The sequence below is a fragment of the Melozone crissalis genome, unplaced genomic scaffold (genome assembly GCF_028551555.1).
Source record: "Melozone crissalis strain CALT ecotype California unplaced genomic scaffold, PUWL_Pcris_2 ptg000009l_1, whole genome shotgun sequence".
Taxonomy (NCBI): domain Eukaryota; kingdom Metazoa; phylum Chordata; class Aves; order Passeriformes; family Passerellidae; genus Melozone; species Melozone crissalis.
In genome coordinates, this window is record NW_026535787.1 from 12492690 (window position 1) to 12564608 (window position 71919).

A 71919-nucleotide genomic window follows, 5' to 3' on the forward strand; every position below is an offset into this window, starting at 1 on the left:
GTCATGCACATGCACTGGATGAAACAGAGCCATGACTCATAACTGGAACCTTTTAGCACAAGCAGGCAATAGTATTCATAATTCTGACAGTCTTTTAATAACAGGTTTAGCTAAAATAATAGAATTGTTAAGGTTGTTAAAGACCTCTAAGATCAAGTCCAGCTGCTAGCCTAGTCCCACCACCACTAAACATTCAAGTGTCCTCAAGGGTCATACCCACATCTTTTGAATACTTGCAGGGGTGGTGGCTTCACCACTTCCCTGGGCAGCCTGTTCTGGTGCTCTGTGAAGAAATGTTTCCTAATGTCCAATCTAAACCTCCCTTGGTGCAACTTGAGGCCAGTTCCTCTTGTCCTGTCTCTTGTTTGACCTGGGACAAGAGGTGATCCCCACTGGTGCACCCTCCTGTGAGAGAGCTGTACAGATTTATAGGGTCTCTCCCGGCCTCCTTTCTCCAGGCTGAACCCTCAGCTCCCTCAGCTGCTGCTCATCACATTTGTGCTCCAGAGCCCTCCCCAGCTGCCTTCCCTGGACATGCTCCAGCACCTCCATGTCCTTCCTGTGATGAGAGACCCAAAACTGAACACAGGATGTGAGGTGTGACCTCACCAGCGCCCAGCACAGGGGGATGGGGATGTTCACTTTACCTGATATAACAATCACAGCCACACTGCCTGCCTGACCTTTTTTTGGGGTTGTGTCACACCTTTTTTTGGGGTTGTGCCACAGCTTCCTGAGCCACTACACATTGCTGCCTGGGGGATGACATGAAGCTAAATCTTGCAAGGGGACCCTCTGATCTATCTGAGCCCTGTGGGATCTCAGCCCTTCATTCCAGGGGTGCCAGGATTTCTCCTCCAGCCTGTGCTTAGGTGAAGTATTGCTGAGGTGAAATACCAAGAGCTATCATTGAAACTGATGATATAAAAGTTTGCTCACGTGCCTGAGAGGGGAAGATCCCAAACCTCATCTGTCCTGATAATTCTTTTTCTCTGGGCAAATCCCACAATTTAGCAAATCCCATCTCCCCAGTGGCTGCAAGGCACTGAACACTGCAGAAGAACAAAAGAGTAGCAGGGAGCAATGAAAGCACAGGGCCAGGACTGCAGCTTTTCATTCCCTGCAGACACAGCATCAGCCTGTGCTAGCCTGTACTGTAAACAGATTGCTGAACTTCCAGGGAGAGGTCATAAAATGCACTAAATTGTCCTACAAAATGGACCTTACAGGCTCCTATAACTTTTCTTGCACTTCAGTGTTTCCTCTATGATCAGTGTTAAATAAAGTGTTTAGACAATTATAAGCCATTGATTTTAGTTTTTCATACTGTCCCTTTCAGACAAGCAAATAATCATGAAATTATTAATCATGCAATTTAATATTTAATCATGCAATTATTCAGATGAAGCCAATTGAGGACAGAGAGATGAAGCAAATCGTCCAGAGATTTCAACAAGCAGCAAAACCAAGACTCTGGCTGTCCTGCCTCTCCACTCCCCTCTCCATGTCAGACCATTTAGCTTTGAACTCCTGAATACATTTTGCTCATCCTTCTGGAGCATTTCACTAATTGGTGAAACATTAAAGTATAATTCAGGGTGACATTCATCACTGAAATCTGACTTAACAAGAGGCAATAAGCTGAAAGCATGAAAAAAAGGGGAAAAACGCTTTCAGAAAAAAACACCCTAAAGTACATAATTTGAAAAGCAGTTTTTTTGGTAGAGGACTACTCACAGAATGTCCCCAGATACACCAGAATTCTGCAATACTTGCCACACACAATAAGCAGTGACATTGTTCTGGTTTGCCATGAGGTTAACAGTGCCAGACTCCCAGCTAGGTGCTGCTTCCCCTGGGCAAACCCTTTCCAGAGGCTCCCTGGAGAGCCATCCTGAACAGGTTTCACAGCAAACAGTTACGCAAGACTTCACAAAGGTCATGAGCTGTAAAAATATCTATTCCCTACACTGTCAGCATTTTTTTTTCCTGGGCTAATGTAATTACAAAGCACTATTGAAACCAACCCAACCTGTTTATACAGTGGGAAGGGAAATTACATAACCCCTACCCAAAAAAACCGAAACAAACCACAAAAACCAACCAGCCAACTAAAAAAAAAAACCCCAAAAACCAAGTGAGATTTTCAGAATGATGTGATGCTAAAAGATCCAGCAATTCAAATTGCACCCAAGTGGACCTGAAACACAAAGTAGGAGTCAGCCTTACAACAGGACACTGTTTAAATGCACTGGACAGGGAAGGAGAATCTCCACAGAGGATATGTATGAGAGGGGAAGGCTTCTCTTTGAGTCAGCAAGCAACACTCACTGCTGTCTCAAGCAGCCACATCATCCACTCCCTTCCAGAAACTGGTGAAGTTCTGCACTCAAAGTTGTTCCACCTCTACTTTTACCTCCATGAGGGAAGGCTCCTTCAGAACATCCAACACAGACAACCAGAAACATTACACTGAAAAAAATATGTTGGTTCCCTGTGCCAAGGTCTCTGCCGTGCCCAGAGGGGTGTGGCTGCTGTGCAGGAAGCAATGAAGGGCAAAGGGTGGTTTCTGTCACCCTTGTCAGCACAGCAGTAAAGGGGACCTGCTCCCAGGGTACACAACCAGCACCCAGGGTACAGGAAATGGGGAAGGAAATGGCATCCACCTCAGAACGAGCTAGGAAAATTATATAGTGCCCTGATTTTTTAAGATTTTCTAAGCCTTCTGATGTTTACATTCTTGTAGCGAACTTTATCACACATTTTATGTAAATAAGTCATTGTTTTATATTCTTTTATGGAAAAGGAGAAATTTGATAGGCTGTTGGTTTGCCCAGTGTCATTGGAGAGGTGGCACTGTCACCCTCCAATCCACTGTCACTTTTGGAAATCTATAAATGTTGGAGTCAGAAATTAAAAACTCTCTTTTTACCTTAAAAGAGCAGCGTGTCCACATCATGTTATTTCGTGCCCTATAGTGACAGACCCAACCAAAAACTTATGAGTAAAATCGTTCTCCACATACCCCCAAATACTTAGGCTGAATTAAAATCAACAAAAAAATCTTATTGAAACAAGTGAAGTTAAGAGTATTTTTATTTGGGTCATTTTTATGATTTCTGTAGGTCTTCTTCCCAGTCTATCAGCTGCAAATAGGTTCTAGTATTTTTTCATTTTTAATAAAAGATCTGGTTTTTGTGAAAGTAGAAGCTGATGATTTAGGAGACTGAGCAGCACAAAGCTTCAATCAAATTGGAGAAAATTATCACTCTGCAACAACTTCATGGGCAGTGATAACAGGAATTCAGTGGAAGTACTGTCAGAATGTCTGTAACTTGTGGGCCCCAACACACAGATCCTCTGTGTTATTTAACAATTTTGTTGGAAACAACAGCAGCTAACCCTGAGCTGCCTTTAAGGAGCCTGGCTGTAAGAACTGCTGTAGTTACCCTGACCACCTAAGCTGCTGGGAGGAGCAGATTTCACAGCCCTGAGCTATCCATCGAGGCTTTCCCAGGAGAGGGGAGTGCCAGACACCTACGCAAAGAAAATGTCAGAAACAGAGAGCAGCCAGCTGAGCACAGAGTGTCTCACACTGGCCAAGAGCGAGGGGTGAAGTGTGAGACAAGGGGTGAAGGCATCTCAGATACTGACTCCACAGGAGGGCTGACAGCCCTGGAATGGCACCCTGTGCCTGTTCTTGAGCTCTCTCACACACATGCTTCAGGCCTCATGCTTCCTAGGAAGGGGTGGTTTCCACAGATTACAGAGAACCTTGCTGCAGGGGTGCTGGGATTTCATCCCAGGAAAGGGCTTTGAGTAGCTTGCTGGTGACCAGGCAATGTCAGCAGTGCCAACCAGGAGAAACTTGGCTGCCTATCAGGACAGTGGCAGCTGAGCAGCAATTCAGGAAATGTCCCCAGTGGTAGGTACAGACACCAAGGAGACTGGTGAGTGCTAAAGTACCCTTTATGAATGCCTTGCACAGATAAAATAACCTGGCAGTTCATAATGCAGTCCAAGCCACCATCAGCTACTAGTTCTGCACTATTAAAACTGACCTGAGTAGGATTAGGTATGGAAGTCCATTGCCTCTGGCATACATGTGATTAACTTCCCGTTCAATTGTACTCTCCAAAGAGTTCCTTCCAGTATCTGAAAGGGACTACCAGGAAGAGGGAGAAGGACTTTTCATCAAGAAATATAATGATAAGACAAAGAGCAATGGGTTCAACCTGAAAATCTTCAGCTGACCTGCTAATGGTGCGTTTAAGATAAGACTTCTCTTTTAATAAGCTGAATTTCCTCATCACTTCTGCAAATCACATATTTTTGTCCTTTTAAAAAAAAATTGTTCTTCAATCATCACTGTGGTGAATATAAGCTCAGAAAAAACAGTTTGCAAAACTATGGGTCTGTATTGTCTATTGCATTAATGTTCCAGCCAACAGACATTACACTTTTACTGCCATCTGCATGGACAATGAAAATGTGAACACAAATAAATTTGAATACAAATATATAACTAAGGAAAGATAACACTCATATTTCTATAAAGATGAATCACATTATGCACTCCTCTTCTGGACTTCAAACAAAGCAAATCTATTTTATATTACCTGGATTTTGCTTCCTTTTCACAGCAAAAATATAAAGGTTTAAGCCTGGGTTAACTCTAACCACCACTGGTAGTGGACTGCTCTTCCTCCTTTCTCCTTTCTCCTTTCTCTGTTTCAAAATGATGCAAACGTCCAAGTAACTGCTGAGAGAAAATTATTCGAGGCAAATTATTTTTCTAAGCTTCAATATTACATAGAGACAAAGGTGTAAATTGCTACCTGCTTAAAACGTCTTTGCTAAAAATTGTCTCTCCAAAAAGAGGAGCACGGCAAGGTGTGAATTTCACCCTGAGTGCAACTGTCACTTAACTGAGGTGCTAAATGGGAAAGCTGTTATTTTAACTAGAAACTAGACTGGCTCTCAAAAACATTAAGTCGAATTAAAGACAATTAAACCTCAGCTACTGATGGATAATTTTTTTCCTTTACTCCTTATTTTCCCTAATAATGGACTGTGTTTAGTTATCATTATAAAAAGGCTGTAAGTGCATGAAAGCTTAGTTGGAAATAGCCCAAGGTTGTTACAGAAAAGGCAAACTCTGGTCACAGGGTGCAGCACTCCCTGGGGAAGCTGAGGAAGGGGGGTGATCCCTCACTGGACCTGTCCCAGTACGGAGGTTGGAAAACTGCTCTTGGGACACAGCTCCAGGCTCTGCTGTCTGGGACTGAGCCTGAGAGATGCACTCAAAGCTTTTTGATCAAATACTCAGCTCTCTGTAACTCTGCCTTCCCAAATCCTTTGCTGTAACCATCCCGAGCTGATGAGAACTTAATGTAGATCATCTCTTGACTCTGGCAGCTATTTTCAGCATATCAGCCTGACCTGGCCCCGGGCTGGTTTAACTAATGCTGATAAGGGCAGTTAGTGCCAAAAAGCTGAGCAGGACAAGTGCCCGTTCCTCACATCGGGCACAGACGCCAGCATAAGCAATGACAAAATTCATTTTGGAAAAAATGTCTGCACAAATTAGACCTTCCTGGTCACACAGCTCTAGATATGGTGCTGAATAAAACTGAGCCCAGCTGATTCTCAGTCTTTCCCTTTCCCCTCCTGCCACCCAGCCACTCCCTTTTTTTATGCTTGCTGCCAGGCAGGCAAATAACCAGGAAAACACTTCAGGGAGCTCAGCTGGATGAAAATAAAAGGTCTTCATCTTTGGGCAGCCTGCCTTCCCAAACTGTCTTATCCACTGGTGTCCTGAGCTCCAGTGCCATCACATGGGAGTTTGGGGCTTGGGGGACAGCAGCACCTCCAATTTAAATGGGCAGCCTCCAGGTGGGTTCACACTGAACACCAACAGCCTGCAATAGAAATGGTCCTGCCCTCCTACCTCAACTCCCCAAACACTCCCTCATGTCTACTCTGGCCTGGATTACAGAGTAAAGTGATGAAGTTTGCTGATCCATCCTTTTTCCAGAAGAATATGTGTCCCATATGTGACTTCTGCCTATAACTAGAAATGCAGACCCAAAGTCCCCAGGGTACTGTTTTCTCCACCTCTTCATTTTTCTTCCCTGTTTTTTTTCCTCTTGCCCTTCTTGAGAGATGCTGGTATCCACTTCAGGAACTATATGATCCCTTTGGGAATTTTGTCTCAGATATTGCAATGGCTGATGACAGCAGCTCCTCCTGTACAGGACAGAAACTGAAACTAAAAACAAGCCCTGTTTTCCTTGTATGGCACGGACATGTCCTGTGTGACCTGTGTAACACAAGCATGGATGATTTCCATTTCACTGCCTCTGTAAGTCAAACCAGTGAGTAACTTCATTTGGTGTTCTTTTACCCATCCCCTCAAGAAACTAAACCCAGAGTAACCTCACTTCATGGAAGGTGAGGCACGTAAGTAATTGTGTAAAATTTGGAGAAGATTATATTGATTTTACATTTTATTTCAAGTTACCTGTAAGTTCAGGCTGAGACTGATGTAGGGATAGTAGTGAAGGATTTTTTTACCATTAAACACATTAGATGGATTTTTTTATATTTAACATAAAACATAAGATTATTGAGCATGGGACAGCATTCTCCATAAGAGAGATGAGAAATAACTTTCCATTTGCAAACTGTGTGTGGGTCTGGACTGCAGACCTCTGCTCTGGCAACATTTTCCTTGTTGACTGGATTCTGCCCTCATCCTGAAGCCTGTTTTGGGCTTGATCCAAAATACTGGCATTAGTGGAAATATGTTTAAAAAGTTTTGAACCTGACCTTTTCTTTTATGAGTGGTCATTTTCACAGTTATCTCTTTCTCACATTGTGTTTGCTGTTCCAGGAAGTATAGGTCACTAAAAATCTACAGAATGTCACATCCCCTAATAAACCTGCTAGTTTTATGCCTTTTCAGCTGGACCAATGTTTGCAGTAGGGAAACAGATTGGGTTTTTTTTGTTTTGTTTTGGTTTTTTTGTTTTGTTTTGTTTTGTTTTGTTTTTTGGGTTTTTTTTTTTGTTTGGTTGGTTTTTTAAAATAATTATTAAACCCTGTTCATTTGCTGGAGTGTGAAAACTTTTCAGGAGCATGAACTTGACTGCATGAGTGTTGCTTTTGATTTAAAGAAGACCAGGAATAGATCTGTCTAGGCTAGCCAAAACGTGGAGCTCATGTTTTCTAGGTGCAGTACAATATTAATTTTAATTACTAGCTAGGATTTATTTCACAGGAGGGTGAGCATCTCCATTCTAATGACAAATCATTTTCTCTTTCTGTAATGACTGTGATTGCCTCATTATACTTTCCTTGGTATGTAATTTCTGTGTTGACACAAGTGGATGTACAGCAAAAAACCTCACTCATCCAGTCAGCCTGGGATGCTCGACTCAGATTACCCTTTAAAGTCTGCAGCACATATAAAAAACCAGAAGAGTGCAAAATCTTAATACCCCTGCTTTGAGGTTATGGTTCCTTTAGCTTCAGATTACATGAATATTTTATTTTCCTCACAGCAAGAAAAGACAGTTCTGTTCTATCATTAAATGAATTGCTTGAAACCTCCAAAATTGAAATTCTATGCTTTATGTATAGTATCCAGCATCTTATTGGGTAGATTTGTTTTTAAAAGGAGATCTAACAGACACTGTGAATTGTCATGTCCTTACAAGATGTAAGCACTACTTATCTGAACCTTCATAGAAAATGACAATGCATTTGCCCTACTTACCAAAAAACTAATTCTGAGCTGGCAGGTAAAAGCTGCTGCTTTACTCAGAGTAACCAACCATTTTGAAAGACTTAAGTGCATGTTCACATAATCTCCATTTCCAGCAGAAATGGAGACACTGCCAATTTCAGCACTAGGAACCCTTTATTGAATGAAAGGTGTAGCACCTCCTTTTTAGCTAAGTGCATCTGAAACAAACCCTATATGATGCCCACTTAATCCAATGCTTTTGACAAGGGCAGAAAAATTTGGTTTTTAAACTCTCACCTCATACATACAGAATGGAATCATATAAAATGTATTTCAAATGTATTTATAACAGAAAAATAACGAAATGGTAACACTTTCAAAATCCGTTTGGAATGAAAATCTGGATTGCACAACCTTTATGTAAATATTTGGTTATGGCAGCATTTTCCCAATAGAGACTGAGCTGTGGACGTAACAGAGGGTACCAAAACTATTTAACCCTTTACAAGCGTCAGAAGCACATTTACATCAAACAGCTTTGCTATTGCAGTATGCTGCGACACACACAGGGGAATAAATTAATGGAAAATAAACCTCATCAAGTACACTTTCTATTCTGATAAATGTATCTGATTTTGCTGTACGTGAAGCACGATCCGGTTCTTTCTGGAACCGGCGAGGGCTGCTATTGAACCAAACTCTGCTTTGTGCCCTTCCGCACACGCTCTCGTCTCCCTTTTGTCTCCTGAGCGAGCTTTCCACGATTCCAGATCCTTCACCGCCGAGACGTGTGCGCTGCACAAGGAGCGCACAAGGCGCTGCAGCCGCGTTGCCATGGGGACCGAGACACGTCTGCCCGGCGCTCGCAGGGACCGCAAGGGACCGGCGCTCCCGACGGCACCGGAGCTCTGCCCGCCGCACCGCGGGCACCCCTCCGGTTACCGCGGGCACCCCTCCGGTTACCGCGTGCAGCCTGCCGCCGCGCGCCCCGCGCGTTCCGCCCCGTCCGCGCTGCCGGCCGTGCGGGCGGTGGGGGCAGCCCCGGCGGGCCGGCGCTGCGGGCGGCCCCGGCGGGCGCAGGTGCCGCGGGCGGGGCGGGCGCTGCGGAGCCGCGGCGGGGCGGGGAGCGGCCGGAAGTGACGGGGCCGGGCCGGGCTGATTCACCTGCTGGGCGGTGCGCGGGGCGCAGCCCGGGCACGGAGCCGCCGCCGCCGCCGCCGGGTGCCCGCCGCGCCATGGAGCCGCCGCCGCTGCTGCCGCTGCTCGGCGTGGCCCTCGTGCTGCTCTGCTCCGCAGGTGGGCGCAGGTGGAAGGGACGGGACGGGACCGACGGGAGGGAAAGGGAAGGGAAAAGAAGGGAGAGAGAGGGGAGGGCGGGAGGCAGCGGCGGCTCTATGGGGCTGGGAGGAAGCGCGGCGGGGCTGAGGGGGTGCTGCCCGCACGGTGGCCGCCCCGGGGGCTGGGGTGCGCCGCACCTCCGCCCCTGCGTGTGTGGGGTCCCCGCCGTGTGTGTGGGCGTGAGGGGGTCTCCGCCCTGTGTCTGTGTGTGAGAGAGATTCTGTGTGCGGGTCTCGGTTGTGTGCGGATCCCGGCCGGGTGCGGGTCTCCATCGCTCGTGTATTCCCCGTCCCCCGCCGCCCTCAGCCCGGGGCGCGGTGCCCGGGCGGGCGCTGGCGGAGGGGCCGCGCCGCGGAGCCGACCTGGGCTTTGTTCGCCCTCAGCGCGGCTGCCGAGCTTTATGTGCCGCCTCCCCCTCCCCTTCCCCCGCCGCCCTCCCGGGCAGCCTCCCGTGCCCGCCTGGTGTCTCCCGGCCGGAGCGGCGGAGCCGGGGAAAACCGACGTGGAAAGAGCAAAAAGAAAAAAAAAAAAAAAAGAAATCCCCCCCTATATTGCATTCAAATTCCAACCCTGCGTGTGTAGCACCTCCAGCATCCAGGCTGGCGCTGCTGTTGAGGGGTGGAAGGGGCCGGGAGGCTCCCGGAGAGCCCTCGGAGCGCGGCTGTCCAAAGCCGATGGACACGATGGAGCCCTGCCGGGGAAACGCGAGAGGGTTTGAGGGTGGGAGGAAAGGAGTTGAATTGGATGGACCTCAACGCGTTTGTTTTTCGTGATGAAAGAAAACAAAGGAGTAGATAGTCTCGAACAAAAAAAGCAATCAACCATACCCAGAACCCACACATTCCAAATCAAACGTGCCTAGGCTGCTAAAAAGCAGGCAGATGTTTTTCATCTCAAATCCTGGATGTTATTGGGTTCCTGTAATCAACTTGGCTGCCATATCAGTGTTTCCTACACATACCTCTAAAATAAAAGCGAGTTTTCACTAAAGTTGACCCAAACTTATGTGAAATTATAAAAGGTGACAAAACGCCCATGGAGGCTCAGCTTCACAGTAAAATGTATATCAGTTGTGTCAGGGGTCAGGTTTTATTTCCTATTGAAATGTTAATGCCTGTGTTGATGTCACTGCTGTTTTGGGAAATTACTCATGGGATCAAAACTGTGTGTCTGTAATGGAATGGTGAACTCTGATCTCCTGAATGAAAGGGAATAGGTAGTTCTGCATTAAATGTGTTTCCTGAAGCAGAGTTAGAAACAAGGTAGATGCTGTGTAAGAGCTGTGAGTTACTAGTGTTTAGTTGGCAAGGTTTGTCATCAAGATTTATATCGAAAAGCTTCATGTAGTGAAAATTGTGAAAAAAACTTATTGTGAGTAGAATTATATGTGCTGCATTTGCACTGCTAGGTTATCAAAGGCTATGATTACAAAAATTAGGAATAATTAATGTATGAGGAAATGTCAATCCATAAAAGAATTTTACACTTTAGTTCTGCTGAAGGATACAGGTGTCTTCAGATCTCAGTGTGAAATTGACTTTGTAAATAAAGAAATATTCCTAATAAAAACACACATACCTCTTGCATGCAGCTATTTGGGTGACTGTACTCTAAACCACGTATATTTCACAGTCCTCTGAAGAAAATAATTGAATAATCTGTGTATGGTAGGAGTTAATGTGTCCTCTGAGCTAGCTTGTGTTCTTTCCCATCAGGCTGAGTTAGGGTTTCTGGGTGTGTGCTGCAGATAGACATTCACTGAAGGAGCAGATGTCAGTGAGTTGCTGTTCTCCATATGGACCAAACTTGGAGGAAGCTATTTTCTGTGCAGTTGAGTGAGAGCTGTTGTCAGTGAAGCATTGCCTAGGTGCTGAAGTTACTTGGATTTGTGGTGGGTGTGGTTTAACCCTAGGAAGAACCACTAAGGACCACCTACATGGTCACTTGTTCTCCTTGTGTGGGGATGAGGGAGAGAATTGGGAGGGTAAAAATGAGAAAACTCGCGGGTGGAGGTGAAGACAGTTTAATAGGGAAAGGAAAATCCATGCATGCAAGCCGAGAAGGAATGAATTCACCACCTCCCATGGGCAGGGAGATGCTCAGCTGTGCCCAGGAAAGCTGGGCTCTGTCACACCCAAGGGTGGCTTGGCAGGAGAAACATTGTCACTCTGAACATCCCCACTTCCTTCCTCACCCAGCTGCGTTGGGTGATCGTGACATCTCGTGGTGTGGCACTGTCTCCCTGGGTATACAGTGTTGGGAAAGTAATCTCATTCCATTTGGTGCAAATTCTAATTTGTGTAGGATTTTCAACAACTGAGAATAAATACAGGGGCTGAACTTGTGATCCAAATTTAACAAATATGGCTTTTACGGCTTTTAAGCCGCTGAAAATGCATAACTTCAGAACACAAATTTTCAATAATTGAAAATGTTAACATAGCCACATTATACCTACACAAAGACATGCTAAAAAAAGATACTGCATGCATACTGACCCATTTAACCTTTGGAGGAAGGTTTTACAAAACAGAAATGGCTGTGCATATGGATGCCCCAGCTGAGGATGAGTTTGAGTAAAGTGTTAAGGTAAATAATTGGGTAGCAGCTTATTTAGTCTGTAGTGATATCTTTTCTTGCTGCTCTTGTGGTAGGTTTTATGTGCATTTTGGTTTTTTGTTTGCAGTGTTAATAGTTGGTAATTTTGTACTGTGCTGAAATTCTGTAATGTGTGATGCTTTATTAACAGAATTGTAAGCTTTTAAATTTGGTAGAAGTTCTGGTAAACCTTGGGAAAATCTTTAGTTGTTGCCCTGTTGCTAAACTTGCAAAAGTAATTCCAGGATCGTGCATGCAGGAGTAGAACCTAATGCAGGCATGGTAAGTCAGCATTTGGAGGTTGATACACCAAATAAGTATAATAAGGAACTTAAGCCTATTCATGTTTTTATGCATGCAATAGGATCTTGCAGAACCTTAAATTAGAAGTGTGACTACCACAGGAGTTTAATGATGACTCCCAGTCTTTTAATTGCTAAACAAGGGACACTGCATCTGTTGGGCAGTAATTGAACAAGGTGCAGGGTTCAGGTTCTTCTAAAGCATCCATTGATGTGAGAAGTTACCCAAAATTTGGGACCTGTTTCCTGGATCTTAGAGTTTTAAGAAGTATGAAGTCTTTAACCAGAAATTACTTAATCCACTGTTAGTCAGCTGCTGTGACATCAACCATGACATCTGAATTAGTGATTTTTCCTTAGCTAATCTGTGTTTCCCAGAAGGTATTTGATGTGTTGAGAATGCTGCTGCAGAGGTTATTATAACTCATCCCTTTGGTCTCCTCAGACTGCCCCCTGTGTTGCATCAAACTTCAGCTCCTCTCTGTCTTCACTTCCAGTTCTTGCCTCTTGCACAGCCAAGCCCACTTACAGACAGATGAAACTACCCCTCCTGAGTGTCTGGTTTGGCTTCTGTTGCTGCTTTATGAAAAATATTTTTGCTCATATTTTTATATGAGCAAGTGTATGCTTTGCTATTATTCCATTTACACTTCAAGAAAAGTAATCTTGAATATCTTTAAATCTGCCTCAGTGTTGGAGCACATTAACACTCCTTTGCCACAGTGCCTGCAGAAATTTGTACGGACTAGGAAGCTGGTTTTGGGGCCAGTATTGTTTCAACATACTTCCACAGTAATTTAATCAATTGTTGTTTGCATGTTTTGTAAGCTTTTAATGACAGTGATCGTTTTTGGACTTGTTGCAGCTTCTGATTGATTTCTTGAAACTTTTAGATACTGTGTGAAACATAATAAATATGGAGAAGAATTTAACAACTGTGTGGCTCACCGGCATGGAAGAATATATGTGTCCCCACCCCCTCTACTACAGCAATTTAGTTACACTTTCTTTTTTTCTTTTAGTTTCTTTCTTTTTTTCCCCTCTTCCTTTTTAGAGAATTCCTCTTTTGCTCCTTTGCACCTTTCAGGAGATGGCTCAGAAAGGTCTCTTCAGCCAGTTGCCCTGGAGTAAGTGGCAGGAAGTCACAGTTCTGTGTAAACCTGTTTCAGTGGCAACTGCAATATAAGTAACCCTGCATCCTAGCTGGTGCTTTCCTTTACTGCAGTTGTAAACGGGTCTCAGTTGCTGAAAACTTTAATTTTTAACTGGTTAGATCACATGATTTAAAAGAAGAACATGTTTTACCGCCAATTTGCCCTGGTGCAGGTCAGGAATGAGTGACAGGAAGGATGGCAGAAGAGCATTAGGAGGAAAACTTGTTCTGTTTGATCAGTATTTTCCCAAAGTAGGGAAATATCTGTAAAACCTTGGCCTGGAAAGAGCTTAGTTGAGGAGTAAGACTACATGGCTAAATCAGTCAAATGTCCAGATGTAACCTCAAAGATTATTTCTGGACCCCATTTAAAGTTGTACCTGAAATTCATCTGGCTCCACAGTGAGCTAGTTTAGGGAGTTTAAAGTTATAAAAAGAATAAATTTTTGTGAGGTCAGTTTTCTGCCTGTTCCTTTTCCTGATCCAACTCAACAAGATCAAGTCTGAATTATAGCAAGGGGGTGTCAGCTGCAACCTCAAATGCACATGTATGGAATATATTATTGCTATTGTTTATTTATTAATTTCCTTAAATGTCACCTACTTGCTGGGTTATGTGTTCAAAATGTGATAAAGAGTCACATTTGGAGCTTTATTGGTTTTGCACTGGAGCCATTCATGGTGCTCTGATGTCCTTTAGCTGCTGTCAGGATGCATTTGAGGTACTTGATGCTTGAAGTTGTGCAGTTGCACTTGCTGCTACATTTTTTTAACAGCTTTGTTTTTCATGCCCTACAGCTAAAGCCTATATGCTTAGTATGCTGAAAAATGATTAGTCAACAAGAACTATTTGGTGTGTTGGAGGGAAATATGAGGATTTGATACATTCTCAGCTGTTTGAACTTGTACAGAATTAGTTTGCATAAGAAAGTATCCTGTATTCATTTATCCTGCATCTTCAGTTCTTCATTTTAGATGTATTAACGGTATAAACTACAAGGAATATTTAATCTCAGTTTTAAGGCATGTAAAAATTAACCTGTATATGTAAAAAAATATGTTTTAGTCTCCCTAAATTTTTAAGTGATTTGTTAACTTTGTGGGTAATTCTTTGAGCTTATTCCTTTTGGTGGGAGTGGGGCAGGGAGGGAAACAAGAGCAGACAGACAAGATATTTTTCTCTGACATAATACTTTGCCTTTATATTTAAAAAAGATGAAACAGTAACAAGAAAAGAGCCCAAAATCAACTCTGTGCTACTGAATCAAGTAGTTGTCAATCTTAAAGCAAAACTTGCATGTACTGGGGAAAAGCATTGTGTGTTCAGTAGCTCGGAAGAGCCAAAGCCTCTTTACTCAAGTGCAAATAACATGGCTGCTCAGTTAAGTGTTGGATTGTAGTGAACTCCCTGATGCATCGGCTGACAGATGTGCCCAGTGCATTCACACTGCCGCGAGCTGCTTCATTCAGCTCCCTTTGAAATGCCATCAAATTGGCAGGAAAAAGATCGAATCATGTGCCTTGATTGCTTAGTGACTGTGTAAGCCTCCAATATCCCTCCGTCATGGGAAAGTGACTTGCAGGGCTAAAGGCAAAACAACCTGTGCAGCCGGCCTAGACCTGGGAGAGAAGGGGCAGGATTTTGTGTGGGTAAGTCATGGCAGGATTTTGGCCCTGATCTTATTATTTTTTGTGTTCACTGAAAAAAGTCTTGGTAAGGTTGGCCTTCATTTCATTTTGCACTTCTCAGTACTGTTTCTTAAAGACTCTGAAGTGCAGTCTGAAGGCACAGTGTCGCATTACACCTGTCCCCATTACAGATGTGATGTGGTTACATCTTCGTGTCTGCTGTGCTTGTTGCCCCTTCCAGCCGTGCCATTGGATTCCTTCTCCCCTCCCTTGTGTCAGAGCAGCCTCGTGCTGCTGCTGCCAAATCCTATCCAGCTGATCCCACAGAAAACTTGGAACTCACTGTGGTCTTCTGGAGAGACTGGGCTAAACACCACTCCTCTGCTTGAAACGAATCTTAGTCCCGGTTTGTGTTACACTGTCCCCTCCCCCTTTCGGTTGCCTCCCGAAAGCTTATCCTCCCCTTCAGTAAGGAGATCTGAATGCCCCCTCTCTCCTCTTGATAAGCGCGTCCCTCTCAGGAAGGTCATCAGCCAGCAGTTGCTAGGAGACAGGCTGGTGGCTTTGGGTTTAGCAACCCAAAAGCTCCAAGAATGTGCTGAACAAGTAAGGAGCGCAAGGACAGTTGCAAAAGAAAGGGATGTTGGAGGGAATCTGAAGGCAAAGGGTGTGTTGAGGAAAAAACGAAGTTGTGAGGAAAAAAAAAAAAAGAAAGATAATTCAAGTCCTAGCCTGTGGTTTTTAAGTTTTAATTGTTGCATAGCTGTTTCAGCTGATCTCAGTGAACTGTGGAGGAAAGTGAAATCAAGATCATGCTGTGTATTTGCAGAGTTGGGGTTATTGGTAGTTTTGTTTATATGAGCCTTTAAGTTAAGAATTTTTTATTAGATTGTGAGCATGTGTATCCCAATTTGTGTCTTAATTGTGCAGTAATACCTTTTAAACTAGGGCAGGGGTATACTACACTACACAAATTGGAGCTATTTATTAATTTAATGCTGTCTGAAGGCATCCAGACTGATAGAGTTTGGTTTTTTTAATGTCTTTGAAGAAGTGTGCATAGTCAGTTTCCTATCTAGTTTTTTTTTCTTTTTTTAACTCGTGTGATTTGACAGAGGATTTGTGGATTCAAGTAAATGTGCTTCAGAAGAGTGGTGCTTCTCCCCCACCCTGCTCAGAGGAAGTAAAATTTGGAAATACAAGCCCACTGTTTTGAGACCCAGCAGCAGAGCTGACTATCCAGGACAGTAGATAGTTTCTCAGGCTTATTCTTATATGTAGGGGATTTTTTGGGGGTGTGTTTCATTTTGTGGTGTTGTTTCTTGTTTGAGTTTTTGTTATTGTTGTGTTTTATTTTTTGTTTGTTGTTGGGGGTTTTTTTTTGTTTGCTTGGGGTTAAGTGCCCTGCTGTTTCATCAGCCTTCTTGTTGTAGCTGATGGGAAAAAATTATTTCATGCAAATAAGTCTTTTATCTGCCATCTTTTATCTTTACCATCAGTGGAAAAAGTGTTCTGAAAACCGGGAATTTGGTCACTCAGCCTCTTTGAGCTATTGGTGAGGTAGCTGAGATGAAATGTGCAAGAGATGGTTTTAAAATCTTGTCCTTAATAACATTAAGTATGTAAAATTTTATCTCTTTTCTACAAAAATTGCTTCCTGAGCTGTTTTTATATTTAGTTTGGGACTGAAGTAGGAAAGAGGAAACTGTGTAGAGCCAAGTCTGTCCTAGGTGAGTGCTTTTATTCCTGGGCTGCCTTTACTTTCTCTGGCTCCATAAACTGTATCTTTTCTGCACAGTAGGAGTTTCACTGAGATCTGTGACTCCAGTTTAGAGAGCACTGACCTGGGAAGTCTGAAATGCAGGTGTGAGCATCTTTTGTCTTAATTTTACTGCCTTTGAGGATTAACCAGTGCTCTGCCTAGTGGACCTAGGCTAGTGTAGAGAGGTAAGTCTTTATCTTCTCTCTCACCATTTTGCATTGAGCCTTTTTGAGGTTTAAGTAGAAGAATACTTGGTACAGTAGTGTGACTAGCCTTGGAAATGTTAGGTTTAAGTTGTTCCTTTTGTTCCTTTTGCTAAAATGTGTTTTTGGGTGTTTTTACCACTCCAGTGAACTGTGCTTATCTCTGAAATTTGTATCACTGCATTGTATGATAACACTTAGGGTGTGAAGCATAGAAAAAATGTGGTCTCTGGAGCATGTTAAATAGTAACTGTTTAACACTTGATATTAGCAGGACAGTACTTTCTTTGTCAGGAAGGGCTTTGTGATTTGCCTTTATCAGCATGGGATTATCCTAAAAACTGAATTCTTTGTGGAGTTCTAAAATAGAATGTACTAGAACTAAACCTCTTTACACACATGGATTCAGATGCAGTAATGCCGTGGGACTTTTTCTTCTCTTGTTTTATTTATTGCTGCATCATTACCTAGCATTTATTAGTTCCTGACCAATTGCTTGCTTGTTCCTGTCCTTTGTTTCTTGCTTGTTTTACCTCCATTGAGGTTACTGTGAAGCCTGAATATTCTTTGATACCAGGATACCTGGCTAAATTAATGGGATGTAAATTCAACTAATTTGTGTGTTGGAATCTGTCACGTAACATTTTGAGTTTCATTCCCATCTCAAAAATCCCCAAGTCTATTGAATTTGCTTTCTAAAGAGAAGACTATTAATCGTGTTAATCCTTCTATTAAACTTCATTTTTATTGACATTGTTCCTCTAATGTTTACTAAGCTAAAGGATACTGTTTAGGGACTTTGTGTTGCAGAGTTTATGACATGTGAAGAGTTAGAGTCACCAAAGCTTCATAGTGTTTTGGGCCCAGGCTTCTGAAAGCTGTAACTGTGTTGGGTCTTTTTGCTCTTGGAGGTAAGATGTAGAAATTGAGAATCCAAATCTGAAGCTGGGCCTTTATTTTTAAACTTCTTTTACCTTTTGGGGAGGGGTTTCACTGATAAATTTAGGATATGGTTTTGTTTCTCACTTGTGGCAAAACAGCATAACTGCAGCTTTTTGGCCATCTCAGCTGTGCTGATGTGACTTAGCTCCTGGGTGCTGCAAAAACCACTAAAATAAGTAATGCCAAATATTTGTTTCCCTCTATTTCTTTGTGAAGGCAGCTTTTAATCCAGTTACTTGATCAGCAGGAACCTGCCTTGCAGGCATTCCCTTTGGCTGCTGAGGATGCTGATGTTTGGCACTGTGAGGAAGCAGGAGATGACTGTGGGGTGCTTGTGGGGATATCAGCCTTGGAGACTTTCTTTGTGTCAGATTGTGCCACTAAACACCAGGGAGTCTCCTCAGCCAGGCCCTCCTCCCTGTGTACCTTCCTCCCTGCACACTCCCTGCTTGCTAAGGGTGTCAACCTGACTCACTCACTCCTACAGGGCCTGGGTTCAGAAGTGCAGGTTTGAGATAAGCGGTTGTAGAACTGTCTCAGTGAAGGTGGGAAAGGTTGGGCAGCTTTGTTCTGTGAAGTCATTACAGCTAGCTGAGAAAAGTAGGAGATGAACTGTGGAGAAGAGGAATATTCAGAAGTAAAGTGGGGTTGTTGGGGAGGCAGTTTTTGAGACTGAAATCTGCCCAGTGAAAAGATTTGATCACAGGTACATCCCCAGTCTGCATTTGAAATAAAAGTCCAAGCTGAAGTCTCTTAAGTAAATTTTACAGCTTATGGCTCTCAAAGCACTAATGTGCCTTTCTGGTTGTGATCTTTGCTTGCTACTCAAGGCCTCATTCTGTGAGAAAAAGCATTTTTATATTTAGAGCCTCTGCTTGCTTGCAGTCAGGTATTGGCAAACAAGACTGGTTTTGGAAAGCCTGGTAGTGAAGTACTCTGAAGATGCAGTTGCAGGTGGATCACAGAGTAGAACAGCATCTCTGAGCTCAGCTCTTACTCTCTGTAGAAGCTGTCCTGTTCCCCATGTAGGGAGGGACTGTGTCTGCCAGGTTACGTAACCCTTCTGTGGCACTGCCCTATCTGCTGCCACAAACATTCATGCCAAATTTAGATGCACACTTACTTTTGTGTAAGCCAGCAATGCAGAATTTCAATGTGCCCTGATTAAATAAGAAAGCACTAAATGCATAAGTAGTTCATACAGTAATTTCCTTTCTGTTATTTATTAGTATATATCACAGCTCTGCTTGTGTCTGTGTTGGAATGAAGAAAGCTTTGCTCCATTTTAATTTTTTGTCTGCTTTCTGTTTTGAAGATTCTTTTATACTAGAAACCAACTTCTATCATATTCCATAAAATATTTAATTTTCCCTAGATTATTCCTTATAATAATGTAGGTTGCTAAACTGTATTCTACTTGAGTGATACTTATAAGTAAGTTCAGATATTCAGAAGGAGTTTTTCTAAAGACTTGCTATGGGTTTGCACCCCATTAGAAATCATATGAAAAACTTGTTCAGTCATACAGATATAGTTTGCAGTGCTCTTTAGGGTCAGTTCCCCAGAAAAAGAGTATTTTATTCCACCTTAAGAAATCTGAATGTTCAGAATCTAAATAGTGTATTGGCCTCTTACTTCTCCTAATGCAAAGTTTTGTGAGGGATAATACTTAGTATTCTTTATCAAGGGAAAGGTGCTATTCTCTTCTCAGCCAGTCACAAATATTCATTCATTTGCCACAGCTGAATATGGCACATGTTCTCCTTGCAAAATACTTTGAAAACAATATACAGTCATTTGGATCAGATGCACTTCATCAAAGTTGACTTTCGGGGGTTTTCTTGAGAGCTTGTTGTGTGCTTCTGAGTCTACACTTTGCAGAGATTTATTTGCTGCAGGTAGAAATTAGATATTTTAATGCTAAGCATATTTGAGTAAGTAGGATGAATGGCTTGAGTCACTTATCTGTGTCTAAACCAGAAAAGGGTCTGAAATTTTATCCATTAAACCATGCTAACCAAAACAAACACAGACCTTCCTTCAGCTCGTGATGAAATGTCTGCCTGTCATGTACTAGCAGTTGGATACCACAGTGGATCCTCCTATGTTTTGAGGAGCATATGTAAATAAATAGAATCTCCCTGATTTGAGTGGAAACTGAAGAGGTAAATCTTGGGGAAAATGGAGAAAATGTCATCCTGTCACAGTGCCTGCTTCATGTAGATCTGTAATGCAGTTGCAGAATTGTTTGTGTTGGTCATGACCTCAGTCACGTCCAACCTTCTGCTCCAAACAGCAACTCTGAGTACTTTGGTCTTCTCTGTGTCAGCTATCACCTGTCCAGTTTTCTCTCTGACTCTTTACTGCTCATGTAATAGTAGAAGGTTTTCATGTGGCACTGGAGTCCCACGCTGCTTTCAGCTTTAGTTGTGTTTTGACTTCCCTGCAGGCGTGCTGCATGCCTGGGCAATATTTGTGTATTCTTCCCTGATAGGCTCTTCTTGCTTCTTCCTCCTTAGGCCAAGCTGCTGATTAATCTGTTTATTTTGCTGGGTTTTGGGATATGCTTCTTGTGTGTGGTTAGTAATTGTCCTTAAATACGCCTCAGTTTTCTTGAGCTCTTTTGCTTTTTTGAACTGGATTCCACAGAATTCCAGCTACTGGGTAATGCAGTCTGCTCAAATGAAGTGCAGAGTCTGTGCTGGATTTCCCTTCCTCCTCTCAGGATTTTATTAGTCACTTTCATGGCCAAGTGGTCATGGTCAAGGGTGCTGTTGATCCCATCCCTGGCAGGTTCTTGGGTTTTTTCCTTGAAAGCAATCTCAAGAAAGTATCAAATGGGAATTGACTCATTTAGTGCTGTTTTCCTCTGAAATATTTCAGAAACCTCTTAGATTTTGTATCCTGCTGTGTTGCCCTTCTAGTAGATGTCACAGAGGTGAAGTAGTAACCAGTCTCTGTCATTTTTAGTAACTTGCTGGAACTGCTGAAATAGCTTTTTTCACGTTCTTATCCTGACCATGAGATCTGTAACAAACTTTGTGATGTTTCCTTTAACCCTGACCCACAAGCTCTTAGCCAGCCTGTTGTCTGTCCTGTAGAGCAGCTTTTTGTGCTCCAGCTACTCCTACAGGTAGAGGGCAGGTCACCTGCTGTGCTTCCCTTCCTGGCTTTGTTTAAAAGCTTGTGTCCACTGATGACACAGTGCCAGTCATGCAAGCTGTCCCCCACGCCTCACTGGTGTCAGCTCTGTGTACAGGTGCTGTGGGTGGCTTCCCTTTTAACATCATTTATCCTCACCAGGGTCTCTTCCTGGTATCTCTTCCTTCCACCAGCCTGACCCAGGTACTTCCCATGGCTCAGTCTCTATTCCCTCCCTATTGCCAAATTCAATTCCCATTCCCTGGCAGGTGTCTCATTTACAGGGCTCCTCACAAGCTCTGATGAGTTTGTTCATCTCCCACTTACTTCCTTGGCTGGATCCATTTCTAACTTAGCAGCCCTTGTTTCTCAGGGACACTTGTGGCCATAAAAGTTCAAGTGCTCCTTGCAGTGCCGTTCCTGTGGTGAGTTGTTCACTTGAAGGATGTGTCTCTACCAGCCTTTCCCCCACACAGGAAAAGAGCAAGGAGGACCTGAGATCTCATGTCCAGTTTTTTAGCCACACTTGATTTGCCCCATCCAGGTCTCTGTTAATAGCAGGTAATAATTAAGTGGGAAAGAAACAAAAAAGAAAAGAAAAAGGCACTATTGGTGATGATAATAAAGATCATAGGACCCTTGACGATTTCTGACATGTCAAATTGGCCAAGCCTCCTTTTCCAGCATATCTGGCAGCAGCTGTGTGTCTTCCCTGCAGAAGGGAATCTCCAACTAGTATTACCTGCCCCTCCCTTGTGTTGCTAATGCTCAGTCCAAGCCCAGCTAGCTCTGACATGTACCTTAATTGAGGTGCTTGCTGCTTCTGCATGCTGATGTTGACCCAAAAAAAAAAAAAAAAGTGGAAAAAAGGTTTGTGTTTGCAGCCTCACTGTAAGGAAAAGACCATGGAACACTGGTATAATGAAAAAGAGGTGTTGGGAGAGTGCAGTAAGAAAGGAATTGAGATTTATGGAAAAGCTCTGATAATTAGAAGGCTCAGACTGGTGTTTGAGTACCTCACACAGCAGCTACCGTGTGCTGGAAGCTTCATGTGCAGGAATGATTGTTGGGTGTAATGCTGAGGATTGTGTGCTTTAGCTTTCATTAGCATGTTTGCATGCAGTCAGTGTGCATGAAAATACTACTTGGTCTTCAAAAGTATCAAAAAATTAAACTTTAAAAATATTTTTCTGACAGTCTTCTATTTTGGGCAAGGCTCTTCAGGCTGTTGGGTTCTGCTTTTATTTCAAATGTGATTACTATGTTGATTTATATGTTTGGATCAGAGAAATGAGTGCTGTAGTAGAAACTGAAACATTTGCCATTTCTGGCTTTTAAAGCACTGGGACCAAGCTGCCAGGCAGTGATAGGTGGGACTGCTGGAGTCCAGTTTCCTAGGAGTGTGTCTCTGAAATGTATTACTTCCAGCTTTTAGCATAATTTTTCTTCCCAGTTGCCACTTTCTCAGTGTGTTGCCATGAAACTGTGTAATGTCCACTTTGAAATTACACTCACATAATGGCAATGGAGAGGCAAGAGATAGTTGAAGGATCTAATGCTTATTAGTTATGTTAGTACAAATCAGTACTTGGGGGACTTGTGGTTGTACTGGACTGTTATTTCTTCTTTTATATTTGTTTTGAAATTGTCAAAGAGATGAACAAGTAACAACCAAAGAGGGAGAGAAATAAAATATTGATCATAAAAGTCCCATTTGTTTAGAAAAGTAGTCAAAAAAAATCAGCACATGGATTGTTCACTTTTTTTTTGGGCCATGTTGTGTTTCAGCAGATATCAACTGAAAATCAGAGGGGTTGATACATTTTAGTAGTAGGGATGTGTCCTACTATCTTCAGAGTATGAATTCTGTTACCCACTGTCTGCTGTGAAAAGGCAGATACTCTTACATGATACTTGTAAGGCATGCTTTTACATGAATCATTGTCCCATTTGTGAAATTCTCAGCAGGCTCTCTTGTGGGGAGGGGAAAGCAAATGTGTGTGCTGTGATCCTTTGTTGTGGAGCTTCAGATGGCAAAGTGACTGTGACTGGAGATGCTGCCACAGAGCAGCAGCTCTGCTTCAGTGATTTACTTCAGAATGGAAGCTTTTAATTTCCCAGGTTACAGATTTGAGGCTTTTAAGGAAGCAAGTAACATCATAATGTATTTCATTATCAGTCACTTATACTGCACTTGAGTTCACATCCCTTTTCTTTAATATAGTCATGTTGAAGATGCAATTTGGAGATGGGCTTGAGAGTATTGTATTGCAGTTCCCTAATGAGGCCATGGGGGAAAGGGAAACAGAAGAGTGTGGAAAAATAGTTCAGGACTTTACATTAGTAATGTAAATGCTACTGGGTGTTATGGAAACATGAATGTACTTTAAATCTACCCATAAGCAGAGGTAGTACTAGTGTTGTCTTTGCTTATTCAGAGGTTTAGAATGGCTAGTTTGAAAACCTGAAAAGATCCTTTAGGAGGTGATAGGATTGTGACAAGTCAACTGGTATTCATGGAGATCACTGTTATTTAGGGAACAATATTAATTCAACCTAGTAGCAGAGAATTAATTGTTCAGATCTGTTTACTGTGGTCAAAAAAGAAGTAGTACAAATCTATTAGAGTTGTCTTTGGAAAGGTGTACATTGTTGGTAAGAGACATTGCATGTAAGTCTCTTTTCTACCTCAAGTTGTGGATTTTTTTGGTTGGTGTTTCTTTTTTTTTTTTTTCACCAGACAGAGGGTAATGTCATGAAAAGTAATACCATCAATAGTAGGAAACATAATAATCCTACCTAGTTTGTTAATAATCAAACAGTGAAAGGCTTTTCTTGCAGGCTGTAGTCTAGAATTTAGTATGTCAAGTTAATTCTCTTTCTGAAGGATTTTGAAAAATAGCTGTTAAAGATCCTGCTGTTTTATCATCAGGAAGAGACTGCAAACACTTGATAGAGAGCAAAATTTGAAAAAGCAGAAAGATATCTGTTGGGTCCCTTCCAACTCACCATATTCAATGATCTACTGAAGGAAGCTCCTCTACTTCATTGGGGCTCCTCTGCTATATGGAGAAGTGCAAGTTACAACATAAAGGCACTGTGTGAAATGATTTTAAAGACTTTTCATCTGAGGCTGTTATTTTACCTCTGTAAAGACACCAAAGCCATCGATCTTCCTCCTGCTGTCCACTCTCCTGATGGCATTGCATCTCTCCTGGCTGTGCTCACATCTGTGTGTGTCTAGCACCCATAAACTGACCAAAACTCTGAGCTTGGTTTCCAGCAAGGTGGACAAACCAGTGGATGTAAGAGTGCCAAACCTGTTTCCATCATGAGCAAAGGGTCTGCTTTCCACATCCTGGCTGTGGTGTGCAAGCCTGTACACTTGATATAAGGGAAGCCTGTGTTTGTGAAACAGGGAATCTTGCTGTAGGCCTTTTGAGTAGCTCTTTCTGTGTCACTATATGAGTTCTTTTTCAGGGTTGAATTGAGGAAAGTTTGTTGTTTGGAAGCATGTTTGCCTAGAGGCATGCAGATAAGGATTATGCAGCCTTTTTAGAGGAGAAAGACAAGCAGAACAGACAAACAAATGCAAAAAACTCATTGCGATTTTTGGAAAAGATTAATTTGCCTTCTATCTCCCTGTAGATGGAGGAGCCCTTGTAACTAAAGGTGAAGTAATTTACTTCCAACGCAGAACTTCCCAAAAATTCTGTCTATCCTGGCAGACTTCATTCCTGTTTCATACTTTCTTTTTACAGTGAGGGAGTAATAGTAAAGTGATTATATAATGACTTGAAAACCTGCTGCTGAAAATGTTTAGCTTAGGATTGTGTGGGACATGAATTGTGCAAAAAAACCCCTCCAAACAAGAAGTATGGCTTGAAAGATGTGGCTGCCTGTTGGGTGTAATTCCAAATGAGCAGCACAGGACTTTGCACTGTGTTGGGTGACAGGGTCTGCACAGGCTCTCTTCAGCAGTGACAACTCTGGCTGATGGCATGAATTCTATACTGGAGAAGTATGTCATAGAGCACCTACAGTGAGCAACTGTGACTTGTTTTCAAAACATAAAATTATATTTTTATAGGTCTGACAAGAAGCCTAACAATAACTTCAGTTGACCAGTCAATGTTTGAAAAGGCACAAGGAGAGAAAGTTACGTTGCCATGCACGTTTGAACTCTCGGCAGAAGACGAGGGACCACTAGATATTGAGTGGGTATTGATACCAGCAGATAATCAAAAGAAGGAACAAATAGTAAGTAGAGACTTCTCTTTCTACAGTGTTAATTCAGTTGTTTTAGTAGGTCAATGTGTGAGGTTTTTACTGACTCTTTAAAGTTCCACCTTTTCAGGCTGGGATGCTTGTGATCTTAAATTGCTTTGAAGCACCAGTCACATGAAATCGAGTGGAAGTTTTGAAATACTGGATTAAGGATGAAATGTTAAGACATTTTTCACTATAAACTTGCCTTCTAATGAAGAACTTCCAAATGAAATACACTTTAGTTCCAAAAAGAAAACTTTGCTTTTGTACCTGCTTTATCTTCCTTATTGAAAAAAGATTCATGAGGACTTAATTTTAAATATATTAACTCTTTCAGTTATTGATGCTTTCCTGTCTTTGAAAGCCTTATAAGTAAGATGATTCATATTAGTAGGCAGGTTTTGAAGAGTTAAATTGGAGCAATTCTAAACAGTTTTGTTTCAGTCAGAAGTCAATGCTGACATATTGGTACTTGGTCAGGTGTTTAGCTGGAGTATTCACTATAATGCTGTATGTGATGCTATTCTATAGAAAGAAGCTTGAAAATTCAAAGAGATGAAATTATTTTAAATGTTTGTGCACTAAGTAGATTTCTGAATCATATTTCTTTTTTTTTATAGATAATTATGTATGCTGTAGACAGGGTTTATAATCATTATTATGCTGGTTTGACTGGGCGAATGCAGTTTACTAACCTTGATCCCAAATCTGGTGATGGTTCACTGGATATCCTGAATTTAAAAGCATCAGACACTGGCACATATCAGTGCAAAGTGAAGAAGGCTCCTGGAGTTCAAAGCAAGAAAATACAGTTGACTGTACTTGGTAAGATAATTTATTTTCTTAAATTTTCAGTGATTATTTTTATGAGCTTATTCCACCCTATTTTCAATGTCTGAAATGAAAGCTTCTGTTGGGCAGTGTTGTACTGAATCTGTGGTGATTATGGTCATTACTGAGGGAGGGATGGGCATAATTCTGTTCTGGGAAATGAAGGGAATGATATTTAGAATTATAAGCATTTCTAGAAGTTCTGCACCTGACTCATATTTTGTAGAAAAATCTTTCTGTGCATAGAAATGGTTTGTGGCACAAACTTTATCTTTCACAGAATGAACTGGCTGCCAGAACACAACTAGGAAGTATTTTAATTGTGACTGTTATTAATTCAGTGATGTTTTATTTATTAGTAAAGCCAGCACGGACTAAGTGTTCCATTGAAGGATCACAGGAGATTGGAAAAGATGTTACCTTGAAATGTGTGTCACAAGAAGGATCCCCACTTCTGTCTTACGACTGGAGGAGAGTGTCTGGCACACAGAATCTGCCTGCCACTTCTGTGCTGAGTACTGTCAAACTTCATTTATTACTCTGAAATAATTAAAAAGATTGCAATTTTATTTTTGGCTTGTAAGCATCTCTGGGTTAGCATTACTATAGAGTTGTCAAGATTAAATGTCACTTCTGCCCTCTAACAAAACTGACTTTGAAACAAGCTGGAGTTGATTCTGGTTTTTAATTCATGCTTGGAAATGTTTCAAGCTTCAAGTTGAGATTCTTATCATTAAGAGCTGCAGTATCATGCTCACCTGTGCCCAGATGTTGTTAGTTCTCCTGCTTGCTGATGGTTTTGCTTTTGTGCTTAAGTGGATATAGACAATTCAGATGTGGCTTCAATATGATTTAAAACAAGCAAACCATCTCCAATTTTTTGTAAGCTTCTGCATTCTATTAGAGTATGTAATATCTTAAAGAACAGATCCCTAAAAATCATCTACAAAGGAAGAACCTAATACTGTTCTTCATTTTGGACCTGACTCCTGGTCTCCTATTTGATGCCTCTTATTCATTGTTTTGACAGTGAATCTGCTGATCATTAATATCCTCTGTATCACTCAAGACTTTAGGCTATTGTTGTTATGGCCCTTTTCTCCACATCCCAAATTTGTCTCGTGCTAACAAAAAGAGAAATTGACAATATCAGTGCTGGACAAGAATAAGTGCACATTGTGCATGAGTGACTTGTAACTCACAAAAGCCATGTTAGTTTTGGGCTTGTGAATGTAGTTTTGGGGACACTGAGTGTGTTCTGTAGAATCTACACCCTATCTAACTTGTTCAGCAGATAGAGCAAGTCAAATACTGTGGAATACATTTCTAATGCAGTAAGACTTTTACAAACAATAGCATTTTACACCATGAGAACTGTTTTAATCTGGGTTTTTTCATATAGCATTTTTAAGTTAAGGTTTAAGTTAAGGTTATGTTATAAGGTTATGTATATGCTGGTTTAATAATGTAGTGATATTAAATATGGAATTATATTGAGGAAAATGGTAAACTTCTCCCTTCTGTTGTTTGTAGATAAAAATACAGGGGAGCTTCTTCTGAAGAACGCCTCTCGAGAGTACTCTGGCACATACAGCTGTGTGGCCACAAACAGAGTTGGCACAGATGAATGTTCTGTTGAGCTGAATGTCACCCCTCGTAAGTGTTTGCTGTGCAAAAGTCACACGGTGTTCTTGTGGTAAAGCTGAGCAGTCTTTTTCTCTAAACTCCTAAATGGTTAAAAACCCCAATGCTCTTATGTAACTTGTGGGTGCCACTTCAAATTTTCCTGTTTTAAATGCATGTGATTGGGCACTCCCCCTCTGATTCAGTGATTCAGTATTATTGACCTGCCTCGTGTGAAACATACTGGGCTTAATGTTTAAAGAAAGGTCTCATAAGTCTGACATTTAACACACAGTGTTGTTATTTGTCTATTCTAGCCGTAAATACAGCTGGTATAATTACTGGAGCTATTATAGGAACTCTGCTGGGTCTCTCTGTACTGTGTTCTATCATCTTCTGTTTTTGTAAGAAGCACAGAGAGAAGAAATACGAGAAAGAAGTACATCATGACATCAGGTAACAATGAGTCTCTAGTTTCTGAGCAGTATTATTGGAAGATTAACTTTTAAATGTGTATTTCTGCAAATAAGTTACTTAACAGTTGAGATTTCTGTCTTAATCTGGAAAGCTTATTATAACACTAATGGCTTGTTGGAGAACTTTTTATGGTTTGTCTAATTTCAGCAAACATTTTAGAGGCAAAGAATGTTGAGGGTTTGGGGGGCTTTTGTTTCTTTAAGGGAACATATAAGGATATTTTTGACTACATTAGAATAGAAAGAAACCAAACTGAATATTTGTTTTAAAGTAATGGTGACTCTTGTTCTGCAACTGATTTTTTGTGTTTTGCTCATTTCAGAGAAGATGTTCCACCTCCAAAGAGTCGCAGCTCTACAGCTCGCAGCTACATTGGCAGCAATCGCTCCTCCCTGGGCTCAATGTCTCCCTCCAACATGGAAGGATATACCAAAACTCCATATAGCCAAGTCCCAAGTGAAGACTTTGAACGTGCTCCTACTCAAACCCCAGCCTTTGCACCTTCAAAGGTAGCTGCACCTAATTTAAGTAGAATGGGAGCTGTTCCTGTGATGATTCCAGCACAAAGCAAAGATGGGTCGATAGTATAAAATATTATTAATTTAAAAGCTGTTTTTTTAAAGTGTTCATTGTAAGTATTAGAGAAAAATACTGTGTTCCATCCCTCATTTAAACACTGGCATGAAATTTTCCTTGAAGAAAATATACAAGTGAGTTTGAAAAGCCACCAATTCTCATGTTTAATTTTAAATTTATTCGCATATGATAGTTGAACTATTTGCTAAAAACGTTGAAGTTCATAAATAAATATCGGACACTGAAGGTATTTGGACCTCTGGTAGGTTGCTGAGGAGGTTCTGACACTGTCAGCTAATGTACAGTTCTGAATGTGTAACAGTGAGACACAGGTGAGAAACAGCAAAAGCATTTCATGTGTAGACCATGAAGTTTCTCAGAGTTCCTGAGACTTTATTCTCAGTTGTGGAATAACAGAAATATTTTAACTTGGCCACTGTCTGGTATAGTTGCAGGGGGTTGAAATACCAAGGATGACTTTGAATTCTGTTCAAATTGAGTATTTATGTGGTTCTTTAACCTGGTGATGTTTGTTTGGAGTGCTGGAGCTCTTAATTGTCAGGGGCAGACAGTCATTTGATTGGTTCAATTAATTTAATTAATCTGTTCTGAATTTGAAAGAGCCATGAGTGAAAGTGTGACAGAAAACCTTGCAAGTTCTTTGAAACACAAATTTTTTTACAGTAACTAGTCCTGGTCCTGTCAGATAACTTAATACTTACATTATCTGATGCAAGAGGTCCTATCAGATTGTTGGTAGAAGTATCTAAGCTCTAAAACTTACAGACCAACAGTTAGTGTCACAGCAAGAATGAGTTAATGTATCTTTACACAGGTCTTTAAGTTAGTTGTACCTTGCATTTTCCAATGCCTGGTTAGATACTAAGGCAGTGCTCTTAGTGTTTTTTCCAAAGCAATTTCCTAGAAGCTCTATGGGGATTTGATGAAGCCTGTTTTAAGTAACTGGTATTTGATGTCTTTCCTCTTGCTCTAACCACTGTGGAAACAACTTTTCTTGTATGCCCCTAAGCAGTAGTCAGTCCTTGTTCAAGATGCTAATGCCTGGCTGTATGAATTTGCAAGGAGTTCAAAGCTCATTTTTTCTTGCCTCTTTAACAACCCTAAATATTCTGAACCAATGTTCAGACTGTGGAGAGCAAGTATTTCATGTAACAGAGAGAAAACAATTATCCAGAATTGTTGATACAAATCTCATGTTGCAAGAATCAAAATGCTTCTTCCCGATTTTGCAAACTTAAAGCAATACAGGAGAAACACAACAATTCCTTGTCTTACTTTCACATGTGTTTAAGGATTCTAATGACTGTTGTTACATACCTGCAAAAGCTCCATTTAAAACTCTGTACAGTTTGAATCTATGAATTCTTCCTTTCTTCCTGTTTTCTACCTTCTTTGTCTTGTGCTGGGGAGCAGGTGGGGCAGAGTTCTTTTAGCTGACCCTAGCTAGAGGTGTTGAACAGCAAGTATTTTGGAAAACTGTAAATTCATTACAGTATGTGCACTGATGTTGATGAAGGAAATATCTGAATAGGCTGTTGAAAGATGTTAGGATTATTTGTGTGTAGCAACAGTGAGAGAAAACAACATTAACCCAGACTTCTAGGTTTAGTATCTGCTTATCTGTAGCTGCCTATAAATCTGTGATGAATTCTTTGGCTTACTACTAAATGTTTGTCCTATCTGTAAATAGGTGCACAATTTTTGGCTGGCACTATTAATGTAAAGAAATTTCCCACTGCCCATGGCAGTGCTTGGTACAAGGTCATCTTTAAGCTCCTTACAACTCAAACAATTTCATGATTTTAACTTACCCTTCATACTGAATTTAGAAACTTGAATGGTTATTAAGTAATATAGAGTTAGTTTTACACATTTGGGACTTTTTTAGATTGTAAACTGATACTGTTAGAGATAAGATTTTTTTATCTTTCATGTGTGCCTTGTCAATAAAATTTGCCTGATTGTAACTTCAGTTTTTATTAAATTCTGGTGCCTAAACATACTGTATGAACAGGTGCTTAGATGATGGTACAGTTCTTAAAACATGACACTGTGATCTGATTTCTTAATTCTTATGTACTATTTATACCTCTTCATGCCTATTTTTGGATGTGAACTTCAGTGTCTCTCTCTGTATTGTTCTGTATTTCAAAATGTCACTTAAATCCTTCAATTGCTAATTATGATTCAAGTGTTTGTGTTCCTGTAAGCTCTTCAGTTGTTGTACCAATGAGAGAGATGATTGACTTTCGTTTATGTGGTGAATAATAGGCTTAGTAAATGTGCCAAACATAGCTTCTGAAGAACTATAGATGAGGAGACATGTTTTTGCATCCAATTATTGTGATAGAAGAGACTTCCAAGATGTTAATCATACACTGATTGTTTACCTTGAAACTAAGGCCTTTCTTAATGAAAAGGGTATAGTTACTGCAAATACAAGTTGAGTGCAAGACTAAAGGGAATCACAGACTGAGAGAGAGCTATAAACCTAAGGAACCAGGCAGCAAACCTACTAAATTTGGTTCTAAGCCGTCTGTGGACCTATGTGTTTTTTGAGGATTTTTTTTAAATTGATTTTTTGTTTGTTTTTGGTTTGGCCTGAGACCCTGTAACTTACAGTCAGGTAAGCCCTAGGACACTCAAACTCAGAAACCTGTCTCAGTAAAGCACATGGAGCAGAGTTTACACATGCTTGATGCTCTGTCAGCTTGTGCAAAACAATAAATGGGCAGAAAGACAGCCTGATGTGCCCTCAGAGCCTGGCTGTTAGGCTTAGCAGCCTTGACAGTGTCTGTCTATTTATGTAATTGCATGGAAAAATGAAAGAAATGGGATCTGACACAGTCCTTATCTGAAATATAGAACCTCTGACTTGGGGAAAACTCTGCCTCAAGTTGCTATCATCATGCCTTTTTGGGTGGATGCAACACTACTATGAAAACATAATACTGCTACTATAAATTATTTCTTTTGTCACTAGATTGTTCACTTACACTGGATTATGATTCTCAAAAGCAGCTACTGTATTTTAACAATAATTTCTAGCTGTGTGGGAGATGAACTGGTTAAACATGTGAGGTGTCTGATGTGACAGAGAGCTCTGCTGACAGAACAGTTGTAGGAAGTAATGGCAGCTGATATACCAGTTAGGAGGTGGCATTTTTAAAGTCTCATTTTGTTAAAAAAAAAAAGGGGGGGGGAAAGGGGAGGGAGGGTGGTACCATTGTGTAAATACTCCAAGTGAGCTCAAGAAACCTCTAGTTAATGTCATGACTGTAAACTTGCCTGTTGAGGACTACTATATATAGAAAGAAACCCCTCAATTTTAGCATGGTGTGAATAAAGTGTTAGACTTGTAATACTGTAGAGGTTACGTAACACTTGTCCATACATTACAAGAGTTTTCATCAACTTTCTGCAGTGGGTATTTAAAGATACTTGTGTGAAACTTCCTTCCCTAAGAACAAATACTTCTTCCAAAACTGTGTGGTGCACAGAAATGCCTTGTTGGAGGGGTAAAACATGACTTTTGAAAGAAATGTACAATGCATACGTCTTTCTCAGCTCTTGGTAGTCTCATTCATATTAGATGTATGCTTCCTGTTAAATAGTGCAAGTAAGACTTCTGAATTGCAAGTTTTTATGTAACGCTGAATATTGTATATTACTGGTTTCCATGACAAGCTTTTAGTTTTGTTCTGAGCAGTGTATATATTCTGGATCACTCTAGGTCTTTGTTCAGTCTAAAGATATTATGCTATTTGTGTCACTTAAACCTTGTTTTATACACTTGATAGGTGCTTTTTGGGGCCCTTTGTTGGATAATCCCCTAGCACTGAGGCATAGCTCAGCTGAAATCAGAGCAATAACAACTTCCTGGGATCCAAAATGTTACAATGTTACATTGCATTTCTCATGCACAAAGCATGGACTTTCAACATTGATATGACTTTCAGTATGAGGTTTTTATATTCACACTTTTGGGGGAATGGTATTTTAAAATACAGGTATTGTGAGTGAATTTGTAAAAAAAACAAAATCCAAAATTTTAAAATGCTATAATTCCATGACAGACTTGTGTACTTTTTGAAATAAAACTGTTGGAGAAAACAGTGGTCTGTCTTTATTTTAAAGCAGCACTTGTATATGTCTTCAGCTTCTTCTTTATGTAATTGGAAGTGAACTAATAAATATGGCTGTGTATACCATGCTGGCATGAATAATTTTATTTACTGCTTTTCCCCCCTGCCCCCTTCCAAGGCAAATAAAACTTTAGATATTTTAAAATATGCACTTTTAGGTGGAATTTTTAATTGTTGGTATAGTTATTCTGAAAAATAAGCCTGGAAATGAATTTAAGATTAGATTTCATCCCTCTTTATTTTAGGTAGAACCAAAAATTCCTGAAACTGAATAATCTTTGTCCTTTAAATTTCAAACAAGCTGGTTGACAGCACTCAAAGTATGTTGATAAAATGCTAGGGGGTCTTATTATTAATGTGTTAATTTGCATCTCTTTCAATTTTGACAAAGCTGACTTAGGATACTCTGCACTGCTTGGCCTTGCAAGCCAACTGATTATTGTCCTTGTCATTTTACCTGAGATTTATGTGATTTCTCCAGTGTCATCTCCAGGGTGGAGATCCAAAGTCTGGCATGGGCTCTATCTGCATTAATGGCATGCATTAAGCTCATATAATTGGAGGCATAATTAACTTTCATTTGCTCATAATATATGCATGCTATTATGTTATAATGCATGCCTATCTTGATATATTAATGTGTTATGGGCCAGGGCAGATGTTCCAGTGACTTCTTTAAATATATAAAAAGCCCAATATGTGTGCACAAGCATGTGAAGTTGAATGGAGTACTGGTGGATAAACCTCTAGGATTTTTTTTTAAATTTCAAATTAAGAGTCATGCTTAAATACCAAAAGAAACCTAATCAAAATGGAAGTTCAGATTTGTCTCTTTATAGAGTTCTAAGAAACCTTTCTTACACTCTTTTTAACATTCTTGTCAAGACTTTGAAGTGTTGAACTTAGGGTGGCAGTTTTGTCACAGATGGCTCTTGCATGCCTCAGCTGCTCCTCAGGTGTTTTATGTGGAGAACAGATGACCATGAACCAGACACTGAGTACTACCTCCAGCTGGTCTGTGGAATTCCAGCAAAACAGCTGGAACTTTCCTGAGTGTCCTGACAGAACTGAGGGCGCTCAGCACCTGGTAGCTCTACAGAACCTCTGTGGTCCTTTATATGTGTTAGACAATGCCTTGGATAAAGTGTTGTAAAAGGTCTGGCTGTTGGTTTGTTTCTCTGAATGTCTTGGCTGTGTCTTTTGAGCTTACTGCCTCTAATTTCTTTCCCTGATGTTGAGTTGTTTCAAAGCTCTGTGATAATACTGATAGGCAATTAATTGCTAGGCTCTTTTAAAAAGCAACTTAGCCTTGGTTCCTATCTGTAAAATTCATAAAGTGCAATAGTTTGTAAAGAAAAGAGCTGATTAAATAGCAGAAGTAGGAATAGGATGAAACAAAGCTATGAGTATTGCCTACCTTTCCAAATGTCAGCTTATTCTAAAACTACATATAGCTTGTGTATGACCATAGGTGATTTCTCAAGACATGAAGACTTGCATCTTAATGTAAAAATAATGTGTGTACTTGAGTTACAATGATTCTGTTGCTCTTCCTAATTTGCTGTAGGCTTTTTACAGAATGGTGCAGGCGCAGCTACCAGGAGAAGAGTATGAACCTTTAATTTTATAAAATAACCACTCTGGCAGAAAACTGGCCTGGAGGATTGTGTTGTTCCTGCTTCTGATTTCCATTTAAAGTCAAGTTTCTGGAAATAGGGAGCCTTTAAGTATCTTTGGATTTTTAGATCATTGGAAATCAAAGTCAGTGTCACCCTTGTAAGTTGCTGTTTTGAAGACTTCAGCTTTCAGCTGTCAAAGCGCTGGTCAGGTTGCCTTGGATATGCAAAATCAGTAGTATTTAATGGCAGCAGCTCCTGTTTGGGTCCTCATTTCTAGTAAAGTTTCTTTTGGTCAATGCTGTCTGGAAAAACAGATGAAGGACAATTGTACCACATTATTTGGCAAACAAAGCAGTGCAATTCATTCAGGAACCCTGCATGATGCCCAGGGTTGATGGATGGCTAGAGGGAGGGAGGGAGGGGAACAGCTTTGTAAGGAAGTTGAGCTTGTTGATTACACAACTTGATTATGTAACAGTTTTAAAAAGTGGCAATATTAGAAGAGACATTACCAAAGATAAAATGATGTGCTTTCAGATGTTAATCTAATTTTTCTTAGGGGGAAAACCTCTGGAGGCAGTGTGTCCGCTGGGAAGCGCAGGGAGCTGCGTGATGCCTTGACAGTTGTCCCACTTCCAGGGCTGGATGCTGTGGCTCTGGGGAGCTGCAGGCAGGGCAGGAGCTGAGTGCTGTACCTGAAGGGTGTTGTACTCTCCCTCCCAGAGAACTTTTCCTAATTGCAAACTGGGGAGAGCAACGCAGTGAGTCTGATCAGTTTCTGTGGAATGGGAGTTCTGGGAAGCACGCATGAACTTTCTAACTTCTTGAAATCTTTCCCTAATCTGGTTTGTAGCAACATCTGGCTTAGGGGTCTTGAGACAAAATATTTTTGCATTCAGAGTTGCTTATGTGGCCAGCATACCTTCCCTGCTTAAATTGCAGAGCCTTGTCCTCTGCCTACCATCCATAATTTCTGCAGGTGATGACTCTGGTTATATCATTACTAACAGTACTGTGTAAGAAAGCAGAAGAAAGTAGATTCTCCTGAACCCTCCAAACAGGGCAAATGGTGACAGCTCAGCTTTTTGGTGCTCTGGGCACAAACATCTCCAGGGGTGTGGTGGTCACTTGGGTTAGAATTTGCAATGAAGGAATACTGAATCAGATGGTAAAGAGCTATAAAAGTAATTTAGTGCCATTACTAAACAGCTTCCAATTATTCAGGTTCTGTGTGAGTAGGAAAGCAACTTGAGCTTTCGTTTCTTGTGGCCAGTTACTGCTGTACAAGTGAAACAACACCTCTCTGCAACTTGGGACTTGTCCTGGTCAGTGATTTGTAATTGAAACTATTATCCCATCCAGGGATCTGAATCTCCCTATTTTCTGTCCCTAGGTAATATTTTACCTGTGAGACAGTAGCTGGGATTAGTCAGATTTCAAGGAAGTTCAATTGTGCAGCAGAGCAGTTGTTCCCAATGTTTAAGGGCTCCGATGGCAGTCCCAGCCACTCACAGGTGACTCCTCAGGCAGATGAGTGGGTGGTGTTTCAAAGAAACTATTTGCTGGAGTCAAAACACTTTTGCTGTGCCTTACTTAGCTGTAGGAGATCAAGACAGAATTAATGTAGGATTTCTGTTTCCCAGTACAGTACCTCAGGTGGGAGGGAAGCCGATACCTTAGACTAGGAATAAAGGCAATGGTGGGAACACATCACACTGCTGAATTGTTTTGCCTGCTAAAGGAGATGCCAGTTCTGGGGCACAGCTGGTGGATTGTGAAACGTGTCAAAAAGCTTATGTTGTGGCTGCTAGCACTGCACTTCTTCTCCACATAAATAAAATGCCCTTCCATGTCACTTCCAATCCTGTAACTGTCAAGAGCAGAAACCGTTCCTCTTATCTGTAAAATACAAAATAAACCTTGTAATTAGTTTATTTTCACATATTCTTCCCTCTTTCCTGTTGGTACATGAGAAAAATTCAGCATTACTAAAAGGACACAGCTTGAAATGAACTGTTTGGTCTTGCCCTGGTTTCATCCTTGTACTCTGTAATTCAAAATGAAGTTGCTTAGGCATTGCAATATCTTTTGCTTTGGACTTGAGCTGTGGTTTGGGTGACCTCTTTAGGTAACCTATTAAAATTTAATGATCTTGTATTCCTGTTTAAGATGGGAAAACTCACTGTGTTTTAAACACAGAACTTCAAAAAACAAAAAAATGCTGTGGATTCCCATACTGTCTCCAGCCTATTTTGAAAACAAAAAAATTATGGCTAAATATAAGTGCTTTGTATGGAGACAGAGTAATAAATGTTGTATTTGGGAATTATGAGTGTCCCCCACAGCTGATGCTTTATCAGCCTCTGTCCCCATCTCTCTGTGCCTAAACGTGAGTGTTTGGTGCTCTGCAGTGACTTTCCAAGAGTGTTTTCCAACAGAAAGCTGAGGAACAGGAACATTCTAAGATGCCAGATGGTTATTTTCTTATTGTTTACTCAGGAAAATAATTGAGAAATCTGCATCAGTCAAACCTTTTTTTTTTTTTTTTTGTTTAATAAGTTCTAAAAAAAACTCTAGAAATATACAGTTGAGTTATGAATGCAGTTTTTGATAGGTTTTAACAGTTGTGATGAGAAACACTGTATTTATATCATCTGTACACACACTGCTGCTAGGATTGATGTACATACTGCTACATCCCTTTTATTTACCAAAAATATAGGTGCAACTATTGTCCAATAGTATGAAGCAGACCTTAGATCTACTCATTAAAATGTCAATATTTTTCAGACTGAAGTTAAGGTCACCCATGATGGTTCTTCATTTGCAGCTCATTTAGGGGAAAAATTCCTCAGCTCAGTCATCAATGTGTCTGTTGGTTTTCATTTAGCAGCAAGACAATGAAAATTGTGATTCTTGTGCAGATAACCTACAGCTGTGATCTTGCTAGGTTTGCATACTTGAAAGGCATCAAAGTTCTAAACAGCAATTTTATGTTTTTAAAGTCAAGGTTGTGTTGCTACTTGAAGCATTTTAAGTTTATTATTTTAAGTATGATCTTTGCACATCTGAACTGGGTGGGCAGGCAGGAATCTCAACCAACCCACTAAAATCCTTTATTCCAAGATGAAAGGGCTGGAAGGAGGGTTACAGCCTTTGTGCTCAACAATCCCTTTTGTCGCCTATTAGAAATTAACATAATTTCCCTGCCCCTGGAGTAGCCTGAGCAAGCTGGGATTTCAACTGACAGTGACAATTGGGTTGTTACATCCTACATGTGAATTTAATTCTGTCAACATCTTGTGTCTGTGCCAGCCATATGAGCTGGTGCATTTGCTGCTGGCTTTATGGTTTGTACATGGGAGGAAAATTGCTGAACATGCAAGGAGGCTGAGGACATCCTTAATGCCTGTTGTGACTGACAGAAGCTCACTCACTAGCAATAAAAACAGTAACAAAAGCATCCAAAGGCAGAGAACTTTCTTTAACAAGCTGGAGAATTAGGGTTGATGTCTTGGCTCTGTCATGACTTAGCTGACAGGTGGTTTTTTAATTTATTTTTTAATTTTCTATTGGCATTGACAAATCCTCTTAGTTCATCATCTCTAATAGCTGTTAGAATGGAGCGTTCTGTTGACTCCTTGTGACTTTTGGAACTAGGGTTTCCCATCACACTATGATTTGTTTTAAAGTTATCCTTGGCAAGTCTTTCTGCTATCCTTTTCAGTCTTCCCCAGATGTCCATCTAGTACTTTCTTGCCATTTCTTTCATAATCTTAGAGGAAATTTTGAAATAGATGTATTTAAAGATCGTTACCTTGATGAGACCATCTGCGGTTGTCTCTGTCCCCTGCTGCTTCTTGGTTTTTAATTCTGTCCTGACAGCAGTCACTCTTCCAGTACTTCTGCTACTCCTTGAGTATTTTAGGTTAGGTAAAAAACATAATAGTTGAGTAGATCCCATTATGGGGCTTCCTGAGGGTGAAAGATCCCCCAAAGTATTGCCAGTGCAAGGGAAAGTGTCCTCATCACTCCATTTGATACTCCTTCAGCACCTTTCCCCTGCTGCTCACTGCAGGTGTCTTGGAAGGTATCCTCAGAGAGAGATAATGGAAATACAGATGTGTTTGTTGTTTTGAGTACTTTCTTCACCATTAGTGACATTGGAGGAGCCTAGCCCTGTGTGTGACAGGCTGAGATGCAACCAGAGAGGTGGAAAGCCTCTTGGCATCACTGCCCTGGTGTTTGGTGTTTCATACACTTTGCCTACAGCCTGGCCTTCCTCTTTCGATCACTTGCTGCCTTTTTGTTCCTGTCTGTGGTGTGGATTTCACTACTGGAGTAGGACAGAGTTTGAGGCAGGTTTTTCTTTTTTTCTGAGTGTGGTGTGTTGCTTTTGATCATGCTTTTGTGGAGGGTCGTTCTTTTTACTGTCACTTTCTATCACATTTTCTGTTCCCAGCCTGTTTTGCTTGTGTCTGCTTTAGGCATTAGGCACTTTAAACTACATTTATACACTGGATTTCAAACTGGCCCCTGGTTTTCCAGCTTAAACTTAACGGGGTTATGATTGCAAGTACCTGGGCAGACAGCAGTTTCTTATTAACTGATAGTTTTCCTTGCACGATCCAAAGGACTTAGCACATCTTGTTTTTAAGCTACAACACTGGGGGGTGGATGTTTTCATTGTTTTTATTATTATTATTTATTTATTCTTCATCACAGCTGCACAAACAGCCTCTAGCTGCATGCTAAGGTTCACTTGCCAGACTGCATTTTTCTTTATTTTAATAATTTTGTTTTATTGCTAGAGATTTGCTTGGATGAGAAGGAAAGGAAAAGAAAATCAAGACTGAAAGTATCAGGGCAGTGCAGCAAGGGAGAACAGATTGTGTTTGCCTTTTTAGCTCATTTAAGCATCAGATTTAGAAAACATTGGCTTTTCCAAACAACAGGGGTATCAAGAACTATTCCCCTGTCCCAGCTTGTCTCAGTGTGCCATGTAGCAGAATTTTCTCCACAAGCAGGGTATGCTAATGTTCTCTTGACTTGTTCATGAAATGGAGCAAGAGGAGTTTGATGGACCCCTGCTTGCACACCTGCCCTGAGAAAAGCTGCATTTATACATGTTTTGGAGTGTTGAGCACTGTTTCTTCAGCTCTTCCAGTAGAATGTGATAGGATGAACTATGTGTGGAGCAGCTAAACCTTATGTAGAAGGCATATGTTTGCTAATTATTAACTTGAGAACTAGAAATGAAAGAAATTGGAAATAGAAGCATTATGCAACCCATGGTGCAAAGACAGGAATACAGAAAGGACATTTCTGGCCTCAAAGTTCAGTCCCAATTAATGAGTCTCTTAATATTCCCTACAACAATAATTATGTGTACAATAGCCAGAATGAAGTTCAGAGAACAGCAGGTTCTCATGCCAGGTGACAGCTTGAAACAGAAAGAAGCCAAAGGTCGTGGTTTCCAGCCAAGCAGAACTTGGTGCTGCTTTGAGTTACTCTTCCAAGCAATGTTTTGGGAAGGCACTCAGTTCCTTTTACTGTCACATGCAACTGGAAGATTCCATTTGATGTGTAATTCTAATTGCAGTGTGACAGTGTGCGAGGAAGAAAGTGGGATGTTGCAGAAATAGCCTGAGTCAGTTGTTTTAATTACTGCTCTTATGGAGAAATTATTGTGTCATTGAGGCACGTCCTAAAAATCTGTGAGGATGGGTATAATTATACAAAGGCCTGTAATAAGCTGAAATTTGGTCAGAAAATGAGATGTTTCCAGTAAACACAATGCATCCTTATACATTTGTGGATTATTAGTTAGGAAGAGTTGTTTTCTGGTGTATTATCATGTTTGCAAAATTAATATTGATGGCTGTCAGCAGCATTTAGGTAAAGGCAGCATGTAGAAAGTGCATTTTGTAGCATGGAGATGTGGCAAAAATGGTGAGTTATCATTTTTCTTACAATACCACGGTCTTAGAATATGAACTCAAAGAATATAGAGCTCATAGAGAACTGTAACTGCAACAAAGAATTTTTTGTTATCTTTGTACAAAAAAGTCAATAACAACAGTCAAGGAACTAGAACTGATTTCTAAAGAAATGGTGAAATGAGCAGGTGTGTAGGTAGGGATGAGGCACTTTGAGAAAATTGAGTGTTCATGGCAGTAAACAACAGAACTGTGTGGTTCTTTGACAATGCAAGTTACTGGTATGAAACTTAGGCAAGAGGCATTTAGTGGATTTTGACAGGTACTTTAAAAGTGCAATGCAGTAGGTATGCACTGGGAAATCCATGAGATACTGAAAATTTCCAAGTTAAACGTACAGTTATTTGCAGTCCACTGATAAATGAAGTTTTCATTTGCTGCACCACTTCACCTTTTTCCTATCAGACACTGGTACAAACCTGAATCGGAATGATCACAAATTGGGTGATGATCTGAATAATGCATTTATTACTGTATGTTTCAGCACCTAGCCTCTTGCTGCTATAGATTAATGATATTCTTTCTTTTTGTAGTATGACATCGCACACAAGATTGGTGACATTACAGTGGTATAAACATGAAGAAACAGGCATCAGTTTTTGCATGACTTTCCAGTATGGTGAAACTGAAGTACATTATGAAATGAAGTGCTGTTTTTTTTTTTTACTTGATCTCACTTTAGATTCAAGATTTTTAAGTAGGCTGTATTCAGTTTTGTAAGTACCAAATTTTTTTCTTTTTCATATTTTTAATGCAAAGTTTACAAAGCCGCTCCTGGCGTTTTTCTTACTACTTTTGTGTTTTGAAAAGCGTGCCCCATCCCTCCTCTCTGCTTCCCCCACCCCATTCCTGGAGATGCAAAAAATTGTGAATTTAACAAAATCAACTCAGGTAGCAGAAATAGAGCCTTAACCAGCGGGGTGTTAAAGAGATTATAATCTGAAATAGAGTAGTTTTGGATTTTCCTAGCTTTCTGGTCTGCTGATTTCATAAGGAAGTGTGTTGTCTATTGAATGCTGTAGTGATACCCATGAGGGCTGACAAACTGTGTGCAAAGTGGGCTGTGTTTTGAGATTGTATATATTTTATAACACTTAATAAAACATACTTGAATGTTACAGTTAACACATGCTTCGGCATAATTTGTTAATGCAGGCTGTGTGGTAATTCCTGTCTGTGCACTTCCTTATTCCTCCTGCTCCCCAATTTACCATGCAGGAGTCCAGAGGGAAGAAGAGTTTGCTCTTTAAACCAGGCTGGTTATGGAGTCCCTATTCCTCCTGCACTGGGGAGACTTTGGGTACTGATTTCACAATGAAAATATTAATTCACTTAGCCACGAAAGGATGAGACCACTGTAATCTGATCTAATGGACTGGAATTTACTGAGTCAATTTTTGGAGCCTGGTATCCTGTATGTGGGGCATTTTTGGTAGCTCATTACCTGTCACAGTCCACATAAATCAGAGCACACTGAAGGACACACAGAATTTAGGCAGTAGCAGTGAGCATATGCAGACTCAAACCTGCCTTAAACTACATCTGCCTGTGCTCTTGAGAAATACTGGTGCTGGTTTCTAACTATTTTATTGTAAATACATAGTTATTAATTTAAACATCAATCTCAGAGCATGTGTTACACTGTGGTCTGAAGGCAACCACATCATCCATTGTGAAACTGGTGGTTATAATGTTGAAAAGTTATTAAATTATTTTTCCTTCTGTTTTTGAGAGGAGCACAGAGAATTCTAGAATAAACTCAGATGCTGTCAAGCAAAAGTTCCATTTAATGAGTTTTGTCACTGCATATGAACAGTCTGGTAAAATTGTCTAAGAAACAGGAATAACTTCTTGAGAAAAATGGAAGTGTGGAGGGTTTCTAAATATCATAGGCTCAAGTAGCCAATTAAAAACAAAAAATTGTTCCAAATCTATTTTCAACGTTGTAATTACAAGAAAGATACTTTGCCTTTAAGAAGCACTTGTTTTTGTGCCAAAATATTTGATTCCTCATTCTCTCCTTTGACTCCACGCTGCCTAAACTTGTCTCTGAGTGAATCTGGCAAGTAATTAATCAGGGTAAAATTCCACTGGGATCAGTATGAAAGTTGTCTTGTCAAGGAGCAGCAACTATAAGGTAATGATTTGTAGACAGCATTTACCTTTTATGCTATGGTGTGCTCTATATAATATGAGAAAGTGTCTTTTCCTGCCCACAGTGATCACCATCATCTAAGTGCTTAATTGCTGGTGTTTAAGAAAGTAGGAGAAAGGTAGGAGTAACTGTGCAAGCTTATAGTTTTGCTTAAAAAGTGAATTTTGTAGAACTTTTTTTCTGCAGAAAAAATTGGAAAGCTTGCTGCACTAAAATATGTTCTTAAATGAATAAGTGAAATAAACTTTGTTCTTAAATTCCTATCCAAATTAATAGGTATATATTGTAAGGAAAAAAAAATTTAAAAATACATATTATTGCTGTCATTGAAGGTAAATATGTGTCAATTTTGCAAAGAAATTTGCTTTTTTTTTTCCCCCAAGAAATTTTTTTTCCCCAAGTAACTGTAAAACTTTCTTGTCATCTCTCTGAGGAGTTGCTTGGCTAATCCCCATCTTCTTACCTAATGTCCAGATACTGATTTTTTTGAAGGTGCTTTGTGTTCAGTAGTTAGTCCAGAAGTCCACCCTGCCTGAGGTCACCAAGCACAGGCTGTTAACTTTATGTTGCTGTGTTGTTATGGTCTAAGTTTGAAACATGAGTTTGAAAGCTTGTCTGGTGCCACACAGAAACTCTGAAGATTTATTCTCACTCTCAGTCTGTTCTCTGCCACCTTCCTCAGGCTTGGAAGATACAATGGTTAAGCCTGGAGGCTGTGCCTCTATAGATTATTGTGGCTGTTTAGGAGTGGCTGGAAACATCAGGGGAAAGTTTTGCTTGGTATAGATTATTTTTTCAACTATTTATCCTTTGTAATGCATAGAACAGCTTGGTCAGCAGGTGGAAAACTCCCTGACACTTGTGCCAGCACCATTAAATGAGGAGAAATAGTGCATTTCACATACTTTACTTCTTGCCAGGGCTTGCTTGTTACAGGAGAGTTTAAGCATGTGTTTGTTTGGTAGCTGTGCTCCTGTTCACACCCACAGGAATCTCATGTGATGTTTTGCATGCTGGCCTGGGCCTGGAGAGTCACAAAGCCTGAATGTCACCAACAGCAGCTGTATCTTTGCTGCAGAGATTAACTTGAACTGCTTTTCCTCCATCTTGCATACAACATTGTTCTACCAAACAGGAGCTGTGAGATCTCTGTTTAGACCACTTCCGAAACAGCTCTGTTTCTCCCAAAGCTATAATAATTACAGGTCTCTGAGGAGCAGTGCTGTGCTCAGCCATTCCCACCCTTCCTGGGATCTTCTCCATGGTGGCCAGGCCTTGCTGTCGTGTGGAATTTGGAAAGGCTGTGTTGTTTCTGAGGTTGGTTCTGTGGGCTCAGACTGCCCAGGTGGCATCTTGCAGGCTCTGTGGAGTATGAGATGAGCCAGGCAGCTCACCAGGTGAACTGTCCCATGGTCAAGGGGGGATTTGGATTCAAACAGTGCCCTGCAGGCAATATGGCTGCAACAGAAGCTGTGCCAGTGCAAGGCAGTTTCACACTGCTCTATCCCTGACTGAAGTGGCATCATTGTAAGCGCTTGCATAAAATTAAGAAGCTTCAAATTGTGCATTTTGAACTGCAGCATTTGGCAGCTGCAGAAAGATTTGGCCCAGCCTGTCTTGACTCTTCTTTCCTGGCCTTGGGCTCCCTCCTATCCTGTCAGCAAAAGCACTGGAGCAGTTGCCGTGAGCCACATCAGAGACACGATATGGTTTAAAATTGCTTACATATGGTGAAGTGTAGTTTGAACTTGGGTACATTCATCATTCAGTTCAGCAGGCAGCTGCACTGATATTTGTGCTGACAGCAGGGGAAGGAGGCAGTGTGAAAGTGGAAAGAAGGATCAAAGTACAAGAAAAAGGCAGACAACAAAGGACTTTCAGCAGTGGGGTTAAAAGTGCCCAAGGCACTCAACTGCTCTGCTCTGCACAGGGATTGGCCCAGACAAACTCCAGAGGAGTTTCCAGTGCTCTGTGATCCTGTTAAAAAGATGCACACAGCCAAATTCTCTCAGCATTCAAAAGATGGTGATCCTCAGCTGTGGTGCTCAAAGCTACAGACTCCCCAGCTTTTGGCACTGGAGTTTCCAGGCACCTGTGCAGAAACCCTTTATTCTGCATAGGATGCACAGCTTGCATTGCATGGCACGTGCACCCCATTGCCTGCCACACTTGAGCCCTGCTGAGTGTTCACAGGAATGACAGCATTCCCAGGGCACCCTGCTCCAGTCAGTGCTGGCACAGAGCACGCTGGCAGCAGTTGCCATTTTCCCTTTAAGACTTAAAGGAGATGGTAGTTGATAATGCTGATGTTGTCATCAACTATGAGCTTGCAAAAAAGTGCATGCAGTTATTTCATGTGACTCTGAAGTAATCCTGAGTCTCTCCCTAAGGCATCTGGTGGAGCATCCATGTGGGCAAACCACTTTTGTCTGCAGCAGCCATGCAGGTAGGTGCTGCACTGCAGGCTGCAGCTCTCCTGTGGTACTGACAAAATCCACGTGGGTCAAACACAAACAAAGGGAAAGGACTTCAATCTCAACTCCAGGAGCACGTGGAAGGTAAAGGAGGAAACCATTACTTAAAAGGAAGCCACACAATCTTTCTCTGTAACTCAATGCCACATTCAAAGGTTGCTTGTTAAAATCTGCAGGCTGGAGACCCAGCTCACTGGGTTTTAACAACACTGTTAACATAACAGAGCTGCAACTTCAGTGTCATGCATTCCAGTTCATTTCTATTCCTCACATGACTTTCATTATTTACAGGAAAATGGGATACATTAAAAATCTCAAGTAATTTATTTTGAATAGCTTGCTTTTGCAATACAGTGCAGGCTGCATTAATGCTTAGGAGGCAGCTAGACATGAGCTGACACTGAATATGCAAAAATATTTACAATGAGCTGTATGTACCATGTTCTTTATGAATAATTTGCCTCTTCCAAAGTAAATGACATTAATTACAATTATCACAACAGAAGCCATGAAAGTTTGGGCTGGCAGAAACATAATAATGGGATTGCTGCTGTTTTCATTAACACTGGGTCACTTCTGCATTTTACCTTTTCTGAGTATTTAACTTGACAATGTCTTCTCTCTGTCCTCATGACTGAGTCATTATTAATGCAATAAGAATTTGCTGTCCTTACAGAGAAACTGTGTTCCCTTCATAAATGTTTTTCTGACCATTCTCCTCTTATCAGCAAACTTTTCCATAAACTCCAATAGTCCTACTTCTGAGGTTAACAGAAAAGAAGGTAGAAATTCTAATAAATCTTACGTCATGCACTAACATGGAGATGAAGTGCATGGAAGCCTTGCAGGTCTCCTCAAAGGAGTGTGTTGCTGAAACTGGGAAAGGGAGCACTAACACACCAAATTCTGTCTTATGACAAAAAAGTTTCACACTTTAAAATCCATAATTCCATAATTTTTATACATGTATTTATAATTTAAATCAGGAACTAAGCATTTCTCTATGAAGGGGTGTGTTTAGAAGTGGCTAGGCTAGTTTCAAACCTTAGAGCAAAATTTTAGAAGACTAGCTGTCTTTAACAGTGAGCATTGCCTGTCATAATCCCTGCACATGCAAAGCATTGGTCTGGAGCAGCTGTGCCCTGGATTAGCTTCAAGCACTCAGTCCCAAACCATGGACACCATGCTCTGTAGTGCTGGCTGCCATCCTGGGTGGTTCTACTCCCAGGGGTGAACCAGAGCTGAGGGGGGGACTTGTGTTCTCTGCCTCTCCCCCAGATCAAAATCTTGGCCTTTTGTGAGCAGTGTGAATTGCCAGTTCCAAGCTCTTGGTCTCTCCCCCTGGACCACGTGCTGTAGGAGGCTGGGAAGGTGGGGTTGTTACTTTCCTAGGACATAGCAGATGTCCTACGTTGCCAAATTTCTGGGGGTTGAATTTTGTTGGTTTTTTTTTTTCCCTTAAAGAAAGAGGAATCCTTTACCATCTCTCAGTGCTCTATTTAAGTGACCAGTGTTAGTGTCTGGTGGCTGTTTGTCATTCTAGGGCCTCTGCTTTGGCTTCAGTACAATAAGCAAATGGGGATGGATTAAATGAGCTTTTACTGGGGTTAATTTGATGTGTGTGTATACAGTTTCTAATATGCCAGCAGAATGACCTGTCAGCAGAAAGGCAGGTGGGTAGGTAGGTAGGTAGGTAGGTAACACCTTCAGCTTTTCCATCTGGATATAGAAGAGGAGGAGATGCTGTTGGGAAGCACCTGGATAGAGCAAAGGTGTGGTAAGCAACAAATCCATCTTGATGTCACAAGACACATTCCAATGACTTGTGCAGGTCTCTGCAGGAGCTGCTCTTGGCACAGTTTGTATGCTAACGAGAAATGGAAATGCCAACAAGAAATCTGTATTTGTAACATGAAGTATTTGTGGCAACGACAATCATTGCACATGATTTTCTACACTGCTGGTAAGAAGATATAATGGTAACGGTTTAGTATTTCTTTAAAACATTTGGAGACATGTAAGAAAGAAACTAGGAGACATCAGAAGGGTGCAGTGGGCTCCTCTTCCACCCACATCCAGGGAACAGTGGTGGTATGGGCCAGAAAGGGACCCTGGGGGGTTTTGAATGCCTTGTGATGTCAGAGTTTTCTGCAAAAGTGAGGGTTTTCACCTTTCCCAGACTCCCTGACTACTGCTGTAAATGGATGGAAAACTCATGTTTTGTTTTTTTTTACCTTGAGTAGCAGGATAATGGCTGACACAGCATGGAGCTTCAGGGGACCAAGGGGAAATTGAGATTCAGAACCACTTTCCCTGCCTCCTAGGAGTCAGAATCCACTCAGGATCACTCCACTGATCCTTTTAGTTGGAAACCAAGCCTGACTGTTACTTGACCTAAGACAATACTATAACTATTCACAAAAGGCATCGTACACAAGTAAATTGTTGTCCTCTTGTATTACACTAAAAAGCCATATTTTGGCATGTCAGGGAGTTGCCTGGAGGGAGGAAATGTATGGAAGAGGATGAAGGATGTGTCCCACACCGAGAGCAGTGTCGGTCCCCGAATGCTCTGGCTGGGCACTGTGCTTCCATGCGGAAGAATAAGGATTAGGTTTGTCCTGCTGTGAGGTGATTCATGTGTGGGGAATGTGCGTGCTCAGAAACAGAGAGATTTCAAGAGGGCATCACTGAAGAGAGGCTTCTAATAGGAATCAGCAATAAAACAATAGCTGAGCAGGGGAAAATGGATTTAATAAAAGGAATTTGCAGTTGAAATCTTAAGCTGTTAGGATTGCTTGTCTGACCTTTCTGCTAAAGTTCCTGCTCTTCATTCTATTTTTGAAATGTCTTTACATATACTGTTTATTATTGGATTTTAGATATCATATACATATATTACACACTTTATGTGTATATATTTTTAAATTATGCACTCTCTGAGGTGTTTTCCCAATTTGACTTCATAACTGCTGTAATACCATGTTAATATTTACATAATACTAAAATAGGGCTGGATACTTAATGTAACAGCAACTAGATGTCAAACTATTATTTCCTTTATCTCAAGTGTGAAGGATGTGAGTTAATATTTAACCAAATAAAAGGGTTTCCAAGTTTTGATATTATTCATGCTTTCCTAGAGATGTTAACATAACCCTGTAATTGGCATGAATTCTATCCAGCAATGAGCACTGCAGGAAATACACTTTATGTTTGTTACTTGTTTTTAAGGCTTAGTAGAAATTCATAGGAATGCACAAGCTGTGCATTTGAGTGTGGCTGATTTTCTCTCTGTGCAATTAATGTGTTCTGATGGGAAAAGTAATATTAAGCTTTACATATTTCTCAGTAGAGAGCTTTCTCTGAAAGATCTTCATTGGGATATAAGTGCATAATTTCCAAACAGCGTGTTATGTTGAACAGACACTTTCAGAAAATCTGCATTTGAACTCTCCCCTCCAGAAAAAAAAAAGAAAAAAAATAAAAAGAAAAAAGAAAGGAACAGTTATTTTTCTTAGATTCCAGCTCCTGTCTTCACAGTGAACAACCGAGGCATGACAACATGGTTCTGGTATACAAGCCCTGAAAAATAAGATTTATAAAGCAAAACCACGGCTCAGACTGGGGTTGTCTTTAGCTTGTCAGTTTGACTTCTGTCTGAGCAGAGGAAAGGCTCGTGCCACTGGAGAACTGCTTGGAAACCCTGTGTGAAACTTCTTTATGGCACTCACTTCATTCCCCTTGGCTGGGTAACCTCAGCACCCACTGCAGACCCAGGTGTGGCTGCTGGGCTGGTGGGAACTGGTCATACTGGAAGAGTATGGCTAAAAGGTCTCATCATCCTCACCACAGCCACCTGCTGCATGAGAGGCAGCCTCTCAAGCCTCATGGACCCTGCTGCTGCTTTCCTGCTGGCCACTTTCCCCTCTTTACCTTCCTGCTTTTCTCTTTTTCTCTTTTTTTATTTCCCGTGTCAAACAACTTCATTGCTTGAGCCAACATTTGCCATAACTTATAGATGCTGCTGCTGAAGTTCTGTGCCTCTAAACTGTGCAGCAAGAACCCTTTTGTTTCTTTTCTGTTTCTGTTGGGTAGGCAGTGAATCTCTGGGAGATGGGGCTAGAAAAGCACAGCGCTTTTGCCGAGTTCCGTGCTGCTGGTTTGCTTTTCTTTTCTTTCCCCTTTTAATTTGACTAGAATTGAGGAACAAAGAAAGCCAAATCCAAAGCATTGTTGCTCAGGCAACAAGATGTAGCTAAGAATGAAAGCTGCAGCTTCATTAAAAGCAATGCAAAGGATGTGCTGTGGTTTTCTGTGGAAATTTCTGTCAATCGAACCTGGGTGCATTATGAAAACATCCATTTCCATCAGATTCACTGCATAAGCAGCTCAACCTGCCATGACAAGTTTGCATTTGTTTATATTCATTGGAACTGTTGCTATTTGGAAGTTAAAATGTTTTTGGCAGGCACCAAAGAGAGAAATGTGGTTAATTACTTCTTGCCAATTATCAGTTCTGCTGGATATATCATACAGCTACCTAAGAAATCTGACAGGCTTCATAAAATCAGCCTCAAGCTAATTAGCAATGTTTTTCAAATGACTGTTGATATTATTGCTGTACCTCATCCAGAGACCATCACCCTGTGTGTTCACGAGATATGGCAAAGTGTCATAGCCATGAATCCAAAACTTTCTGAAATATTAATGTATTTCTGTCCTTTTATCTCCTCTGTAGTCCTCTATTCCCAGTTTGTAATCCTGTTTTATCTTATGGATTTAGTTAATATTAACTTTATGTAATTGAAAAGAAAGAAAACACATGGCAAAACTTCCTACATTAATGACTTGACATTATACATTCATGATAATGAAGTGGCACATACAACTCTGAAGAAAGTGCTAGATTCTGCAGTCTTACTGTACCTCATGATACTTGGCTTCATTTCCCTTTAGTCCTGAACTGCTGGAATTAATTAATTAATGAAAGGGCAATTAGGGGGTGAAATACTTGATTGAGAATAACAGAACAATCATACAAAAGTAAAACAATCCCATAGAACCCAAAAAACCTCCACAGTATTTTATATACAAAAACACACCACACACACATGAATTGTTGTTAACCTTTATGGTATAATTAGTAAACAGGGACGTAGTAAGGGAAAAATCCAATAATGTTCTTCTTTTAGGTGTTAACTTTGTTAAAGATTAAATACACTCTTATCACTAGCAAATAATATTGCTATTTTTGTGGTAGGCTTGAGTCTAATGTTCTGACCCAGACTGGCCTCACTGTATTAGACACTACAGGCAAACAGTAAGAAACCTGTCCTACTACATAGATCTTGTAAGCTAAATAATAAATACAACTAAATGCTAATGAGAGGAGAGGTCTTGGGACTCTTGCTGGTCAGAGTGACCCCAAGATGTGTTAGAAAGTCTCTTTTCCCAGCCTGGTGGTCGAAGAAGGAGTCAGAGCTCTTCAGTTCTCATTCTCAAGGTTGTTTATTGTTCCTTATCTATAAAATTCTTTCTCCTGTCCTGCCAAGGTCCACTCAGCAAGACAGTCAGAGTGGTGTTATCTTTTTATACTAAAAACTACGTGTACGATATTTACAATTACTTTCCAATGCCTATCACCTATGTTAGACAGTGACCTTCTACTCTAAACCAATCTAAAAGTGCCAACATCACCGCAGAAGATGGAGGCCAAGAAGAAGAAGGAGAAGAAAGGCTGGACATGCCCAGATTCCTCCATCTTGCCCCCTGAACCTGCATTCTAAAAACCCCAAAAATCTATTTTTCACCCTGTGATAAATTCACTATCATTCTGCTAAAACTGTCGTGGCTTGCAGGTCTTCATGTAAGGTTGGTAATTTGCTCCATGGGTTATAATCAAAACCACAGGCATCTTGGGCTCTGTGCCAGGGTCTCTGAGCCCCCTGGCAGGGGTCTTGGCAGTCCAGGACAGCCAGAGGGATGTTCTGGATTCTGACAGAGAGGGAGTGGGTAGATGGTTGTCTTTATTTACAGAGGGGGAACCAAGTCAGCAATTAGTTCAGAGAGATACCACAGATCAACGAGGGGCCCTGCAAGAGAAAAATAATCCCAATCCAGGCTTCCTGTATCAAAGTCCACAGCATTCACCAGGTCAGAATTCTTCCAGCAACAAGAGCTGTGGGAGCAAAGAGAAAGCATACCTAGGCATTAGTTGGAAAGGTCGACAGAATTGTGAGTCATTAGGTAAAAAGAGGAAATGGGAAGCTGGAGGATAGGATTATGGAAAAGCTAAAAGCAAAGCTTTTAATCTATGAACCTTCCCTTCACAGATAGTTGAGGTATGAGTGCCAAAATATGATGTTTATTTTAGGTTTATTCCCCGTAGGAGACTTAATAAAAATGTGTGGATCATATTTTTTTTTTAGTTTTATTTCATCAGCTGTTGGAAAGTCTGTGCTGTCTCTTAGTTTCTGGAGATCAAAGTGTAGGCAGTGAAAAAGAATATAATCTGCCACTTTGGAATAATTTGCCGCAGCAGGCATTCCTGGTGCAAATCAGAGTACAAATCAGATGGTGAATCAGTGATCTCAAAAGAGGATTACTTTGGATTAGTTGTCAGTGAAGCAGGCACTTTGTACAATGCAGCAGACAGCTCTAACATGAGCCAATTCATTGCTTTCCATTTAGTTTTTTTTTTTTTAATTTTTTTAAAGGAACATTAGTTTACCAATGCATTCTCATACACTAATTAGCAGTATTTTGACAGTGTTTGTGTCTAGAAGACAGATTAAGTGACAATACCACTAAGCAAATTTAATTGCCAGATTTTCAGGAGAGGAAGGAGGCTTGGTAGGAAGCAGCCCAAGCTGCTTTTTGGTTGACAGCAGGTGCAGGTTTAAACACTGGTCTAAGGTTCTGTCTTGAATGCCCATTTCAGCTTAGAGCTTGATTTGTGTGACAGGGAGGAGTAAATTCTGTCTGGCCATGGTTCAGTTCTTCTGCTTCTCTAGTTTAAGAATGTGATGTTTTAGTGATGCTTGAATTATAGAATCATAGAATGGCCTGAGTTGGAAGAGACCCTTAAGATCATCTGGTTCCAACCCCCTGCCAAAGGCAGGGACACCTTCCACTATCCCAGGTTGCTCAGAGCACATCCAACCTGGCCTTGAACACTCCCAGGGATGGGGCATCCTCAGCTTCTCTGGGCAACCTGTGCCAGGGCCTCACCACCCTCACAGGAAAGAATTTCATCCTAATCTCTAATCTAAACCTACTCACTGTCAGTTTGAAGCCATTCCCTCTTGTCCTGTCACTCCGGACCCTTGTAAATAGTCTCTCTCCATTTCTCTTGTGGGCTCCCTTCAGGTACTGGAAGGCCACAATTAGCTCACTGAACATTCCCAGTTCTCCCAGCCTTTGCTCCCAGCAGAGCTGCTCCATCCCTCTGATGCCCTTGGTGCCTGCTCTGGGCTGGCTCCAGCAGGTCCCTGTCCTTGCTGTGCTGGGAGCCCAGAGCTGGATGCAGCCCTGCAGGTGGGCTCTCAGCAGAGGGGGCAGAGGGGCAGAATCCCCTCCCTGCCCTGCTGCCCACGGGGCTCTGGGTGAGCCCAGCACACGGGGGGCTCTGGGCTCCCAATGGCCAGGCCATGGCAGCCTCTCACCCACAGCACCCCCAGGGCCTTCTCCCAGGGCTGCTCTTGAAGAAAATCTTTTAATACCATTTTACTGATAGCATACATTGCTAAATTAATCTGCTTTTCAGTTTCACAGGACTGGTAGAAGTCTAAGGTGAATATATAGACCACTTATGCATTTGCAAACACAATGTCCCTTTCTTCAGGTTAATGTTTAACTCCATCATGCTGTAGCTGTGAGTTCATTATTAATCAACCATTAATCAACCAATAATCAACCATTTTGCTGCCTCCCTGTTTACCTGGGTTCTGGTCATTTATTAATAAAGATAAAGCCATTCTTGGCTGCATTTCCCATGTCACAAAGTTGGCTTGTTGGCTTAAGAAGCACCATCTATCCAGAACCAGTCTCTGGGGTGGCTCTAAAGGGCTTGGAAGAGAAGTGAAGGAAAAGAACTCACTTAGACATCATGCACAAAAAAGAGGGAAATTGTGCATATTCTGTGTGTGAAATGGTATCTGTTTCTGTATGCATGGAAAGCAGTCTTTGATGGAAAGCTCAAATTTCCTGGACAATATAAAACCCCTGTTGTGGGGGGATAGAATGTAAGAAAATAAAGACAGTGGAGAAGGCAGTCTCACACCTGAGGAGTTGCAGCTGTACCAATCACCAAAGATGAGGAACAGGCCTGCCCTTAACAGGCCACAGCTGTGTCCAATAAGAAGAAGAGTGCTATAAAAGAGTGGCTTAGCTGGATGAGGGGACAGCTGGAGTTGTGCTGTGAGGAGAGTTGGAGTTTGTTGGCTGTGCTGTGAAGAAGAAGGAGTCAGTGCTGTCTGGAGCTGCACATGAGAAATCACCAAGAAGGTATGGGACCTTTGTAATAAGATGACAACACCCTGTGGGAGAAGAGCAGAAGTAGCCAGCTCTCACTGTGATGGCAGCAAAAATCACATGCTAAAGCTTGAGATCCAGGCAGCTTTACTTAACTTTTATGAAGGCAAGCCCAGATCCAGCAGCACTATTTTCTCCTGTATTTAGACAGCAAGAGCTCCAGACCCAGCTCTGCCCCACCCCTTGACACACTGGGGAGAAGTGTGAGCTAAAATTTCAGGAGTCACTGGTGAGCAGTGACTTTGCACCACTGTTTCTGTGGTCAGATCAAGCCTGAACAAGTGCTGGGCAGCTAGGTATCTGCTCCAGACAAAGGTCAGCGCATTGTTTCTGATTCAATGCCAGACTGGTTATTCTGCCAGAGGTCTCCTTCCCTGTATCATCACCTTTCTCTCTCCTCTGGACTCCGCAGCAGGCTAGAAGTAAGCCAGAATAAAATATTGCAATTACTCTTGAATCTTCTTTTGCAATAGATGAAAATGTTTCCTTGGTGCCCACTGTCCTAGGTGAGACACCAGTTTCAGCAATGAACAAAGTACTATGAAAAGTGACAGGGAGACTTAGACCTCTAAACTGCTGGGATGGAATGAGGTCAAGTTTGGCACAGTGCATTACATCAGCTGGAGGAATCCTCCTTTAGAAAACAGCCCTTGCCAGCCGTGCCAGACACATGTTCTGGCCTGCCTGTGTAAAACCACCACTGAAAGCCTCCTCGTCCACCTGGGCTGTGACAAAGATGTTCAGGTATGTTTCTGCAAGAAGCAGTATAAATGCCTACTGTCTTTTATGTATGTTTGTAACACAGCTGTGTGTGCTCTCAGTCATCTGCAGCGTGCTGCTCCTGGAGCACACCAGTGATCCTCTGCCATAAAGCAAACATTAGAACCTATCTTTTAAATAAAGAAATACTTTTTCTGACACATGGAAATTCAGGCTTGCAAGAATTGTTAGGACTATGATACAGGACACAAGTTTCTTGGTTGATTTAGGGGTGTTCTAAGTCCACCTGTGTGGACCATTGTTATTTAACAGGAATGGCAAAATTTAGAAGGATAACAAATAAGACTGGATGAGTTTTCCTCATGCGGCAGACTGGAAACCTGTCTGTGTCTATGACAGAGACAGAATCAACACCAGATTCTTATCAAATATATTTGTTTGTCTTCAAATTCTTCCAAAACATGACAAAGTGCTAAAGGCTCTTTAATCTTGGCATCTGCAACTATTTCTTATGAAATAAAAAATTTGCTTATGAAATAGAGTTTTCTTATGAACTCTTACTGTCCCTGCACACCATTCCAAGTTGCCTAGGTGCCAGTATAAACCCAACCCTGACCTTAAGCTTAACCAAGTACCTAAGCAAATGTTTCATTTTTACCTATGAACAGTTCTACTGCGGTCACAGGTCTGAAATTCTGCGTGGGGTTTTCCAAGTCACAGGTTAGTTCATGATACAGAAAACAAAAATCCAATCTACATACACATATTATATATACATACATTTGTATCTACCTGTACAAAAGACAATGATGTATAGAGCAGCCTACCAGCAATCAGATGAATTTCTGAGCATTACCCAGATGATTTTGACTCCAGGCTCCCCTGACTTCCTTCAATGTGTGTGCTAAAAGATACAAATAGGTCATTGGAATGAGAAGGCAATTCATTGAAATCCATTGTTCACACAATATGGTGAATGGCACACCTGTGCTGAATATACAGAAATGCCTAATAAGGAGACAGCCATAACATGACTGTGTGACATCTGATTTTTTTTCCAGTGTTCAAACATAAGTGGGCTGTTGTTGACAGATGTGAATATTATGTGCATGTAAAGAAACAACACAGTCTCTGCCTTAGCTTTTGACTTGGAGACTGAAGGATTCCTTGGTATCGTGCACTTTTGATCTTGTAGAAGTTGTTTTTTTATTTAGGATACATTCCCCCCAAAATGTGCCTGATGACATTAAGTGAAAGCACAGGAAGGTATATTGCCTTATAATTTACTGCTAGCTGCACTAACACTATCCATATTAAACATAAATCTTCTACTGTTGTGAACTGTACTCAGAGAAATCAGCAGCAAATTATAGAAGCTATGGCTATTCTGCCTCTGTTCATTCTCAGAGCATTAACTTAGTTGTTCTGTTTCCCCTTTGGAAGAAGCAAGAGAATTTAGAGTGATAGCTGCTCGGCAGTCGGTGCTATGCACAGAAATTGGATTTGAATGTAAGCATATCTGCTGCTCTAAGCTCTCTCCTGGGATTAAAAAGGCAGACAGATTATATTTTGCTGTGGTAAGAAATTGTTCCTGTAAAAATAATAACAACAACAATAAAATCATTAAAGCCTGAGGTAGATTCTGTTTCCTGAGCTCCTGGATGTGTTTGGACATGTATGAAACACTCATAAATGCCAATACACAGAAATTTTCTGACCTCAACAGCTTTAGATAGAGTTTCCAGCTCACCCTCTGTACTGTCTTGTCTAAGCCCAGGAGTGTTCAGCTCTGTGCCAGCAGGACAATGTCCTACTCCTCCCTGTTTGCTCCAGTGCTGTCACTAATCCTGGTACACCTTGGGGTGGGCTCATCAGGAAAGGGAGGGACAGCTCCGAGCTGCTTGGAATGGAAGGGAAAGGAACCTGCACCGACTGAAATGCACCACCAGAGAGAGCTTTTGTCTTGCTGACTTTATCAGGGATGCTGCACATGGCTGCACTGCAGCTCTCAGCTCGCCATGGAAGGTTTTGTAACTAAGTGTTGAATTATCAGGTGGAGAGTAAGAATTGAAATTCACGGCACTGATACCATTTTAACTGCACACTTATCCTTTTAAGCAATCAGGACAGCTGGTAGAACTGCTGTCAACCAGGAGAAAGCTGCTGCAAGATGAATGTCTCCTATCAACTAAGTCTGACACTGGTTCCTCTGATTTTGGCTGGTACAATCTAGAGAGCGTGGGGTACCCTGAGAGTGATGGGAGTGCCCCTCAAATTGAGTGGGGATTTGGGCTGCACATCTCTCCTTTGCCATGAAATCATAGGTTCATAGCATCAGAGAATCACATAGGTTGGAAAAGAGCTCCAAAACCAGCAAATCTAACATTTGACCAATCAAGCTCAGGCATAATCTTGCTCTGGGAATATCACTTTTGATTTCCACAACTGACACATTACACAGTTGCAAAATATTTGTCACATGTATGTGATCACACATTCATTGAGCTTTGAAATAATATTTCTGGTTGCTCTGTACTTTTTAGGTGGAGAAAAACAGCTTCCATGAAATGGATGTAACTTCACACAAAGTTTTGTTTTACTCTTCATTTGTCTGTGTGGTAGAGCTTGGAATGTATTTTATCTGGCATTTGTGGCAAAATATTTGTGGCATTGGCTCAGAACAGAATCAGGTAGGTCAAAGCTCTGAAGCTGTTTCTGGGAAGTGTCAGAACATGTTTGCAGGTTTCCTGGCTTCTTTCCTGGCCACTCAATGTTGCAAGGAGGATACCAGGCAAAACAGATGATAACTGGGATCCAGCATCTCCACCAGCCTTGTGGTTTGAGAGCAAGGACTCCTCTCTCTCCCCACCTCCAATATCCCTTCTCCATTTTTATTGCAGAAGTGTGTTTGCAGTTTTAAAGGTGAATGTCACCATCATCATGTGAGCCTCCTGAGACCAGTGTGAAAGCACATGGAAACCCTCACTGAGGCCTTGTCCTTCGTTCTCACAGGAAGATGATGGTTATCATTCAGATCCTTCACTCTAGGGCCACAGCACTCCTTCCCACACTAAAACCTCAGAGACTGCTGGGGAACAGGCACGTTCAGGCCTGTAAAGAAGCAGTTCTAATTGCAGCTGCTCTGCTCTCTTCCAGAAACCATCTAGTCCTAGAAATGCCTGACCTAGGAATTTCTTAGTGCCTTAAATGCTCCTCATTGCTATGTCTCAGTGTACTCTATATATATTTATTCTTTTTTTTTTTTTTTTGGAAAGAGATCAAACAGCATGTTAAATAGCCACCAAAGCAACACATACCCTCTAAGTGAGCCAGACACGTGACCAAACTCCACACAATCTAATTGTATGTAGACATGAAGAGCAAGAAGCCCTGGAGAAAAAGACCATACCACAGGTCACGTGGATTATTCTGGCATGCTATGTCAAGCCAACTTAATTACAGATTGTCTTTAATGCCATGTTCCAGGCTTTTATTTTGTGTGTGTGCGTGTGTGTCATTAAATAAATGAAAACACTTACAGCCTAAAACTTTTGTGAAGTCCTAGGAAAGCTGAGCTATACATGTTGGCTTGGGATTCATATAGAAAAAGTTACAAACTTCAGTGGTTCTGGCTAGGAATGTATCCTGGTACAGAAGCAGGCTCTAGTTCATTTGTGTGCTCAAAAAAATTGTGGCAGTAGACGTACTCCAATGTAGCTTTCAAAAATTTATTTTAACAGAAATGGACCTCTTAAATTTATTCCACCTTAATTTTCACTCCAGAGTGAGGTCTTTGTGATTATCTGCTTGCTGGCAATCCTGTGGTATTCCAGGACCAGTGAGGACAGACACATTGCTGCACAACTTGATTGACTAGGTGCAGTCAGAGCTCATCATATTAAAAATTTATCATTTACAAGTGAGATTTTAGAGTTGCTAGAGTTTGAGACTGTGCTTGAAAGGAAAGGTAAAAAGTTGTCATAAACAATACAGGATTTGACCCTGCAAGACATTGTGCCCTTCGGTAATATGTGAAACTCTCCCCTTAGCCACCTCCACCATCCAGAGTTAATGATGATAAAATAAAGCTTTGGACAGGCTGGACTGTTGGGCTGAGGCTCAACAAGCCCAAGTGCTGGGTCCTGCCCTTGCGTCATTGTAGGGCGATAGAACATAAGTAAATAAAGGTAGTATAGAAAGTAATCTTATCCCCTAAAGAGTTGCAGCTGGGTTAATTATTAAAGATTAGCAGCAGGCCTGATTTTAACAGGCCACAGCTGTAGCCAATGAGAAGAGTGTTATAAAAGAGTGGATTGGTTGGTTGAGGGGAACTGGAGTCAGTTGGCTGCTGTGAGGATAAGGAAGAGTCAGTGCCTAGACGAGCTGACTACAAGAAACATCAAGGAGGTATGAAACTCTGGCAATAAGGAACCCTTACAATATAATGACAATACAACTCTTGCAATATAATGAAAACAGGTTGTGGCAGTGCTACAGGCTGGGGCAGAATGGCTGCAAAGCTGCCCTGGGGAAAATGATCTGGGGGTGTTGATCAGCAGTGACTGAACATGAGCCAGCAGTGACCAGGTGGCCAAGAAAGCCAATGGCACCTGGCCTGGATCAGGAAGAGTGTGGCAGCAGGAACAGAGCAGTGATTGTGCTCCTGTGCTGGGGTCACACCTCAATCCTGTGCTCAGTTTTGGGCTCCTCACTACAAGGAGGACATTGAGGGGCTGGAGTGTGTCCAGAGAAGGGCAATGGAGCTGGGGAAGGGTCTGGAGCACAAGTCTGGTGAGGAGCATCTGAGGGAGCTGAGGGTGTTTGATCTGGAGAAAAGGAGCCTCAGGGGGAACACTATCACTCTCCACAACTGCCTGACAGGAGGGTGCAGCCAGGTGGGATCAGGCTCTTCTCCCAGGTAACCAGTGACAGGACAAGAGGAAATGGCCTGAGGCTGCACCAGGGGAAGTCTAGATTGTACATTAGGGAAAATGTCTTTCTTTAAAGTCATCAGAACAGACTGCCCAAGGAATTGGTGGAGTCACCATCTCTGGAGGTATTTAAAAGTTATATATATGTGGTGCTGAGGGTCATGATTTAGCGATGTGCCTGGCAATGCTGGGTTAATGGTTGGACTTGATCTCAAAGGACTTTTCCATCTGAAATTATTCTGATTTTAAACCGAGTGCCTGGCTGTGTCTGTGGATGCAGTTTGGCTCTTTTGCAGCTGCTCTATAACCAATTCCTGCACAGGAAGGGTGGAGTGTGATACTGGAGCTGGGCATTGCCTGGAGCAGGGGCCCTCCCTCTGCCCAGCAGTGCCTGCTCCCAGGACCAGCCCTGCCATGGCCTGTGGGAACTCGGCACATCCCTCTGGATGTCCAGAGTTGCCGAGGACCCCGTCAGGGGCTCGGAGACCCTGGCATGCTGCCCGGAACACCTGGTGGCTTGATTTTGATCTTTCCAACGAATTGCCAGCTTGGCATGGGGATGTGAAAGCCACACAGGCTTGAATGGTGTAATAACAAGGTGTTCACAGGGTGAAAATGTAGGTTTTAGGATTTTTTGGTATGGGGGTTACGGGGACAAGATGGAGGAATCAGGGCGTGTTTGATCTTTCCTCTTTCTTCTTCTTGTTCTCCATTTTCTGCTGTGCTGTTGGGGATTGGTTTAGAGTACAAGTGCACTGTCTAACATAGGTGATAGGTATTGGGAATTAAAGGTAAATATGATATACGTAGTTTGTAGTATAAAAGGACAACACCGCCTCGGGGGCGATCAGAGTGCTTGTGGCTGCCTTGCTGAACAGATCTTGGCTGGGCAGAAACAAAATTTTCAAGATAAGGAACAATAAACAACCTGAAGACTGAAAAGCGAAGAGTCCAGACTCATTCTTCAAAAGCGCAGGCTGCCGCAGAACCATCATCCCACGCATCTCAGGGCAGAGACAGACAGCCGACCTGAGATCTTGGCGTCCCTGGGTGGGCCCGAAGCGAGCAGCTCCCAGGCAGGCAGCTCCCAGGCTGGGATTGCTCCCAGGAGGGCACTGATAAGCCTCCTTAGGAAGGATCCCCAACAGCCCTGAAGAACAGGCCGAAGAAGGAGCAGCCATCGAGATCATCGCACTCCACTTCTGCCCAAGAGACTCGTAGCAGAACAGTCCAGAGTGGAGCCAGAAAGGGCGCCTGGATCCTCTCTCCTGTGAACTGCTGGCCGGTGACCAGGAATCTTTGGACTGCCCTGACGATTCAAATTTGGTAAGAAGGTCAAAATCAAGAACATGGTGGGGACATATTCCCAGGAACAGCTAAGGATTTTGTCCGCCTTACAGGGCGTGGCAGAGGCACATCCCATTGCAATTTTAAAGAAAGAACTTAAAGATCTTTTGTTATGGGTACGCTGTAACTATCCGTACTCAGAGACGCGTCTGTTGTTTGAAGTGGGATTCTGGCAGGAAATTAATAGGCATCTTTATCACTCAGCCACCAGAAAGGATGAAACGGGCATGAAACTATTATCACCAGCAAGGGTGATGTTGGACGTAACCTCAGCAAAATCTAGGAAGATTGCCAAACAGCAGCTTGTTAGAACTCCCACAGGGGCAAAAGGAGGGGAGCAAAGTTGGAGAAGGAGGTTGGCTCTAGTCCCAATTACCCCAGTGGAGACAGCTCCCGTAGAAAAGGAGCAGGAGGGAACTTCATTGCCTCCAATTCCACCACCCCAAAAGTCCACGGGACCTCCAAAATGCCCAGAAACCCCAGACATTTTCAGGGTTTTCGGGCTCCAACTCAGACACCATCTCACTCCCAGGAGAGCTCAGGGTTGAGGATTCCCCAAGCAAATTCGAGGAGTCGGACTGTGCCATTCTTGGGCCATGCCCTCCCGATTTGCAGGAGCCAAAGGGACACAGGAGAGGGAGAACAGTAGAGTCGGGAAGGGGGGTCAAAGTGAGACCAGAGGGGGAAAAGCTCTCTCGCGGCAGGCGCGGTCTCGCAGCAGCGGGCAGCCGGCAGCGGCAGCCTCAGGCGGCGGCGGGGTCAGCCAGCGAGGGGGGTTTGGAGGCGGTGGGAGACTCGGGAGCTGACGCAGTTTGCATGAGCGTGGCACCGGCAGCGGTGGTGGTTCCCGGCAGCACGGTGCCAAAAGCACGGGCAAGGCGTGGAACTCGCGGGACACCCAGGGAAGGCTCTCAGGCCGAGGCCACAGCGTCAGATGCGGGGGATAAGCCAGGCGGGGCAGCTGCAGAGCCCCAGCCGGCACCCGTAGGGAGACGCAGGAGGCGCACAGTGATGATGCCGTACCCGGCAGTCAGGACGTGAAAGTCCACTCGAATTGCGGCGCGGGCACAGGCACAAGCCGAGCGGAAATTGCACGCACTGGTGGGGGAGTGTGGATACAGCGTCGGAGGAGGAGAGGGAATCTGAGATGGATCAGGCTACAGGGGAGACATCGGAAGTGGAATGGGACAGAGACAGTGACGGCAGTCTAGGGGAGGCAGGAGGCGTTCCCGAGATCGCGTGTGCGCGGAAGATGCGGAAGGAGCGCGCACAACAAATGGATTATTCTTCAGTGTGCTGGTTTGACCAGGAAGTGGGAATTCTGGGATGCTGTGGTCAAACCAATGGGTGCTCAGATTTTGATATTGGCACCTGATGTGGCCAGTGGGGTTTGGACACACCTCTGAGAACACACAGGGGTTAAAAACCAGAGCTTCGTCCCTGGGACACTCTCTTTGGGACTTCCGTCGGGAAAGGCTTTGGATCTCTCCCCCCCCGTCCCAGCTGCCGGCTGGGCGGGGGGAGGGGAAAAGCCACGTGGCCATGAGGTAGGCCCAGCCCAAGGATGGAAGGGTGGAAGAGACCAAGAGACATCAGGCAGCCATTCCCACCCCAGGAGAGAGAGAGGGAGAGCCGGCGTCTGAATTCGATAGCGGCGGCACTGGTCCAGGAGGAGAAGGAGGGGGAGTGCCCAGCCAGGGCAGTGCGGGAGTTCCAGAGCTCTGGGACAGGCAGAGACTGAAATTTTTAACCCTTTTCTTGCATGATTGAGACCTTGCAAAATGCTGATCCTCTTGGAGCTGAATGAGAAGAGAGATAAGAGATAAGATAAGAGGGAATAGGCCACGAGGGAAGTGCAGAAGACTCTTGAGTGGGGGAGAGATGACGGAGTGGCCTTTTGGCTGGACTTTTCTTGTGTGGCCATAGACTGAACCATTTTTTTCCTGTGACACAGAGACTGCATTTAGGGGGAGGCAGTGCCTCAGAACCAGGAGGGTTCAGTGTGGGTACCCCTCGGCCCCAGGGGGTGAAAAATTGTGGGGAACTGTCAGGGTCTGTCCTAGTGGACAGATGACCTGATGGTTCGTAGGAATGATCTCAGAGTGCAAAAACCAACATGGTACAAGGGGGTTTGCAGTGATAATCAAATCAAATGCAGTTTCATTAAAATAATCAGAGCAAAAATGCGATAGAGGGATTAAGGGAGAGAAAAAGATAGAGAAAGAGAGAGAGAGAAGGAGACGGGGATATAGCTACCAACACAGAGACGAAGTCCTTTGGCCCAGTCCAGCCAAGCGTCTGCCTGCTACGCTGGGGAGATCTCAAAGGCTCTAGCTAACTCAGAGGTTTTTATTACTGAAAATTGCGAGGGGGGAGAAACAGATACAATAGGGAACAGATGTAACAGGTAGTCTGTTGTGGTGTGTTGTTAAGTTTTTTGTATTACTCCCCCATTTTATGTATTGTTTCCCCCTGTTCAATGTAAAATGGTTCTGCCCTCCCCAGTTTTCCCGCCATAGCCCTACTGACAGTTAAGTTACTATGGTTACCCCTGCCCTTGGCTAGTGTTAGTCATCTAAGTTATATAATTCCTCCTCCCATTTATTCCCTTATTTGTGGACTTTCTCTCCTCCCCGGGCCCAGTCAATCACCTCCCACTCCTCCTAATTTTCCAGAATCTTCTCCTCTCTGGGGGTTGTGGTTGGCTGTGGTCCCAGGGCCCCTCCTTTACTTTGTATTTATTGGTTTCCACTTTAAGTCAATTATGTTAAGTTCATCCCTCCAACCTTCATGATTGGTTCAGTGTAAACCCCTCCTTGATACACCCACTCCCTTTATAACCTTGTTTCGTCCCCATTTCTTGGTCTCTCCCTGGGATTCTCCCTTCGGATCCTTCCCTGTGCCTACTCCTTGAATGTCATCCTGGCTTCTTCATTAAACCGGAGTTTACCCCACTGAGAGTCCAGCTCCTTATTTCGCAGTTGCGCAGGCGGTGAGTCCGGTCCGTATTGCGAGCACAGCCCGAGGCCCTCAGACGCCAAGGGGGGCTGGCACTGGATTGCAGCAGGGTGTTGGCCCGCCCACTGCTAGCCAGACACTGACCATCTTAGGCCAGATACCCCCTCGCCGCAATTGGCGCCCAACGTGGGGCCCTGAGTGGACTGCTGGACGTCTGGACTCCAGGTCACCGGACCCCACGGACCAGATTTACAAATCCTTTTGGTTGCCAGCTACCCCTGGTAGTAGCAGACCCCGTTCTAGGGGTAGCGCTCCCAGGGGACCAGAAGCCACAACTCCCAGCACCTGAGGAGGGCTTCTGCAACTGCGACCACCCACCCGAGTTTTTGTTGGTCACGTCACTGGATCAGGTAAGTCCAGGCCCTGACCTGGGGACTCTCCGGGCTTCCCCCCGCCTTCTTAATTTTCCCTAGGGGTACATGCCCTGCGCTGGGGACCTACTCCCTACCCTCTTCCCTTGAGGGCTGAAAACCCCGGCTTGGGGTCGGTTCTCACCCCCTTGCGTTTTTTGCTTTCGCTTCCCCATGGGGCCGGCTTCCCCAGACTTGGGGCCCGGACCCACCACCCAAAAGTCCTTTATTTCCCCTTGTTGAAACCCCAGACTTGGGGACAGCGGGGGGAGCAGGGGTCCGGTGGCGTGTCTTCTTGTTTTGGTTCTCTTTCCCCTCGGGCGGGTGGAATTTTCCATCAAGGGTTTTTACTCCTCCTAAGGTATTCTTGCTTTGAGGTACCTTAGGAGTCACTATGGGTGCTAGTATGAGCAAATCCCAAAAAGGAGTTTTTTATGTTGTTAAAGGTTTATTGCTTAGGGGAGGGTCAGCTGCCCCCAAGAAAGAGTTAAAGTTGTTAGTTAAGTGGACTTTTTCGCATTTTCCCGAAGTCACCCCGGAACTTGTAAAAGAGCCACAGTTTTGGACAGCCGTTGTTGCAAAATTAGAGAGTGAAGTTAATTCCGGGGAGACTCATCTATCCACTGTGGCATATTGGGCGGGCAAAGTGCTGACCACACTGTGCCCACCCGGGAATTTGAGAAAAAGCCCATCTCGTAGTAGTTTGCTCCCCAGTTCTCCCGGTTCGTGTGTTCCTACCCCCCATTCCTCTCCCTCTTCCCTTCGGCAGGAGCCCTCTCGAGGGATCCTCAAGGCCAGCAAGAAGCAGGGGGTCCACCCTGCCCCTGCTCCCTCAAGACTGGCTCGGCCTCCCCCTCCGAAGAGCCCTGGCCAAGCTCTTCGGAGTTCTCTTCCCGATCCCCCTGTTCCTTCTCTCCCTAAGTCCCCCAAAGTTGTCAGGTTTTGTGAAGTCCCTCAAGATGGCTCCCAAGGAGCTCAAAATGGCGGAGACCACATGGTCTTTCCTGCCTTTACCCCTCCTTCTACCCCTAATCCCTTTCTCCCTAAATCCAACCCTTTCCTTCCCCCTGACCCAACCCTTTCTCCTGTTGCCCCTCCTCCGATTTCCGTTGGCCCTCCCTTGGCTCCTCCCTCTTACCCACCCTGTCCTCCGCCCTCGGCTCCTCCCAAAACTCCTCCCCCTACTCCGCCCACAGTTCCGCCCCTTCGTAACTCCTCCCCTGCTCCTCCTACATATGTTGCTCCGCCTCTGAACACCACCCAGGGGGCGGAGTGGGGTGGTGTGCCGCGCCCATGTCCTTGTCCCACCTCTCTACCAGACCCCACCTCAACCTCCTCCTATTCCGGTTCCCACGCTCCTCCTTCCGGTTCCCACGCTTGGTGGGCCGGGGGCGGGGGGTGGATGACCGGAAGCCGGAGCAGGCACCTATATTGGAAGCCGCTCCGGTTACATACCACCTGAGCGGGGAGGGGAGCCCCCAGGCCCAGTGGGTGCCTTTAGCACAGGCCCGGATCAAGGAACTGTGCAAGGCACAGAAAGACTACTCCCAGGAGTCAGAGTACTTCCGGGGGATGCTCCGTAATGCCCTTGCACAGGGAGATCTGGTGCCGGCGGACCTGAGTGCCCTCTTCTCCAGCCTTACGAGACCAATGGAGTTTAGGGTCTGGGTGGGGGAATGGAGGAGGGAGATCTTGGAGGTTCTCCCAATTCTTTGGGGGAGTCCTTCAACGTCTCACAACGCGGATGGTCTGGTGGTTTCCCAAGATCATCTAATGGGCGAGGGACAGTGGGCAGAGGGGGCAGCTCAAGCCAAAGCCCTATTCCCACAGCAGCTTGTGGAGATCGCCAGGGCAGCTGAGCGGGCTTTCTACAAGCTAGCTGTGGTGACCTCCCAATGGGAGGATGATGAGATCTGGCAAGGGGCGCAAGAGCCATACATGGCCTTTATCGAGCGCCTCTATCGATATGTGGAAGCACAAGTGACCGGGGACAGTGAGAGGGAGAGCATGCTCCGGCGTATGGCGTACAACAACGCTAATGTGGAGTGCTGTAAGGCCATTAAGACTCTCCCTCGAAGTCCCCGGCCCTCAGTAGAGGTCATGATAGAGGCCGTGGTAAGCAGGGTTTCTCTAACATCGCACCCAAAAAGAACTTCAGTGGCTTTTGCTGAATGCCCTGAACCGGATCTCCTCGAAATAGAAGCTGGCCCCGTTGCTGGACCAGCAACACCAGGGTCCGGCCGAAGAACAGCGGCCACCCACCCCTGCCATCTATGTGGCAAAGTTGGGCACTGGATGCCTCAGTGTCCCATGAGGCAAAATTATATGGAATATAGGAGGAGGAGGGAGGAAAAGGAAAGAGAGCAAAAAAACTAGAGGCAGAACGCAGCCCCTCCCTGTGCGTAGACAGAAGTGTGGCAGGAACATCAACATCCAGCGGGGAGGGAGGAGAAAAGGGAGAGCCGCCGCACGCACTACCTGATTTGTCATATCTCATACCGGACTTGACTCATACCTGTGGAATTCAGCCCCAACCTGCGCTTAACACCTTGTCCTCTGCTTCCCCATACAGGCTGCAGCTCACTAGGGATCTACATCTCCCTAATAGTGATTTACAGCTGGTGTCTGTCGACCTCCAACATCCCGGTCGCTGGAGGAAGTTAGGACGTTGCAGGTGGACCATCGTCGGAGACACTAAGCACACACCGCGAGACCTTTACATTGTCCCGGGACTGGTCACTACAGACCGGGACCGTTTTGCGGTCGGGCTGTACTGTGTCCGACCCCCACTCTTCCTCCCCAAAGGTCAGATCATCGCCCAGGCCATTCCGGTCCCAGAGGAAGACCTTCAGAGCAGACCGGTGGAAGATTCAACACCTCCAACAGTGGCCTGGGCGCAAGTAGTGGGGAGGGAGAAGCCCCGCCTGACATGTCAGCTTTCGTTGGGCGGGGACGGCAAAATCGTAAGGGGTCTTCTGGACACAGGGGCAGATGTGACGATCATTCCCTCTCGGGAGTGGCCGCCACATTGGGGCTTGCAAAACGCAGCTGGCACGATTTCGGGTTTTGGAGGGCTTCAATTGGCAAAACAATCTAAGAGCGTTGTTCAAATTAAGGGGCCCGATGGGCAATTGGCTTCAGTACGCCCGTTCGTTTTGGATTACACCGAGCCTCTTTGGGGGAGAGACCTACTAGCCCAGTGGGGAGCCAGAATTGACCTACCTAAGGCTCCCCAGGTTTTTCGGGCAGTGGCCACTGAGGAGCGCCGGACCTGGAAGCTGGATTGGCTGACTGATGAACCAGTACAGGTCATGCAGTAGCCACTTAATAAACAAAAATTGAAGGCGCTCAACGAGCTCGTTCAGGAGCAGCTACTTAAGGGCAACATTGTGGAGACAATGTCTCCCTGGAATTCTCCAGTCTTTGTTATCAAGAAGCCCAATAAAGATAAGTGGCGGCTCCTGACCGACCTTCACCAAATTAATGAAAAAATTGCAGATATGAGGTCTCTCCAGCCAGGGATGCCCTCCCTGCAATGATCCCCCAAAACTGGAATCTGGCCGTTGTGGATATTAAGGATTGTTTCTTTCAAATTCCTCTACCCCCGGACGATGCCCCGTGGTTTGCATTCACGGTTCCTTCCATCAACCGTGAGTCCCCAGACAAGCGCTACCACTGGCGGGTCCTTCCACAAGGAATGAAGAACTCCCCAGTGATCTGCCAGTGGTACGTTGCTTCTCTGCTGTCCCCAATTCGTGCAGCCCTCGGGGATGCCATCGTGATCCATCATTATATGGACGACATCCTCGTGTGTGCGCCCGATGATGATCTGCTTGCCCATGCGCTTGACCTGACAACCAATGCGTTGGTTGCTGCAGGGTTCGAGCTCCAGGCAGAAAAGATTCAGAGGATGCCACCTTGGAGGTACCTGGGCCTTGAAATCACCAAGCAGACCATTGTTCCGCAAAAATTGGCTATCCGGACGAAAGTCCAGACCCTAGCGGAGGCAGATGAGGGAAAATTCTGACAGACTCTCACAGGTACAGATGTCCCAAAGGAGAGACTGTGCCTTTTTTTGGAGTGAGACAAGGCATCCTTAAAAGACAACCCTAAAAGCAGCTCTGGTCCATGCACAATGGTGAGAGCAGTGGGCATGGAAGGAAGATGTCACGATGGCAAAAGGATTTTCTGGGCAGTGCTGAGTGACATGGAAGCACACAAGGTTTCAACGTGTTTCCAGGGGAAGCCTATGGTGCAAGAAGGATTCCTCTCCTCTTCATGAACTGAAGATTGAGTATTCTAAAGGGTGGTACCAGACTGAGAGTTGGTGATTTTGGGGGAATGTATTGCATTGGGAAATTTGGTGGGGGGGAGGAAGAAAGTGCTTTTGTAAGGTTTTTTCATTTTTTCCCTTATGGTTTTTTTTCTTTCTTCTTTTCTTGTAGTTTAGTTAATAAAGTTTTCTTTATTTCTAAGCAGGAGCCTGCTTTGCTTATTCCTGGTCACATCTCACAGCAGACACCAGGGAGAGGGTGTTCTCAAGGGGGCACTAGCTCTGTGCCAGGGCTAAACCATGATATTCAGCTTCAGAATTTCATGAAGCTCAAGACACTTCAGATGAAGCACAACCACAAGAAGAAATAGTGCACATCACTGCATCGGGAGGAATTCCAGCATGGATGTTTTCAGCAGCGGAAGCAGCAAAGCATTTTCTGCGATCTTTTGATACAGTCAAGGAAGCATGATCACAAGGATTTCAGATTCTGGATTTAAGAGCAAGACCAAAGACTTCATCAAGGCAAAGGATGTGGACTACGGAGACACCAATGACTTCTACAACTCCACTGTGCATGCAAATACCAATGGAGTTTCCAGAAGAGGAAGAGAAGCCAATGGATTGGAAATACATCAGAAAAGAGTTATCAAAAGATAAAGATCTATTGCAAGGTTCGGGAGATCTCACAATGCCAGTGGCATACGATGCACAGGGTCAGAATCCAAGGTGAGACAGAATTGATCACGATGTGATCAAAGAATTAGCAAAGGCCATCAGAGACAATGGGCTGAATTCACCATATTTTAAGCAGCTCTTGAAGGGGACTTTCAATATGTACGATTTTACACCTTATGACATCTGATGCCTTGTGTCAATGATTCTCACCGACATGCAAAATCTCATATGGGACAGAAGGTGGAGAAGGTATCTCACAGAGTTGAGGAATGGATACCAAGGTGGGCCAAATGCAAACCTCACAGTGGCACACTTAGCAGGGGATCCTCCAGACGACAATCCAGCAGAGCAAAGCAGTGAGATTGCCAAGGCGAGTGTTGAATGACATCAAGGAAGCAGCGCGAAGAGTGATTCTGCAGATTGTTCCAGACGTTCCATTCTCAAGCATCAGACAAGGTCCCACAGAACCATATTCATCATTCATAGATCAGCTCACACAAGCTGTGGATCGACAGGTGACCGATGAGGCAGTGAAGAGACCTCTCCTGGAAAGTCTGGCCTTCGGCAATGCCAACCCGGATTGTCAACGGGTCATCAGCACAATCCCTGGACAGCCATCGTTGGCAGAGTTGGTGGAGGCATGCAGTAAAGTGGGAACACCTCAGCATGTTGCATTGATCGTGAGGGAAGAGTGTGGAGAGTTTTGTGCAGACGTGGCTTGAGGGGAAAGGCCATGATCATATACAGCTGGTTAAGCAGTAAAAATGCAGCTGTAAGCAGTAAGTTCTCAGTCTTCTGATTAAAAGGCAAGGACACTGTGCCCTTGAGCAGGTAACTGTAAGACAACAACAACAGGATGTAAAAACAAGTACTAGTCTCAACAGAAAACCACAAGCATCCTGAGAATGTAGCCACAAAGGAGGACTTGACATTTAATCTGTAGCCAATGATGAGCTTAGGTTTTGCAATATGTATGAGCTTGATTAACGCTATTATAAAAGCATGTAAGCCGGATCAATAAATTTGAGACTTGTTGATCATCATCGGATGTGCTTGTCTCCCTTCACTCCGTCATGTCTCTGAAGAGTGAAAGTTTTGTTTGAGTTTCTCTTATCAGGGACACAGAGACGGGCAGTACATAGGGCTGTTTTCACTTTTTGGTTTTGCTTTTGGCTATCTGCTTTGCTCGCTCTCTCTCTGCTCTTGCTTCTGCCCCTGCTTATTAGCTAGTTCTAGCTAAACAGTCCAAATTCCTTCCTGGACTGTTTCTCCTCTCCTTTTTCTTCGACCATCTCGAACCTGCTCCGGACTGGGATCTGGGAACACCGAGGGTTTGCACCGTTTGGCTGCAGCAGCTGCCCCAGCGCCGGAGGGACTAACAGAGCAAAGGCCCCCGAAAGAGACTTTCTGATTTTGTCACCTTTTTCAGAGCGTTGTCATCCGGTATTGTTCATTTTGTGTGCTGGGGGATGCTGTGCCTGTTAAATAAACAGGTTCTTTCCACTTCTCGCTGAGGAATTCTTCCCGAACCAGTTGGGGGGAGGGGCCGTGTGGGTTTGCTTTCTGGAGGGGCCCTCCTTTTGAGATTCTCTACCAAATTTGCCCTAAACTCGGACAGGGGGTTATGGAGACAAGATGGAGGAATTAGGGCGTGTCTTGTCCTTCTTCTTTCTTCTTCTTCTTGTCATCCATTTTCTGTAGTGATGTTGGCACTTTGGGATTGGTTCTTGGTGAAGGTGCACTTGCTAATATGGGTGAAAGGTATTGGGAAATAAAGGTAAATATTATGTACGTAGTTTTTAGTATAAAAATAGACGACCGCCCAGTGGGAGGTCAGAGTGCCCTTGGCTGCCTTGCTAGTCAGACGTCTGTCGGGCTGGAAGAAAATTTTGTAGATAAGAAATAATAAACAATAATGAAGAATGAAAATCTGAAGAGTCCAGACTCATCCTTTGAAGCATGGGCTGTCCCAAGGCCATCCTATGTGTGACTGTGCAGAGACAAACAGCCAGACCGGTCACTTCAGATAACCTTTTTGCATCCTTCACAGGTGTTTGCATAAGCAAAGTTGTGAAGCAGAAGTGGACGAGCCCACATCATCTTCACACTGTCTCTCTAGAGGTTGCCTGCTCTAGAGCTGTCAAGATGGAGGAATCAGGGCGTGTCTTGTCCTTCTTTCTTCTTCTTGCCATCCATTTTCTGTGGTGATGTTAGCACTTTGGGATTGATTCTTGGTGAAGGTGCACTTGCTAATGTGGGTGAAAGGTATTGGGAAATAAAGGTAAATATGATGTATGTAGCTTTTAGTATAAAAAGAGATGACCGCCCAGTGGGAGGTCAGAGTGCCCTTGGCTGCCTTGCTGGCGAGACCTCTGTCAGGCTGGAAGAAAATTTTGTAGATAAGGAATAATAAACAACATCAAGGACTGAAAATCTGAAGAGTCCAGACTCATCTTTTGAAGCGCAGACTGTCCCAAGGCCATCCTACATGTGACCATGCAGAGACAAACAGCCAAAGCGGTCACTGGTTGCCTTCTTCAATATCATATTCAGTCACTTCATCCTGGCCTCTCTCCTGTCCATGAGTTTCGTACAGAGACCACGTTCTCTGTAACATGAAGCAGAATTCCCAGTCACACAGAAGCCACTGGGCATGCTGCCTCCCCTGAGCTGGCACTCATGCCCAGGAGGGCACAGTAATGCAGCCCCAGGGAGAAGGGACATGGGGCAGGATGGGCTCCAGAGCTGAGATCCCAGTGGTCAGCCTTGGCCATTAGCTCTAATCAACTTTCATTCCCCTCCCTGGAACCCCATCCTAAATCCCAGCCTCCCCACCAACATCAGCACAGAGAGTTCCATCTCTGGAAGGGGGGATATGAGGTGGGATATGGTGTCTTCCCTCCAGGAAAGGCTGAGCAAGAGTACAAAATACTTCCCATTTCCCCTCCCAGGATTTCTGCTTAGGTAAAGGTTTTCCACTGGGATTTGAAGAACTTGAGTCTAGGTACCCAGCTAGGAAAACTGCTTCAAGGCAGCATCACCAGAGCAGCCACTGACACC

The 71919-nt window shown here is 43.1% G+C and overlaps 1 protein-coding gene across 1 annotated transcript; it reads left to right on the forward strand.

Annotated features, from left to right (window-relative positions):
• The first annotated feature begins 8960 nt into the window (after window positions 1–8960).
• On the forward strand, window positions 8961–29903 carry CXADR (CXADR Ig-like cell adhesion molecule). Its single transcript, XM_054270454.1, has 7 exons — window positions 8961–9046; window positions 24909–25078; window positions 25708–25912; window positions 26278–26433; window positions 27452–27574; window positions 27859–27997; window positions 28341–29903. Exons 1-7 carry the CDS (start codon window positions 8986–8988, stop codon window positions 28606–28608), a joined length of 1122 nt encoding a protein of 373 aa, XP_054126429.1. The 5' UTR covers window positions 8961–8985; the 3' UTR covers window positions 28609–29903.
• The last annotated feature ends 42016 nt before the right edge of the window (window positions 29904–71919 follow it).

Coding starts and splice junctions, on each gene's coding strand:
- CXADR (XM_054270454.1), top strand. CDS start 8,986: ATGGAGCCGCCGCCGCTGCTGCCGCTGCTCGGCGTGGCCCTCGTGCTG. Junction 9,047..24,908: donor CGTGCTGCTCTGCTCCGCAG/GTGGGCGCAGGT, acceptor ATATTTTTATAG/GTCTGACAAGAAGCCTAACA. Junction 25,913..26,277: donor AATACAGTTGACTGTACTTG/GTAAGATAATTT, acceptor TTTATTTATTAG/TAAAGCCAGCACGGACTAAG.